This window comes from Mastigoproctus giganteus, chromosome 6, assembly GCF_048544385.1.
Source record: "Mastigoproctus giganteus isolate SK-2022 chromosome 6, ASM4854438v1, whole genome shotgun sequence".
NCBI lineage: Eukaryota > Metazoa > Arthropoda > Arachnida > Uropygi > Thelyphonidae > Mastigoproctus > Mastigoproctus giganteus.
This window is the reverse complement of record NC_143580.1, coordinates 18360409-18415737: the sequence shown is the minus strand read 5'-3', so window position 1 is coordinate 18415737 and position 55329 is coordinate 18360409. Positions and strand designations below refer to the sequence as shown.

General features: G+C 38.1%; 1 protein-coding gene across 1 annotated transcript; it reads right to left on the bottom strand.

Annotated features, from left to right (window-relative positions):
• Positions 1-8683: 8683 nt before the first annotated feature.
• LOC150084022 (nose resistant to fluoxetine protein 6-like) lies at positions 8684-55077 on the bottom strand. Its single transcript, XM_090375864.1, has 15 exons — positions 54726-55077; positions 37688-37905; positions 35872-35986; positions 35456-35543; positions 35232-35317; positions 33213-33380; positions 32485-32578; positions 31494-31586; positions 30511-30676; positions 26042-26121; positions 25538-25660; positions 25259-25379; positions 19947-20133; positions 12750-12892; positions 8684-9102 (listed from the first exon to the last, which is right to left on the bottom strand). The coding sequence occupies exons 1-15, from the start codon at positions 55036-55038 to the stop codon at positions 8851-8853; spliced, it is 2247 nt and encodes a 748-aa protein (XP_090231990.1). The 5' UTR covers positions 55039-55077; the 3' UTR covers positions 8684-8850.
• Between the last annotated feature and the right edge of the window lie 252 nt (positions 55078-55329).

The window sequence follows — 55329 nt, the reverse complement described above, 5'->3', positions numbered from 1 at the left end:
TTAAATTAATAGCAAACATAAACATTTTTAGGAATTAACTGGATGGAAGAAAAAGTGATCACGCATTAGTATGTCCCACGTGTAAGAATCGGGATAAAAAAGTATAAGTAGGTAGGTAATGTGCGTGACATTTTGCTCACTTATAAGTAAATGTCCCCTTAACCTCGTTAGTGTGGACTTCTTAAAGTGAGCATTTTTGTCAACAGACGACAATGAAATAAAAAAAAAACATCAACAGGCACTTACCTAAATAAATCGGTGTAGTTCATCAAAAGAATTCGTCGTTTAAATGGATGGGTCTTGTTTCATTGGGTTTTCAGAACAAGACTAAGACTACATTCAGTTTCGTCACTAGTCTATTGTGCACTTATTGAATAGGAAGGTGAGTTAAATGTAAATTGTATGTGTGGAAGCAGTTTATTTATATGTTTTGTGGGATGAAAAACTGGTTTGTAGGGTTTTAATAGGATGCATTAGCCTAAAGCCCTACTGCACTGTATAAAGTGCTTGTGTTTTGTGGTCGATTTTCTGTTTGCTGGACGAAAAACCCGAGCTTCTGGGAGAAAATACCATGCTAATCTCGCCTGAGACTCACTAACTCAGCCACGGTGTGAAAAAAGCCCATTAAAATTCATCCGGTTGGGGAGGACGGGATCGTATAAACTGTGTAACCATGACTGTTGAGAAACTGGGTTTTCCCGTGAATAGCTATACGGCTTCACAGCAAATAGCTCAAGCTTTTTGAAAATCTTAGAATGTTCCTTTAGTCATTGACTATTAGTGATTTTTTTAATATGAACTAAGGTTATGCAAAGCATGAGTCCACTGTTCACAAACAATAGTGAACAGTCGACGCTCTCTGATTTTTAGTGTTCATTTTGCGATTCTTTGTCTCTCTTTCTATGCATCTCCGGATCACGAGGAGCCTGTAGGATTTATCCAGTGATATTAAAGGAACCATCAGGATAAATTACCAGACCCCTTTCTATTATAATGCATGCATGTTTGAACTCAGATGACGTCCTGAGAGATTGGAGGTGTCCAAATGATGATTCTAATGGAGAAATAATTACAGATCTGTAAGTTTAAGTTCTGGACACTTTTAAGATGTCTTGAGGGTGTTGTTGTTGTTGTTGTTGTTGTTGTTGTGATGTAGGGTTTTAGGAGCATCGGCGACCATATTGCTCCGTGTATATTGTCTAAATTGCTTGCGTTCTGAACTCGATTTTATGTTCTATGGACGAAAAACCCGAGTTTCCGGGAGAAAATACCATAAGTACCGACTAACTCAGACACGTTGCGAAAAAGGTCCATAAAAATTCCTTTCGTCATCGACTGGAGGAATTATTACGGCTAAACTCAGGTCATTTCCTTCCGGTATGAAGAGGATGGCAATCCTACCAAACGTGCTACCACGAAGACCTTGAAAGTGTCCAAAGTTCCATCATACAATTACCTTATACTGTGGTAATTATGAGGTACTTATCTCTGCAAGTTAATGTTGGATAAATCATCTATAGGACACAATGGGCTTTCCTTGCAGAGAACTTCATTCAACTCGTATTGTCCTCCAGATCTCTTTCCTCTCTACTGTTTTAATTCAATCCCACTCCGCGTATAAGTAATTTTGGAGTTGCTGTTCCAAAATTATAAGACCTTGCTTTTTTGCAGCTTTAAAATATAGCTGTCAGTAGTCTAACGGTCGTACTTGTCTGTCTGATGCGCTGAGAAAGCTACCTGCCGGGCTGTATCGTCCCGACAACGAAATTTGGTTGAGACAGCATGATGATGATCTGTGGCCAGTTTTCATGATTTGGCCTGAGAACATAGGTTGTTTTAGACAAAACCATGAATGTCAGTCTATCTAGACGTCCTGGACAATAATCATTACTTACGTTATTATTATTATTATTATTATTATTATTATTATTTGTTATTATTTTTATTTGTTATTATTATTATTATTATTTATTATTATATTATTATTATTATTATTATTATTATTATTATTATTATTATTATTATTTACCACAGTATTAGTATTGTATTGTATTGTATTAACAGCTACAAAACAGCAAACAACGTGCTTGAGGGTGCAGCTACAAAGAATTATTACATAGCTTCAAAGCAGAAGCTTGGAGTATACATTTCCCAAAGTAAAGAAAAAAGTAAATGTACAGATAAAATAAAACTAAATAAATAAAAGTAGAACTCATCCGTCCTATTTAAGTGAACAGGAAGAGCACTGGTATTTCTTCAAACACTACACAATCAGTCTTAGAACTTAAAAGAAGAGTCCATTTTAAGTCAAGTACCAGATGAGGTTAGCAATTTCAGTTGCCTCTTGAAGTGTCCGGGGGTATCAAATATCTCCATATTTGCTTTGTTCATTGATCTTGCAGTCCTGTTGTAGAAGTTGTAGTATCCATAATTTGTTCTAGCATAGGATGGTTTCAGCAGTGGATGGTTTCTTAACGCTCTTGTCAGAGCGTTGAAATTTATTTGTGAGACGAGATGAGGGCAATTCAGGGTACCATTTAACAGCTGGTTAAGAAGGAGTAAGTCGGCTTTATCCCTTCTTTTTTCCAGCGTTTCAAGTCCAAAGAATACACACCACTCTTGGTAGGATTTCTCATAGTATTCAAGGCCACTTTTAAAGCAAACGTACTGGATTGCTCTCTTTTGAATATTTTCAATTTCAAATTTTTGGTAAGCAACATGTGGGGACCAGACCTGTGAGGCCGCACATTAAGGAGGGCTTCATAGCTGTATCGCCAGGACAAACTCCTCCATGTGATAATGCTCGCGTTGTCATGGACTGGTTTGAAGACATGAAAGGTTTTGAGTATGTCGAAAATTTGATTTATGTAAAGAAATAATTGTTTTATTCCCTTTACAAGTAACACGGAAAGACTTTCTCTTTTGAAAGAGAAAGTTGCGCCCCTAAGTCATTGCAAAACGACTTAGAAACAGTGTGCAACGCAATAGTGAAAATATAGGGTGACACAGCAGCCTATATAACGTGAAATTTCTTCCTGAGCACATTCTTGCAATAATTTCTAGCCCTCTAGATGTTTTCATCACGCAAGTGTCGGGGTTAGTATTAGTGAGGTCAGTTGATGAAAAAAAGCGGACTTTTTCTTGAATCATCCAAAAAAATAAAATAATAATAAAAATGAAGGAGATTACATTGAATTAAGGAGAAGGAGATGGTGTACAACAGTTTAAACTGTTATATACCATCCGGCGTCTCTCATATTGTGGAGTTAGAGTTCATAACTGGGCTGTCACTGTTACAGCACCAGGGTACCTTCCCATACACCGATGGTAGGCCAAATAACCTTGAAATGGCCGTCTGAGTGGTGTTATCCACCGAGTATATGTAACAATAGTCTTCTCCATTGGTGAAGCGTTACTCATTCGAAGTAGTGCAATACCAGGAAACTCGTTGTGAAGGTATTCACAATATGAGATATGATAAAAACGGTGCCATTTTACCAATTTGGTAATTCACTTACGAAAAAACGTCAGTCGTTAAATGAGATCTAATTATCTGTTGCCAGAAATTTTGTTTGTGGTGCATGATTCTTGTTTAACCTAGAGCGTTTGTTGCTTGTTTGTTGTGGGGTTTTAGGCCCATATTGCGCCATCTATAATATGCCTCTAAATGCATATGTTTTGTGGTTGACTTGGCATTTTCTGTACTCAAAACCCGAGTTTCCTGGAGGGAAAACCATGCTAGCTGAGCCACATCGTGAAAAAGAGCGATAAAAACTCCTCTTGTCATTGAGGGATTCACACTCAGGTCTCTTCCACCCGATGTGGGGAGGACAGAGATTCCACCAACTGTGCGAGGCCCTAGCTTAACCGTTCAACTTTGATGTGTCAGTGGTTCTTTATAATCACCCACTAAGTGAAAATCGCCTTATAGATTCTTTTTTTTTTTCGTCCCTGAAAGTCATTGCACTCTTCAGAACCATCTGCTGTTGACCATCATGTTTACAAGTTTCTCAAAAACAGGCAGACGGCCTCAAAGAGCCTGAAGTTTTCAGTTTCGCTTTATGTCAAACAATTATATGCCCTTGAATATGTTCCCATTTTCGTAATAACTATTATTATATGAAGAATATAAATAGTGCGTTGCCAGACAGAATATTGACTCAAAACGTTCTTCACAAAATGACAAAGTAATAATAATTGTTTTGAAACACAGATCGAACGCCACGCGTATAACATACTACAGTTAAAAATGCATAAACTTGAGAGGGGGCTAGTCTTCCGTGAAGCCCACGCCTACGTTGTAAGAGTTTGATTATTTGACAGTTGGCAGTAATCAATAAACTAATTTCATGGTGAAATTTTATCTTTTGAAACTATTGTGTGAAATTTCTGTAAACAGCTAACCTTGAAGTTGTTCAAAAGAGCAGGATGACACGAAATACACTGCTTAACAAAATTAACAGAAGTAGAAAACGTGCAGTTTGCGATGAAGCAGGACAACATTGGGTGCAGTTCTTGTCTCTCATGAGTCCTTTTTAGCGTACAAACAGATTCTAGGTGTTATTTCATCTAGAGACAACGAGGAATGCGGTATCATCCCTGCACCATCAGAGACAGAGACAGGGTGGAGGCAACCTCTTCATGTTTTGATAGGGGTACCGTAACTGCCCAGAAATACCGGAACAGATCCTCGAACGCTATGTGAGACTTTTTCGAGGTGCAATTGGCATTTTCTTTCCATGCACGTCAAATTCGCTGCTCAAGTGTGGAGAAAGTGGTGTTGGATATCTTGAAACCCAAGATTTCCAACGACTGCCGTGGCCAGCACGATCACTAGACTTAAATCCTATTGAACATGTGGATGCCCTTGGTCGTCGCATTGCACGCCAACAGCCAACTTTTCGGTCACTTGGTGAGCTAAGGTCAGCGCTGGTGGAAGAATGAGATTTGTTGCCAGAAAGAATCTTATAGACCCCCTTATATCGAACGTGCTTCACCGCTGTCAGGCCTGTTTAGCCGTTGGAGGGGATCACACCCGGTTCTTTTTGGTAATGCTTATACAACCCCTATAAATGCCCCTTATACCTGTTCGAAATTTCTCGCTGTCTCCTCATTTGATTGTTATTCTATGGTACGCCACCAGACCAAATTTTGTCCCACTTGATCGCAAACTGAGCGAGGTACATCATGTTTTCTAAGTGTTCTGTTAATTTTGTCGAGCAGTATACTTTTCTATGGATGAATTTAAGATGTCAAACACTAACAAGTATTCCCCTTAACTTAACCATTTATTTACACTTATAATTAGTCCCTTTATTTAACCATTTATTTAGAAACTACATGAATTGTGATGGGATCCTTTGGCTTTTTCACAACATATCAGGATCGAGCCAAACCTACTTTTATACTATCAGATGGGATTAATCACCCATTTTGTAAGCGCAATATTTTAGTTTTCTGGTTACATTTTTGATCGCCAATCTTATATCTGCATAAAATTCCAGCTTGGGATCCAGTTCCATGTTTTTCATTATTTCTTATATGGAAATTATGTTTGCATAACGTGTTGTCGTTTTACACACAAATTTCAAGAACTCGTCTATTGCACGAGTAGTGATCAATAAATATTTAGGGATTGCCTATCATATGAGACTGGAAAAATTGGCACAATTCAGGTGTGGGCACGATGCCCACGATGTGGACAGTGTGCACGATGACCCAAGAGAAAAAAGACCCATCTCAGCCATAGACCCTGCTATTGTGGCTAAAGTGGAACAGCTATTCCTTCAAGGCAAATGGTTGACTCTAAATTTTATAGCAAATGGTGTGAACGTTAGCCATGGATCGATTTGTTCCATGATACATTAGTTTCTGTATATGTTTAAGGTGGTAGCCCGAGTTTGTTGACAGTCAAGAGTCCTACAGGAATGAATATTCTGCGCAATTGTTAGTTTTGTAGAGAAAATTTTAATTTTTTGACAGAATTGTGACAATGGATGAATGCTGGATACATTACTATGACCAGAATTAAAACAGATGAGCACATTGGAAATATATGTCTTCATCAAGCCTCAGAAGAGCCAAATTCAGTCTTCTGGGACTCTAAAAGTATCATTCTTACAGTTTACTTCCCAAAAGGTAACAGCATCACTGGGAAGTACTATAGCAACCTCTCGGAAAAGTGATTAAACGAGGCTACTGAGTTGAAGAGACGTGGAAATGATCCTAATGGGTCCATCTCCTAGCCGACAATGCTTCTGTTCACAAGACCGCTTTCACAATGGACTTTGCAGTTAGGTCTCGGTTTGAAAATCTGCAGCATCCACCTTATTCTCCCTAATTCTCACCATCAGACCCCTTCCTCTTCTCTAAGAAGAAACCATTACGAGGCCGCAGATTTCAGACTGATGAGGAGGTAATTAATGAATTGCAAATCCGGTTTTCTGTTCAAAGTGAGGAGTTCTATTCAAGAGGCCTGAAAGAGCTTATCCACAGATGGGAAAAATGTGTAGCTCTAAAAGGTAGTAAGATACACAAGGATGAAATCGCCAGCGAAGCTTCCAGTCCCTAACTCAACTATTTCTAGGTGTGGGTAAATACTTATTGACTGCCCCCTCGTATTTACCTAGGATTTCTTGTATGAAGAGCCGAAACTCCCCTTAAAACTGCGACTAGCGCCTCCTGTGTACATAGTAGCCCAAAGAATTGCACACATTTTAAAGAAATTATGTATTTAACGTCCACTGGCCTCAGTTGCCAGAGCACTTATTGAAATCCACTCTCCCCTGTTATGCATTACGTAATAAGTAATACAAATATTAATTACACATGGATTGTGTTTTCAATGAAATTTTCAGTGAAATTTCTACAGAAAGTTTTGAGTAAAGCTAAAATGTTGGCTTCGATTCAATCGTTTATTTATTTAATTATCGATTTCACTTTTGCTCAGTAGACAATTATAGCTAGCCCTTGGAGAATCACTTAACGTAAGTTTCAATGGGAATTGAGAATCAGTGTTTCTTATAGTCTGCTGATATGCTCCTTATAATGTACGTGACCTATTTTGAAAGACCCTCTCAGTCAGACAAATCAGCTCATGTTAAAAGAGAAAATAATGCACCAGCACGAACATCAAAATAGTGCAACAAAATAGTTTGTAGCCGTGGTGTTTACAGATTTCAGAGATCACTCAATCCAATTCACTAATGGATATCTTTAGTACAAAACTCGTTACATTTCGCTTTTGTTTACTCTTTTTTTTCCTCTTGACTATTTTCTCATAAAGTAAACACAACGCGTATCGAATTTGTAAACTTGCACTGTACTTCACTACGATACTTGTGCAGAAGGAACGAGCAGCCTAATGAAAGATGTTGTTGTAGTATGGTTTAGGAGTATCAGCGACTATGGCCATATTGCTCGTATTATTGTCTGTAAATTTTGTGTGTTTTGTGGTTGATTTTCTGCTTCTGGACAAAAAATCCGAGTTTCCGGGACAAAAAAACTGCTGCCCTCGCTTGAGACCGACTAACTCTGCCACGTTATGAAAAACCCCCATAAATATTCCTCATGTCATCGATGAGAGGAATTTTTAGTATTAATAGTGGCAAATGGTGCAAGGAAGTAAGTTTATATCAGCCAAAAACAAAACACTACCCAACTCGTTTGTCCATCCTCTGTAATAAATTCCCTAAGTCCTCTTTAAATTTATTCAAACTATCCACTTCTACATCACCAGATTGTTTGTACCAACAACCAATTACTCTACAGTTGAAAGCAAATTTTCGCAGATCTATCCTGCAGCCATCATTTTTAAAATTTATATCCAGTTCCTGTATACTTAAGGTGGAGCCTAACCATTGCTTTGTACAGTGGGATAATCAGATCGTTTGCCCTGCTGTTAAATTTTCGGTATATCATTGACAGAACGGCATGAACTGTCCTAGCAGCATGTGTCCACTGGCTCTCGTGGGTAGCACAGTTGATAGAATCCCCACACCGCGTAGAAAAGACCTGAGTTCGAGTACCGTCGATGATGTGAGGAATTTTTGTGGGACTTTATCACAACGTGACTGAGTTAGTAGGTCTCAGTCGAAGGTAGTATGGTTTTTTCTCCAGGAAACTAGGGATTTTTGTCCAGCAAACAGAAAATCTACTTAAAAACAGACGCAATTTGCAGACAATATACAAGGAGCAATATGGTCTCAGTCGCCTATGCTCCTAAAATCCTAATACAACAACTGCGTCCACTACCCAACTTCAGCTTCGACAGTAAGTCGAAAATTGTGCAATTGTCCATTGGTCTCTTTCGTGCATATAATATTCAAATCTTTAAAATACCCTTCAAATGATCTAAAAATACCCTTCAAATGATCTAAAAATACCCTTCAAATGACCTTAAAAGCACCTTTAAATGACCTTCAGTTGACCTGAATATAAACTTGAAATGACCTTGCAAATTACCTTCATAAATATGGAGAATATCTATTAAATATTTCGTTTCGATATGTTCTTTATTCTATTCAAATTTAGATTAAGAAACACTTCCATTTTAAATATAATTTAATTTATTACTACCTATGAAATATTGTGAAATCAATTCAGTTCATTTTATGACATAGAAGTTAAAAATCAAATTAATTTTTATTTTGTTTTGTTCCATTGGTTAGTGTTTTTTTACGAGATTGCCTTTTTTCCAGTGAATACATTTGGTTCATAGTGTTTATGCAACACAATACCCTTTAAAGAACAAGGTTTTTTGGTAGCAGGCATTGTGACAGGAATTTTTTGGTTTTCCAAAATGCAGCTTTATCAAAAATAACTTCACTTTTGGTCTCTTTGATGAATATTTTATGCACTCGTATTTTCTGGTGGTTCTTTCTGTTTCGCAAGAGTATTTTCTGTTGACAAAGACACTACTTTGAGCACAGTGATGTTATCTACTTTGAGTGTACCATTCGGTTGCCATTTCATTAATTTTTCTTCCGGATTTCTTCCAAAGAACATCAACCTCTCCAGATTTGCAAAAGGGGCCTCGACCAGTATGTAGCACACAAAAGATAAAGCCATTGTTGTCACTGTGTGTCCAAGGAATTCATATATCTGCAAAGAAATTTTTTTAAAATCATTTTTAAAATTTATTTTATAATAAATTTTATTTGATTACCATATACTCTGAGTGGCCATTTTATTAGGTACACCTAGCTAATAGCGAGTAGGGAAACCTACTCGTCATGGCTTTCGCCCTGAGAACAGCTTGGATTCGTCGCTATATGGACTCAACACACTATCGAAAGCGTGTCACAGGGATGCTGATCCATTTTGATTCAACTGTTTCCCAAAGTGTTGTTAATTGTACTGCTACTGATCTATACTCCTTTCCACCTGAGTGTTCAAATGGATTGAGCTCGATGATTGGGACGATAACCGCAACAGATTTAATTCGCTCTCATGTACCTGGAACAAGTTCCATACAGTTCTGGCCTTGTAACACGGTGCATTATCCTGTTGGAAGAAACATTCGCCGATGGATACACTGCAACCATTAAAGGATGTCTTTTCATAAACAATTCTTTATGGCATGCAAATGTTGCTCCACTGGTATGGCATGCAACTGTTGCTCCACTATCAAGGAGCCCAATATGCACCATGAAAGTACTCCCCTCACCATTACCAACACCTTGTTGACACCTGATAAGATGGGTCCATGGACTCATTCTGTTTTCACCATATTATAGTTTCCCATTAACGTTAAATAGGAGCAAGCAGGATGTATCACAGTAGGCAACGTTTTTTCAATCCTCCACTGTCCTGTGTTGTTTTTGCTAACAAGCAGTGGAGCCTAGTTTGGTCGTTGGCTGTAAATCTCCATCTGTGATCACCATCAGTTGTGCGGTTATTTGCTGTTCGGTGACCTGAACGGTCGGGAACCGTTCCAACCCCCCTTGTTGTGTAGTTTCGTCCTGTACATTGTCATGTCTATCTCTAGCCTCGTTACTTTCTAGAATGCTCTCATGATGAATGTATTCATTTTGATGCTCCATTTCATGCATCGGCGTCTTCTTCCTTCCTGGGTGGACACTAGAGCAGTTGCACAAGAAGCACTTCCAGATGGTTGGATTGGGTGGTCTTGCCCTTCCATTGTGTTAGCAATGGAAGGGCATACCATCTGTGGTATGAAGGTTAGCCATACCATCTGTGGTATGGCTAACCTTCTGTTAGCCATACCACAGATGGTATGGCTAATAGAAGGTTCTTATCTTAACCACAGATAAAAACCTTGCCGCTCAACCATGACAAATACCTAGATATGACTAAACCACAGAAACTTGGTCTCCCAACCATGACCTTACATCTTCAATTGCAACAGTTACTTGGACGTTGCTAAACCACAGGAAAGGACCTTGCCTCTCGACCATGACAAATACCTAGACATGACTAAGCCACTGAGGGGACTTGGTCTCCCAACTGTGACCTTCACGATCAATACCAGACTCTCTTGTCTGGTATCTTTTGACTCCCATTCCCTTCCCCCACTCGCCTAGTGGAGTTTACTCCACCGAATAATTTTCAGGACCCCTTCATCTACGCATCAATATTTCTTAGTATTTCCCTCCCACTTGACTTTCATATTCCCCAATCTCTATCTGTGTTTCTTTTTATTAGGTCCTGTCTGTCACTGAATGCTCAGGCAATTAGGTGGCAGGACCTGCCAGAGAATAATGAGCAGCCTTGTGCGCTGTGTACGGCCAATGTGGGGTCCCATTAGGGGTTCTGCAGCCAAAAGCCATACCACCATAACAGAACCCAACATAATACTTCTCATATACAACACACAATACTTTTGTCTGACTTTTACAGAGTAATGTATACTTCACAAGAGTACTTATGGCGCAATTGTGGAAAACCACCGGTGACGCCCTCTCCCCGAACACTATGTACATTGTGTGTTAGACATACGGAGAGAGCGCCACTCACTCCACTATCGATAGGAGAGGACTGTCTCCGACTTTTCGAACTCTGTCTAACGCCTGAACGCGAATAACTTTATCCTGCACCACACTAGATGCAGTATGTTCAATGTTTCTACTTCTCATCTTCATCCAGTTGTGGAGGTGGATCTGTTTTATTTTGGCTTTTGCATCCAGTGGTGAGTGGTAGTTATGGGAGCGACACCAGATGACGGCGCTCTCTACCTTAGCCGGAACTTTCCCTTGGGCGAGGTAGGTCTGATGAAGTGACTTTTGCGATTTTTTTTTTCGCCCGCGGTTTTTCCTTCGCTTTAGGATTCGAACCCGGATCCATGATAGTGGTTCCGTGTCCAGCGTCATAGTCACCTGGCTAATCATGTTCCCTCTTATTATTATTTCTTTCTTCTCCCTCTGGGTTTTTGCCGTTTCGCGATGTTACTGGCACCAGGTGCGTGGTGGTTGTTATGTCCGGTTACTATTATTGGTCGAGAAACTGTCTGACTATCCTATAGGAGTTCAGGATCGCGGCTTTCTGGATTTCCTTGTAGGTGTTCTCTGGGAGGCCTATTGATGCTAAGTTCTTTTGTAGGCTCTTTGTCAGCGTGCCGGTGATTGACACGGTGGCTTTGATGATCATTACATGTTCCATATACCACATCGCTCTGACTCTGAATATCCTCATCTTTTCCTTGTACGTTTTCTGGAGGTTGCTGGTATTGAGCACCGCTATGTCGATCATCTGGTGAACCCTTCTTCTCAGTCCTGTCTTTGTGCTGGATCATCTTGTCCATTCGTATTGCGCGTTCCCAGTACAACTTGTGAGTATAGGTCTCTGATATGGCCACTTCCCGCATCGAGGGAAAAGGCCCGGGTTCTAATCCCATCAATGACACGAGGAACTTTTAAGGGCTTATTTCAGTTCATGGCTGAGTTAGTCGGTCTCAGGTGTAGAGGTAGAGCCAGCAAGGTTCCCTACCCCAAGAAACTCGAATTTTTCTTCCAGCAAACACTCAAATCGACCAGAGAACACATGCAATTCACGAACATAATACACTTCGGTAGTTGAACTAATGATCCGGGTGACCCTACTGTGACATTTATTTATTAATATACACTTTCTTTGATCAACTGGTAGTTTTGCGCTAGCTTTTGGTGTATTATCCTGGCGAGCTGTCAAGCGTTGGAAGTCATCTTATCTTACCCTAAATGATTTGTTATCAAATTATTTTTTAACCCTAAATTATTTTTTTATTTATCTTGTAATTGAAAAACGATTAATGCGCGTGCAATTCTCACTCGAGGCTATATCAAAAAATCTGTTAGCCTAACATGTTTTCGTGGCATATCTTTGTTCCCCTGGTCCCACTGGATGGCACAGCCGAACGTTGTTTCAGATCAAATATATCCGGCAATGTTATGTGTTTATCTTTATTCACTGAGGTATTTTCAAGATGGCAACCATTCATTACGCATGTGTAAAAATGTGGTTTGAGGAACACATTGGAAAACTTCAAACATCTGCCCTGGCCAACCAAATTCACAGCTCTGAATCCCATTGAGTTAATTGGAAAGGCGTATTCGTCAACACAAATCGCTCTCTACGTCACTCAAGGAATTGAGGACAAATTTATTAGTAATGTCCCTCATGTGACTCTTTGATACCTTATTGACTCCATGCTACATCTTTTCGGAAACCTGATTTGGGCCAACGATGGTCCCACACGCTATTAGCTCATGGTCCTAATAAAGTTGCCAGGCAGTGTATATTTCGATACTCACCAGGTTGTATTTACTATGCACAATCCTTTCCCGTAAGGTACTGTATCTCGCCCATAATACGTGACCATGAACTAGATAAGCAAAGAAAGACAGTCTGCTAAGCGGAACTAGGGCCTCCAAGGATAACACAGCCTGTATGATACCTGTTGAGAAAGGAAATAGAATATTTATTTCAGAGCTCTTTAAATAAATTACAATTGAAGACAGTTGTCAAATTTATCACCTTGATTTTTCCTAAAATTAATTTTTAAACTTTGATTGTAAATACAGAGAGATTTCTTGAGGACTGTGCTCAATTAAAACTCAACATTATTCCAAAATCATAATTATAATTGATTTCTGCATGTAAATTAAAGATATTGAGATATTTGTTGGTTTTTTTTTATCCCATTTTAATACTAAGGTGTCATTTAGCCTATAAGAAGAAACAGGTGTACTTTTACTGCCAAAAAATTAGAAGCCTTTATTCAACATGTAGTAGGGCCACCTTTTGCCCGAATTACAGCTAATACACCCGGTGGCATTAATTTTCCTAGTTGTTTGGGGAAATTTAACTCCAGGTTTTACAATTTTTTCATCAGAATATTTGTCAACTGCTGTATTGTGGTCAGTAAAGAACTGTGAAGGCTAACTACCCTTTCCAACCTATCCCAGACATTCTCAGTTGGACTGAGCTCTGCAGATTTAGCCCGCTAGCGTAGATGTTGGAAATGTTCTTGAACCACAGATACAATTTTTCACAGTGGATGGTTGCGTTTTCCTCTTGAAAAAATCCATTGCAGTCCAGTAACAATGAAGCACTGAGGTTGGTTGCGACAGAAAGATATTCATTAGAGGTAACATGACCTAACAGTATGAACGGAGCCACAGTTCGTACCAAATGAACATACCCCATACCATGGTACCACCTCCAGTCATTTGAGTGGTGGACACGAAGCAGTATGCATGGCTTCATGAGGTTCAAGCCACACTTTCACCCTACGACTTGTAGAAGATGAATATATTTTTTTAGTTATGAATGTCTGGTATAATCTTTTATGTATGCCTTTCACTCTAAGAAACTGTATAGCTGTTGAATATCATGACCTTAGAAAATTTAGAGTACAGAATCTTTATTAGATAGCTTCTTGAGTAATGGTTAATAACAGTCTGAGATTAAATTTAGTTAATTTGAAAATTAACTATTTAAATAGTTTTTTTCTTTATCTTGTGTAGCTTACAACTATTTTAATTTCTATGTTTTAAAAGGCAGGAAGAATATGTTATAAATTTTATTTAAAATATGTACTGCACTGCAAAATAGTTTAGATCCATAGGGGAGGATTATTAGTTTTAGGATCCATCTGTCTCAGAAGGACAGGATTCATAGTTCATTAGGCCTTTACGTAACAATATCAATAGCTAAACGTTTTCATGTATTTTGTTTTGTTGTCGGCTATGAGCATCTGTTGAGTCGGTTGTTCAAAAGATCAAACGCTGATAGAGTAAAAACAAGTGGAGCTTGGTTCTATTGCAGCAAAACATCAAAAGACTAATGTAGACAGTATCCGAACTCCAGCATTCCTAATTATCTATTCAACTCAGGGACAATTCATTGGAAAACTCTAACCATTTTGCAGAAATGCCTAGAAAGCACAATAGGTGCCCCCAAGACCAGGGATTGAAGCCGTGTCAACTTCAACTGGTTGAAGTTGACACTGCTCGATAGTCTGACCAAAAATAAAACAAAAACTAAAAATTTTTGGTGGAACCTCTGTTACAATTTATCCATGTTTCCTTGAATACATTAAGATGTGTCATCACTGAATGGGATCTCATCAATGTAAGATGAATTATGACAAAAAAGAATGACACATTCTTTTTTGTCATTATGTTTCACACTTGAAACATAATCCTTACTCTTGACAATACCAAACCTCCAAAAATGATCAAAGCAGATTACCTTAACTGTCATGTTAAAGCCTACATTCCAAACCATTGCTGCTGCTACAATGCCTGAAATTTGGGCACTCATAGAGAGTCTGCAGAAGAGCAGCTGTCTGTGCCACACGATGGTCCAGTGTACATGCCAGTACTGACTGCACAGCCACAACACTCAATTATCCTAACTGCAAAGAAGCACATCTGGCATATTCCAAGGAGTGTCCCCCTGGAAACGTGGGGGGGGGAACTGATACAAAACTGAATACAGTGTAACTTGCCAAGAGGCAAAAATTCCTTATCAGCCCCAAATACGAATAAGCCCTGGAAATGTCCCCCTGGAAACTTGGGGGAGGGGACTGATACAAAACTGAATACAGTGTAACCTGCCAAGAGGACAAAAATTCCTTATCAGCCCCAAATACGAATAAGCCAACTTATGCCCAAGTAACTATAAACAAATATCAATTTCTATCCAAATGGAGGCAACCATACCACCAAGTGAATCACTGATTGAGTGGCCAAGGTCAGTATTGGCCACCGTACCAATAAACCAAACTACAAGCAAACAAAGTAAAACTGTAAATACACCAATAACGGCATTCCACAGCAGGAAAAGTCCCCTCCCCTGGAAACTTGGGGGAGGGGACTGATACAAAACTGAATACAGTGTAACCTGCCAAGAGGACAAAAATTCCTTATCAGCCCCAAATACGAATAAGCCAACTTATGCCCAAGTAACTATAAACAAATATCAATTTTCTATCCAAATGGAGGCAACCATACCACCAAGTGAATCACTGATTGAGTGGCCAAGGTCAGTATTGGCCACCGTACCAATAAACCAAACTACAAGCAAGCAAAGTAAAAACTGTAAATACACCAATAACGGCATTCCACAGCAGACTACTACAATATCTACTATTCTTGATGCAAAACTAAACAGACTGCATGAACTTAGAAGATAGTTAACATTAAGATGACCAGATTCTAGAACTATTCACTAATAGGGAGTTAGATACAGGAGAACCATAAATTTGAGTGATATAAACCTTCAGCTCCTCAAAAATAAATTGAGGGTTCCACTACACCCAAATAATGCTTACCTTCTTGAAGTAGAACTGTGGAGGCTATCATAGCAATTTGACTGACATCCGAAATCTCCTCACAATATGACCCTATCGCCTTTTTCTTGCAGGAAACCAATCTAACTCGACATATAACTGTTTCCCCCTGGAACTACATAATGACAGTATGCTGCTGCAACAGGATCTGGAAGAGTTGGATAGATGGGCTGAGAAGTGGCAATTGAAGTTTAACATTGACAAATGCAAAGTACTGCTTATGGGTAGCAGTAACCCCAGAGAAATGTATCAACTCTGTGGTACTACGCTGACAGTGGTAGAGAATGAAAAGGACCTGGGGGTAATTGTGCAGGCAGATATGAGGTTTTCTGAGCGGTGAAGACGGTCTGCAAGAGGGGCTCATGGTGTCTTGTCAATGATATACAGGACTTTTTCTAGGAGGTGATTGTTCCCTTGTATAAGGTGATGGTCAGGCCACACCTTGAGTACTGTATACAGGTCTGGAGGCCTCATTTTAAGAAAGATGTAGAGCTGTTTGGAGCGAATACAGAGAAAGGACAACAAGACTGGTGAAGGGAACAAAGGGGTGCACTTATGAAGAGAGGCTTAAGTTCTGCAAATTGCAGCTTCTGGAGATTAGGCACCTGCGAGGCGGTCTGATTGAGATGTATGGGGCCTTGAATGGCTTGAGCAGGCTTAATGCTGAGGGGATTCTTCCTCTTGCTCAGATTACAAACCTGAGGGGGGCATAGATTCAAACTGAGGAAAAACAGTTGTGGAATAGATGTGCGGAGGTTTGCCTTTAGTCAGTGGGTAGTTGATTGCTGGAACAAACTTCCATCTATTGTTGTGGAAGTTTATAGCTTAAATAAATTCAAGGCAAAATTGTACAGGCATTTGGAGTGAGTGGATCTGTGAAATGGAAAGTTTTTTTGCTGATGCTGTATGGGCTTGCTTTCTTGCGTTATCTGCCTCTACTAATGCTAATACTCTCTCTCTCTCTCTCTCTCTTTTTTTTTTTTTTTTTTTGGCTGATGCAGCATAAGCCTCAGGCTTCCTTGCGCCATGCGCCATATGGCTAATAATAATAATAATAAATTGGCGATACAACTCGAGTCGAATCTTTCTAGTTTTCGTAGAAAGAAGTGACTTTTGTATAGGCACAGAAGCACAATGCCCAAGCTCCAGATTTTTCAACGTCTATCACATAGTTCAGGTGGAAATGGGTTTTTCTTTGCGTAAATTGAATTTTGCAGTCATTTGCTGCGCACTGGTGCAAAAAATGATGAAAACGAAACGCAATATTATGTCCACAATTCGCTTTAAACTCCTGCAGTCTCTTGATTGGAGTACCGAATTTCTGCCGCGTTTCTTCCTTTTAGAGTTGCATTCTTCTATCACCATTGTATACTTTGAGATGGATGATTTCCAACTATAACAGCTAGCTAAAAATCGGAAAGATTACTTGTCTTCCCCATGTATGGATCGACTAAAAATCCCCTGGAAAACGTACAATATTTATCTGATAGCAAGGATCATGTGATCATGCCGATCATGAGCCGATTAATATTTGCATATCATTCCTTGAATTACCATACATTGTTGACGCAAATTGCAAATGGTTTCTGATTTTTTGTCAGTGAGTGTCTTTTGATATTAAAATCGTTATAAATTGAGTCAAGAGACCAAACGTGAAATCAAGGACTTTTTTGAAACATTCTCCTTTTAAGCTCTGCTGTTGTTGTTGTTGTTGTTGTTGTGTTATAGGAGCATTGGAGACTAAGATGATATTGCCCCGTATATACTGTCTATAAGTTGCGTGTGTTTTGTGGTCGATTTTCTGTTTGCTGGACGAAAAACCTGAGTTGCCAGAAGAAAAACCATGCCACCCTCTCCTGAGACCGACTATCTCTGCTACATTGTGAGAAAGAAAAAATTCCTCCCGTCATCGAGACTCGAACTCAAATCTTTTATGTATGTATATCCAGTGGTATTATATTCGTGACAGTATAACTTAAGGCAGTACGGTCTTGGATGGTCCAGCTGATGTTGCTGATGAGTTCAGTAGACACTTATCATCGGTCGTTGCTGACGAAAAACACCTTCACTCTGAGGAAAGGTTGTGCCAGGGAGGCTGAGACATATGAAATTTGCGATTTCGAAATTACAGATGACTGTAATTTCGAAAGCGCTAACTTTCGAGCCTAAAGGCAAAAAATGCTCCTAGATTTGATGGCATATACCCACTAATTTTGAGGGAGGCGGCCAGAGAGTGTATTGAACCATTAAGGTTAATTATGAGGGCATCTCTGAACTCAGAAGACATTCCCTTGGAGTAGAGAAGTACCAACGTATCACCAATACATAAAAGCGGTTCCAAGAGAAAAGTTGATACCCACAGACCGGTTAGTCTGACTCCGGTGATAGCGAAAATCTTGCAGGCAATGATTAGGAGTACAATCCAGAGACATTTCAATAGAAAGTTTTTCTGAAGGACACTCAAATATGGTTTTGTTAAGAGAAAGTCACGTTGAACTAACCTGATAAGTTATATTGGCCCAGTTACCTATGAGCTGGATGTAGGAAACAATTTCGGCATTGTTTGGGTTTTAACAGAGCATTTGACTCAGTCCCTCATGAGAGGTTACTGGGTAAGCTGGAAATATGTTGCAATTACTGGAAAGATTCTAAGATGAATCGCAGGGTGGATGCAGGGCGGAAGGCAGAAGGTTGTGATTAATGGATATTCTTTAGATAGGTGTAACGTTAAAAGTGTGGATCCCCACGGATCGGTTCTTGGACCACTGTTGTTTCTGATTTTCATAAACAACATCGACGAAAAAATAAAGGGCATGATGTCAAAATTTGCAGATGATGTAAAGATTGGGCTAGTTTTTAATGACCAGTGCCAAGCAGTGCTCCTTCAGGACGACTTGAACAGGCTTCAAGAAAGGCAGAAAAGTGGCAGCTGTTTTAACGCAGCAAACAGCAACACTTGGGGAACAGTAACCCCACATTAACTTATACAATTTATGGGGTTGAATTAAAAACAGAATAGAGGAAGAAAGGTATCTGGGAGAGCCCTCTCAGGTAACACAATTGGTATAATCAGCGTCTTCCCCACACCGGGTAAAAAAGATTTGAGTTCTAATTTCATCAATGACGCGATGAATTTTTATGGGTCTTTACACAACGTGGCTGAGTCAAGCGAGGGTAGCACGGTTTTATCTTTCGGAAACTCAAGGTTTTTCGTACAGAAAACAACAAATCGATCACAGATCACACTCAATTTACAGATAATATATACGGTATAATATGGCCTAGAACCATATACACCAACCAACTATATCTGGGAGGTACGATACGAGCAGACATGAAGTTCTCTGAGCAGCAGTGCCAGGAAAGCCATGATGTACCAGTGATGATTTATTGGACAATGTCCTATAAAAGATAGATCTCATTGTATAAGGCAATTGTAAGATGGCATTTGGAATTGTCAAAGTATTGAGACCTCTTCTGAAAAAAGACATCGAGCTTCTTGAAAGGGTCCAACGACAATCAACTCGCAAGGTGAATTATTCAAAAGAGCAAGCATACGAGGTAAGACGGATTACGTGGGCTACACCTTGGAAGCCAGACATTTTAGAAGGGATCTGATTGAGGTTTTCTAAGGCTCTGAGAGGAATTAGCAAAATGAATGAACACGAAATTTTCACTGTTATAAAGAACTCAAAACTAGAGGACATGAATTTAAATTATAGAAGAGGTTTAGACTAGATTGTAGGAAATTTTCTTTCATCCAAGTGTTATTTATTATTGAACAAGTTGCCCCTGCATATAGTCGAGGCTGACAGTTTGAAGGAATTCAGTTGCATAGTTAGTCACCTACATGAGGAAGGAAACACAAAATTTTTATTTTCTTACTTTCTTTTTTTTTTTTTTTTTTGTCCGGTGCAACAAAAGCACTATATGGCTAATACTTAATATATACTCTGTACTGTAAAATATGAATAATAATATTTTTTCCTATTATCCGTCACCCACTTGGTCCCAAATCCTGATTAGAAACCGAGGTTCAACTGTATTAATTTACTGTTGAACCTCAGTTTTCAATGGAAAATGCCATGGTAAATAACAGGATTATAGATAAGGATATTAGAATTATAGTTATCATTGGTTCCTAGTAACATACCTCCATGATTTGTAAGACACGAGAAGGTCATCCAGGCTATTGCTGCCACCCAAGCCATGCGATGAATACCCGCATAGATGGAACTAACTATAGGAGATGGAAGATTTCCTCTGTACGTTTCATACGGTCCATAGAGAACGCAAAACGCTACTATAGTAGCAAGACACCATCCCATCATGCGATAACACTGCAGAACAATAATAGGAATTAATTTCAGTTTAAATTATTGCAACCTGGTTATGTTATTGTTGTTATTATTTTGGTTTTTAGGAGCATTAGCAACTAAGGCCATATTGCTCCGGGATATGCGGTGGTCATTCCTTGACCTTTCCGCATCCTCCGTATTTGGTGGTGACGGGCTCGAACCCCGGTCTAATCAAGAAGCGTGTGCTACGCACTGCTGCTCCTTCCCACCTGGCTACGGAGGCGCCCATTGCAACCTGAAAATTAAGCCTTAGATAAATAAGTGCATAGATCACACGGTAAAAACACAATGTCCAGTGAAAATATTATGACCACCGACACTGGAGAGGGGCGCCTCAGTGGTTTCCCACATCTGCGCCGTTTACTCTGTGTGGACATACAGTACTCTGTAAAAGCCAGAAGTGTGAGTTGTGTGTTGTTTTGTGAAGTGTAGTATTGCTTGTGTTGTACATCTGACTTTTTTGCCGCGGGGCCCCCTTATGGGTCCCCACGTTGCCCATCACTAACCTCTGGGAGGTAGCCAGGCATTCCCAAAATCTCTGGCAGATACTGCCGCCTAATTGCCTGGGCTTTCAGCAGCTAAGACCTATAAAAAAAAAAAAAAGAGTGAATTTAGAGTGAGGGGGTTCAGGGTTGAAGAGGGGGGGGAGCAAGACGAAAGTATGAGGATGAAAGAGAAGGCATCCCCAATTACAATGGAGACAAGGCTCCATCACGCGAAAGGAAGGGAGGGGAAGTGGGATTTGAAAGTAAGCCAGGCAAGGTAGTCCAGCTGATCGCCAGTTAGCTCAATGTCAAGTTCGTATAAATGGTCAAGTCCAGATTTTGGACTGAAGACGGAAGGTCAATAGAGAAGGCGACTCCAGAGTGTCAGTGGGGCAGGCCCATGCCCCACCAGAGGGGAGGAGGGTTCAGCGAAGGGAACAGACAAAGAGGCCGTCACCTCCCCCACTCGCCAGGAGGACACCTACCTAATAGTGGGTATTACCTCTTGCCGTCAGAAGGCATAGACTCTGTAAAGCGTCTGAACTTTGCAGCGTATTGTAGCATGTCGCCTGGATTGCATCCCGTAGATCTGAGATTATGCTTGGTGAAGAATCCAAACGATCCACGTAATCCCAGAGATATTTCGTGGGATTCATATCCGACGAAATCATTGGATATGAATCCTATATTGAATTTCGAGTTGCTGCCGGCCAAGGTAACACCTGAAAATCATTTTCGTGTTCAATGAGCCACTCTCGAACAATACTGACAATGTGCCAGGGTACATTATCCTGCTGTAACACATCTGTGCCATCAGGAAAGACACTCACCATGTAGGGGAGGGGGTACCTGATCAGCCACAATAAATAAAAAAAAACTATCTTATTAGGCCACCCATGCTGTATGTGGATTATTATGCTAATATTATTAATATTAGCTCATGTGTATTATGCCCATAAATTGGATGTAGTCTATGATCGGTCTGCCTGCTTTGCTGGACGAAAAATCACGACTCTCCGGTGGAGGTCGGGGGAGGAGCCTTGATGTCTATGCTTGAGACTGTCTAACTCAGCTGCAAAGTAAGAAACCCATAAAAGTTATTGGAGTCATTCACGAGATTCGAATCTGAGCATTTTCCACCCCATGTGAGGAAGACGGTGATTAGACTTGCCACCGTGGAACTGCAACAATTTTTCCTGATTCAAGAACTAATTTACGGAATTTGATTATTCTGATGGCAATGAATCGGGCTTTGTTGAAAATGCTTCCTGCTTTCAAGCCCCACAGCAATTCTCTACTGAAGTTTTCGACGAATGGAATTATTTCTTCCTGATATTTGTACAATAGAACATCAAACTACGACTAAGATCATCTTCTGGACTTTAAAATCTCAACTACTTCACCATATTATAATGCTCATATCTACTGACTTAACGACATGCCATGGTGGGTCTTATTTCATGTCACAGTTTACCGGATATTTCATGTCTGAATACGACCATTTATTTCAATAAATTAAAATCCATCCGCTGATGTTCTCTTGGATACTGTGGTTCTTTACCTAATGATTACCAAACATCAACATTTACCGATGACCGTAAATGTTGATTTTTGGATGCCCACCACTTGTTTTGCCCCATTTATCTATGGATGTTCCACTTAGTTTAGTTTCCAACTTATGACTATACTTCACTTCACAGCTGCGGGTGCGGGATTTTTTGCTGACACCCACTGGTATAACACCACCTCCAGTGGATGCAGGATTTCGCCAGTTAGGGCAGATAATGATAGTAGTGGCAGAAGTCCCACGTTTCACGCTTATTTCTGGGCCATCTTCTCCTGATGTAGACGGCCGTTGGGCAGGCTTTCCAAACGATCGCCTTCCTGGTGACTAAATGGCCAGAAGCAACACAACAACACACCCACTGCACAAACATAACATTACACACATTTCTGGCCTTTTTACAGATTTCTGTATTATAATTTACAGTGTACCAAGGCTGAGTTGAACTAACGTTCTGAATTCTGGAGTCGCTGAACATAAGATACGATACTTGTCTACATGTCTAGCCACAATGCATAAGTATTTTAGCATTAAGAGTGTAGTCTGGGGGTATGAGGGCTCCATAGCAAAACACTGCCGCCACCTGCTTGTTTCTGTTGGTTCAGGACATCGGAATAACCTCCATCTACCATCCACACGTCATAGCAGGAAACGTGATTTATCAGAAAAGACAACTCTTTTTACAGTTGTCAGGGGCCCGTTTGTTGTAGTCCGCATGAGCAATTTAGGCCATATTGCGCCTATATAATATGTCTGTAAACTGCTATGTTCAGTTGATTTGCTGTTTGCCAGATGAAATACCAGAGTTTCCGGGAGGGAAAATCATGCTACTCTCGCCTGAGACCGACTAAATTAGCAACATTGTGAAAGAGACCAATAAAAATTCCTCGCGTTAAGGACGGGATTCGAAGTCAGGTCTTTTCCACCCAGTATGGTGAGGACCAGGGGCGTATGCAGGGGTGGGCAAAGAGGGTATATGCTCCCCTTAACCAAAAATTTGAAATGAAAGAAACAGAACGCAGGAGGTATTCTAAAAAAAAAAAAACTCAAAAGCCCGGTCGCCATGCCCACCCCTTAGGATGTTACCTGGACCTGGTTGCCATGCCCCCCCTTACGATGACACCTGGATACGCCTCTGGTGAGGACGACTATTATATCAACCGTGCTACCCACGAGGACCCACTTTTCGATAATGCCGATCAGATGTGAACTTTAGGCTTTAGGTGGCTGTACGCATGGATACCTTGATCTCAGGTGGCCATACGAAAGATGGTTCGTTGTATTGTGGTCTTGGAAAGACTTAATTGAAATCTATGGTTAGCCGTTTTCCGTCTATCACTTCGCACAAGGCAGGATAGCCTACGTTCATTATGACCATCGATGAAGCATGGGTGACCACCATTGATTCGGCTACTATTGCTCTGTCCACTCTTGGAACACTTTAATTGCAGCACTCTGCGAACAGCCGACAGGATTCGCAGTTTCCTTAATATTGCCATCCTTTAACCGGTACCCACCAATCATCTCTGTTTTCAAAGTCGAACAGATCACGTCCCTTGTCCATGTTTATCAAGTACTCAGTGTAGACCGGATGCCACGAACCTGCAGTACCACACTTTCCGGTTCTCCCAACCTGTAGAGCAACAGCCGATTACCTAAACACAGGGATGGTCATAACATTTTGACTGGGCAGTATATGTTGATACTAAGAGACTAGAAATATTTATTTTTAGTTCCTTATTTGTAAAATGGGCGTGAGCTAATTTGAGATAATAAATTTATTTCGATTTACGTTATAGTCACATGACTTGGTAAATATAGAAAGAATGTTTTAAAACAAGCGATAATCAGGGGAATTCTGTACGCCTGGCTAATCGTATTTGTATTCATGTCAGTGGTCATAACTTCCCAATAACATGAGTTATTTTATCCGTCATCCTACCTTCGCAGGAATCATTATTTCTCTGCTACATGACCTCCTCCGGTAGGACATCCAGATTAGTATTTATTGCAAAAAAGAAAAAAGAAAAAACACTATTACGTAATTGAAAATCCAATTCTAAAATATTAATTGTTTGTATTCAGAAACCAAGATTTCGTAACATTGCCTGCGTGTTTCTGTTTATTTTTTATTCCTCTTTAAGTTAAAGATATTATTAAAATTATAATGGAAAAACTCCCATAAGAAAATAAAAAGAAAAATTCGTACAGAAGTTCATCCAAATGGCGCCTTTTTCATTCAAAAGACGCCTGCGTTGGTAACCTATCTGTTTTAATATTCCATAGTATCGGAATAAATGATGGTTGCGTGGCCAGTTTCAAAACATCCCATGATTGTTCAATTGGATTGAGGTCAGGTGAATTTAGAAACCAAACCAAGGTGGATGATATCTTCACTGTTTCTCGAACCAACCACTCGTGTACAGCGCAGTCCGATGACACTGCGCATTACCATTTTGGAAGATCCCGTTTCTGTCCAGGAGAAAATGCAACATGGCAGACTATACATGATTTCCTAAGAGCTGCTGGTTGACCTCACCAGGTGAAGCGTTTTCCAGTCGGGGGGGGGGGGGTCCTGGTTCTTACCAACAAAACGTGTCCAATATTAAGCAATACCAAGCAGGTGTCATGGGTACCATGCACAATGGGATAATGGACTTGTGTTGCTTGCGCCACACACAAAAACGTCCATCGGCATGTTGCACCAAGTATTTGGACTCATCTGACCAGCTAAGAAATACTTGGACTCATCTGGTCAGATGAGTCCAAGTATTTGGACTCATCTGACCAGCACACGCATTTCAAGCCTTCCAGTATCCAAACAGCGTGTTATTGACACCACTCATGGCTTCCGTATAATGGCTGCAAGAATGCACCAAACGAATACAAAATATTATTTGTATTCGTCTCCAGCATGTTTATCCCAATCAATATATAACAGTATTTTTCAGATTCTCTAGTTGTGCAATAAAATATTTATTTATTTATAAATATTAATTCAAAAGGATATTTTGTAATATTTGCTTTAATTTTTAAAATGGAAACTGAACTATCTTACTCGTTTTACTTTGACGTCCTTATGTTTGCGCATGAAATAACCCAGTAGCAATCCCATCACATATGGTCCCACTTGAGCGTAAGTTTTGAAGTATGCATCTTCCATGACTCTGTACATGTAGCTAAGGAGAGGGAGAGGGAGAAAATAAGTTAAATAGCCAAAACATTAAACAAAACATTACACCAAAACAACAAACAGGAAACAAATCATGAATTCATACTAAAACCAAATAATTATTTAATTTCTACAGATCATTCAAAAATAAACAAATATACTTACTCCTCACTTGGAATTGTAAGAGTCGGGATTGGAGGATAATTATTTAAGTAAGTAACAACTCCTACAGATACACCACTACCAATACACATCAGAATTGAGATTATGATGCCCAACTTTGGTTTCCTGAAAAAAGTTAAACCTTTAATTTTCTCTCAACTATACAAGAAAAGTTTATAAATTAATACAAGAGTAAATGAACTTAAAAAGCTTTGAGAAATTCTGCTAGGAAATATTCAATCATTCCCTGTACAGATCACACTTGTCGCCTTGCGACTTCGATGTTTTTAGGAAACGAAAATTATTTTTCATTCAACTGGGGCTTTATCATGTAAAGTAAGTGAACATTACAGAAATATGGCCTGAAATTTTAAAATGAAAATAACTCTGAGTCTGTTAATAAATAAAAATTAATTAAAATCTTAATTATTAACGTTTTGTTTTTAAATTTATTAACGGTATTCAGCAATACTTCTTATTAGTGGCAAAAGAGCAAACTTTACCTACCTGTAAAGAGGTATGAGCACAAGCAGAGATAAGATATGAAGTTGAAAGTCTGCACTTAAGTACCAAGTATGATGCATACACTGAAAAAGCATAAGTTAGGCATAAACGACCTGGTTTCCTAACTGTATATATATTTATATTCGTTTATTTGTATGTGAGACTGTTACTTTTCGAAAGTAATATTCATATTAATCTAATAATTTATAAATTATGTATTAATTTAATATATAATAAAATATATATTATTCTAACTAGATAGAGGGTATGGTGATAAACGCGGAAGAATCACTTCGATATCTTGGTCCAATGGAAACAGGCAGTTTGCAGCAGTTTTTTCGTACGAAGGATGTTTTCCTGAGAATCTCTAGGAGCGCTCATACCCTTGGACCGCACTGTTATGCTAAAACTACTTATCCACTGTGGCTGATCAGGTAAACCTTTCCTGGTGACTGTCTTCCTCGATGGCACATGTTCTAGCAAAATAATGCATCCTGCCACCACATTGAGAGTAGTTCGCAGAACAAAGTGAATTCCAGTGGTACTTTGGCCGCCAATTTCTCCGGATATGAATCTCATATAACATTTCTGGGAATTAGTGGATGGACAGATCCAGCGTTAGACGCTCCACCACGGACTATCCCAACACTGAGATCTATGCGATGCAATCCTGCCGCAAAGCTCCATCAAAGTTCAATAGGAGGACAATACCTACTATTAGGTTTTGAGTGGACAGAAATCATGGGATACCTACCTGGTAACCGGTAGGCACACCTTTCGCCGGGATAAGGGCAGTCACACGGTGAGGCATTCAGTCCACTAGTTCACGAAAACGTTCCATAGGTATTTCCATTCATCCTTGTGGCACCACTGTCCATAATTACGTCGCATTCCTGGGTGAAGGATCTAAATCTCGAAGAGAGTTTTCCACAGCATCCCAAAGATGCTCCACAGAGTTCATGTCCGGTGAATGAAGAGGCGATTCCATGGTGGTAAAATCTGCGGAATGCTCTACGAACCATGTTCTAGTCACCACTGCTCTGTGGGGAAGCGCATTGTCCCGCTGGAAGAGTCCATTGCCCTGTGGGTGCATGATGACCATGAAGAGATGCAGCTGGTCTGCAAGGTGGGACACGTGACCTGAACCGTTCAGCGTTGCATCTAGACGTACTAGAGGTCTCAACGTGTGCCAGTTGAACACACTCCAGACTATTACCGACCGTTCACCTGCCTTGATATGACGGATGGATAGCTTCATCCGGTTCCCGCCACAGATACGCACCCTCCCGTCCGCTGGAAATAACTGGAAACGGGACTCATTGGACCAGGAGATCCGTCTCCAATCATCCAAGGTCCAGTGCCTATTGTTCTTTCGTCGAGTTGAGGCGTAGAGTCCTGTGTCGTGGTGTTACCAATGGGACACTGGTGGGTCGGCGGCTCCCATAAATGATTGCGGCTAATGATCGACTGATGGTCTTGGTGGAGACGTTTCTGGCACCTCCCTCGTTGAAGTCGCGGTGATTTGTGCCACTAGCATGCATACCAGTCAACTTATACAGGTGTATACAAAGTTACCTTTCCAACAGGAAGATCACCATCTCCTCACCATACCAGAAGCTCACCAAATCTATCTACAGAGGCTGCCCACAGGGTATTAGGTATTAGGTATTAGGGAATACTCTGTGGGCAGCCGCCCACAGGGTTTGGTCCTCGGCCCGTTCCTCTGGAACATCGTCCTTGATGAGTTACTTGGTCTGGATCTGGGTCCTGTTACTGTCCAAGCATTCGCAGATGATATTACCATCTCCATCGCAGTGGACACTAGAGCAGCTCTCGAGGCCACTGGAAATCAAGCACCACAGATTTTACAGGACTGGGCGACACTACACAAGCTCCGGATTTCTCCACAGAAGGCACAATCCATACTTCTCAAAGGCACCTTACAAATATCAAGGCCTCCTCAGATCAAGGTACAAGGAAAAACCATCAAGCTGGTAACTTCCCTAAAACACCTGGGTATCATCCTGGATTCGAAGCTCTCCTTCTTCCCGCACCTCTCATACCTTCAAGAAAAATCAGAAATTATGCAGCCTTAATCGTCCGAGTAAGCAGGTGTGACTGGGGTCTGAACCGGAGAACACTCAAACTCCTGTATAAAACTATATTCCTCCCTGTTATTACATACGGATCCGGAATTTGGTACCATATAGCAATAATTGTTCGCAATAAACGCAAACTGGAAACAATTCAGCGGAGTATATTGCTTGCCATTACCAGGGCCTGTTGCACAGTATGTTCTCCAGCCCTCCAGGTTCTTGTAGGTGTCCTCCCCCTTGATTTGGAGGTTATCCGTCGAGGATTGCATTATTGCTCGTCGCGGGGAATCCCAGCTACCATCTTTGGACATACCATCGACACCCGCACTGACTGTAAGCAAGAAAAGAAGAAATTAGCTGCCATGCTACTACAAATCTGGCAGACAAGATGGGAGGAGACAGACAAGGGCCTAATAACTAAGAAATTCATCCCGGATGTCAAACTAGTTTATCCAAAGTCGCCGCCTTGGTTCTCTCCTGGCCTCTACTGTACATATATTATAACTGGACACGGCTCTATAAATCAAGTTGACTACCTTGGGAATCATCAATAACCCCTACTGTACATGTGGAGAAATTGAAGATCGGGACCATATTCTTTATAACTGCCCAATATATGACGATCTTCGAGGAACACTGTACACTAGACTCCAGCACATAACTCAAGGACAGGAGCACCTGTTAATTTCTGAAGAACAATATTACAAATTATTAACGGAGTACGCACAGAACCTCTTTTCTAGGCGCAGGACTCTACAACCAACTCAAGTTAGGGATACAAACCTGTAATGGTCTTACTCAAACTTGGAATAAAAAATCTGTACATGACCGTTTTACCAGCATCGACTTGCTAACCCTGGAACATCCAGAGTAGGATTACCTGCTAACTCACCCACATAGTTGGGTAGGCTCCAGTGGTCTTGACCACTCTACTACAAAATATAAGTCACACTCAGCACTCTTGCTGAGTGGCTTTTCTATCCTTCTGGAGTTATCCCTTCCCCCCTTTTCTCATGATGGGGCATACGCTCCACTTTCAATTTAGGGGATGCCCTCACCTACATCCCCTTACTCTTACTTTCATCCCCCATCTTCTTCCGTACACCCTGTACTGCTGCACTCTACCTTATTTTTTTTTATTTTTTTATTATTTAATTTATTTTTATAAAAATTTTTTTATTATTTAATTAATTTTATAAAAAAATTATTATTTTTTATTATTATTATTTATTTTATTTTTTATTATTATTATTTATTTTATTTTTTATTATTATTATTTATTTTATTTTATTATTATTAGTATTTATTTTTTTTTATTATTTTTTTTTATTATTTATTTATTTTATTTTTTTATTATTATTTTTTTAATTAGTCTCCGTTCAGGAAGCTCAGGCTACCCTGACGGAGACCTGCCAAAGAATAATGGGCAGCCTGGCTACCTCCTAGTGGTGTGTGCAGGCAACGTGGGGTCCCATCAGGGATCCAGCGGCCAAATGCCAGGACACACAACAGAACCCAACACAATACTACACATTCAACATACTACACTTTTTTCTGGCATTTACAGTGTTCTGTATTTCTTCACAGTGTACATATGGCGCGGTGTGGGAAACCACAGGTGGCGCCCAATCCTAACACTATGTACACTACGCACACTATGATTTGTGCCACTGTCGCTCTCCGGTTGGCTGAAACAATGCGAGACAGACGTCGACGGCCACGTTCATCCACCACCTTTCTCCGCCCACAGCGCTGTCCACGATGAGATGTTATTCCGGAAATGGCGTATTCCCGATTCACCCTTGATACTGTCGAACGGGAATAGTGCAATTTCTGTACCACTTCTGCGACAGTGACCCATGGGTCAACACCCACTATCTTCCCTCTTTCAAAGTCGGTTAACTCTCGACGTTCATCCACACTGACATCGAATTACCGTCTACGTAAATGCAGTGTACCTATATACTTGCCATGCGGTGGGTTCGTCCACCAGTGAGAGGGATGACAGCGTCGCTTTGCCCAGGAACCAAATATCCCATTGAATTCTGTCCTTTCAGTGTATATTTTCCATTTTTCATTAACAAGTAGTTACTCCAATGTTTGCAACGTTTTTATTGACGCGATTGCGCATGTATTCTTCAGTTTTCGACACAACTGAACAACCATAAGTCACAAATCCGTATGTTAACATTTCATGCACCCCTTGTACGATATTTTCTGCCCTGTTTATATTAAATATATTTAAACACGTATTTTTTAAGAAAAGTTTAATCCTGGTTCCTTATTCTGAAAATAACACACAGATTGATATAGGAAGAGAAAAATAAAAAATAAAAAGCATCCTTAAAATCATTTGATCCAAAATGGTATGCTTACAATGTCTTTTGTCCGAAGCCAGTTACTGAAATAAAAAAAGTTGACCCACCAGTGCCTGCGACAAGAACTCATATTCATCCCAACTGCCTCCTCCCAGCTTGGACCACTAGTTATCCATGGTAGAAAGAACATCATCCCGGTAGCAAAGATTAGTGAAGGAGTCAACCTGTATTGGTAAAAAATGCTTATTGATTACTGTCGTGGAAAAATAATCTGTAGCTTTAATAATATATTAATAATAGGCAAAATAATAGGTAAAGTTTTGAGGTTGTCTGTAATGTCTTGCATAGGTCGGTTTGTATGTTTGCTGGATGAGGAACCAAGTTTCCTGAGATAAAATGCCATCGTCGCTCAACAGATGGCACTGTTTTGAGTTTTTCTCATAAATGTTGCTCTTTCATGTTTCAAAATATGTTTATTTATTTTTTAATTAAGAATTTTGATAAATAATTTATAAACTTAACTCGGTAAAATTTCAGAACAGGGTGAGCACTCCAGCTTAACATAACATAACCTTTTTTCACAAACCAAAAATAAAAGTCTATTTAAAAAAAAACACACAATTAAAAAGCGCCGATGGTCTGTAATGCGCACCCTGTTCTGAAGTTTATCCCTTAACTCTTACGATTCTGTTAATATATAGTTATCTTACTGTGGAAAAGTAGATAGAAAGATACACAATAAAATAAAAGACAACCGCAAATATTAATTTAAAAATAGTGTTTGGTCAAATACAGCTAACGCCGTGTCATTAAATAGTATTGCATATTACTGTCGATAGATGGCACTGTTATCAAATTATCACAGAAATAAATATTATGTACGTTTTTTATATAAATTACAAACTTCAAAGTGTTGAAAAGCTACATTGCCTGATTGTATGATCATTAGGATGGCTGGACATTTCATGATTTGTTTTAAATTTCTTAAAACACCTGTATCATATGCTGCACTGATTGGACAGAAAAAATGTATTTCCTTACCTAAGATATCTCCGTATGATAAACACGAAAATATTCAACCTGCCGTTTCTCAATGCCATATACTTAAAGGTCATCATTGCGGTCAAGAAACCCCTAGAAATAAATTCATTACTTGTGGTTAATTTATTTTTAATGTTTACTTTTCTATTTATTGTACACACTAAAAAAAAGTGATAAAATATCGAGGACAGGACAATGGTACGTAAACTATTGTTCTCAAAAGATACATCAAAATATTAAATTTTGATGCTCAAATATGCTGGCAATTGACTCAGTGTTCATTTCAATAAATGTACTAAATAATTCTTGGGTTTCGGCACAAATCCAGTACGTTCACACCACGATGTAAATGGATGTAAATCCACCACAATTGCGGATACAGTAAGCTAAGCGTCTAGGCATTGATTCGTACAGGAGTGGAATGGTTTCCTGCGGTATTTACCACCAAGCCTTTTGCATCTAGTCCCGCAGAACATCCGCGATGTGTGTGTATGGCAATGGATGGCTCTGTAGATGGTGTCTAAGGAAATCCCTGCAGTGTATTCGGGCGTTTTCCTGCTGAAAAATAGCTTCAGGCAATCGAGAAGACAGGGGAGAACGACAGGTTCCAGAATCATAGCGAGCAGTCAAATTGCCAACGACAACTGACTATCAAAACTGATTTCTCCCCGCACCATAACACCAACAGTAAGTGCAGTACGGCGTTCAAAAATAGCTCTAGGATCATTGCATTCACCACGTCGCTACACCTGCATGCTGCGATCATTGGACCCCAAGCAGAAGTGGGATTCGTCGCTGAAGACCATCTGGCATGATCTGCATCCCAGATGGCACAGGCCACCTGGGATACAAAATTGAAGTATTTTTGGAGCAAAAAGGAGCATCTTGAATAAATAAACTGCGTGGTGAGGTATATATTTTCCATTATCTCTACTATTAAATTCATGAAGAGTTTTAACAGAGTAAATCTTAGTTAATATTTATTACTCACGTGACAAAGAAGAACGACTCAACAACCAGGAAAGCATTATAGACAAAATTGTTGCCAATTTCGTTGTAAAACACCTTTATCATCATTAGGTTTTCTATAGAATAGAAAAATAAAATTTTTGCTCAAGTACCTAGGGGATTAAAAAATTCAATAATAATATTGCATTATTTTAAAATTCATTTTAACGGGTTTTTTTTTTTTTTTTTAGAAATTTGTATGTTTATAAGCAATCCTTAATTCATTCATAAGTTGTGCCTTCCTTTACCAATTAAACTTAAACGAAGTCATTATTGCTATTATTCCTTAAAAAATTATAATTATGTATAAATTATCATATTTTTGATTAATAACGGCGAAATTATCGTATTTTCAGTTTTTATTTAAAGTTTGTTTGATTTGCGCCAGGTGGAGTTAAAAGCAATGCGCAGAATTAAATGTTTAAGTAAATAGTGCGCATCGAAAACCTTAATATGGATGCTTGTTTTTAGTTTTCGAGAATGAGTAACATAAAAGCTGAAATGCATTATATTTTAAAAATAAAAATTTTAATAAACATGTAAATATTAATTATAGAGATCCTATTATATATTAGGATATTTTAATAGGATATTAATATATAATATTATACATATTCGCAATTTAAAATTAATTGTTTAAACTACTTAATAATTTCCAAAATGAAAGTTAAATTGAATTTCGAATTCTTAGACTTAAAAGTTGTAACTTACTTGATGGTTGGAACCTGACCCAAGAACAACTGTGTCCAAATATCACCCAAGTCATGCTAATAAACCGAATTCCATGGAAGATTTTTATTTCTTCTGCTCCAGCTTTGCTTACAAGCTTCGTATAGTTTTTATGCATAGAGAAAGCAGAAAAAAATAAACCAACTTTTCCTGAAATCAGAAAAGAAAAACAAAATGATAAAAGAGTGGAAATGTTAGATGTTTCCTAATATTTATTTATTTAACTGGAAACAATGTGGCTTACTGAATATTATTGCTGTGTTAAGAAATTTAGAACGGAAATAAAGGATCAGTAACGCCACCTGGTGTTTAGCAGTTGAAACAATGCAAATTTTAATAGTATGTCTAAAAGACATTTCTTGGCTAAAGCCTCAAAGTATGAAGGAGTTTACATGGGTTAACGCACACACACACACACCATTTATACTACCAAGGTAGTTTTAATGCATCGTTTTAATTATATCTCATATTGTGAATACCTTCACAACGAGTTGTCATAGTATTGCACTACCTCGAATAAGTAAAGTTTCACCTATGGAGAAGAATATAAATATAACAGAAAATATAAAAAATAATTTCACAAAAAAAGCCCTTTTTTTATATTTCCAAAGAGAATTTCTGACCTGACTGTAAGTTACTTTATGGATTTTATAATGAAAGCTCGAATATGTTATTGTTGGGTTTTAGGAGCATTAGCAACTAAAGCCATATTGCTCCGTATAATGCTGTCTGTAAATTGCGTGTGTTCTGTGGTCGATTTTCTGTTTGATAGACGAAAAACTCCAGTTTCCGGGAGAAAAAAACATGCTACCCTCATCTGAGATTGACTAAATCAGCCACGTTGTGAAAAAGGCCCATAGAAATTCCCCCGTCATCGACGGGACTCAAACGCAGGTATCTTCCACTTGGTGTAGGGAGGATGGTGATTCTTCCAACTGTGCTACCCTAGGGCTCGAATATGTCACCATAATACTTGTACGTTGCTGTATTCTAATTAAATCAATATCTTTCTTAAGAGTTGATATGTGTTCCTCGCTGGTAACACAGTGGTTATAATCACCGTCCTCGCACGGTGATTATAACCACTGGTAGAAAAGGCTTGAGTTCGAATTCCTTCATTGACAAACAATATTTGTGTACTTTTTCCCTTACCCTGGCTGATTTAACGGTTTTTGATTCCATAAACCTAGGATTTTTCGTTTAGCAAACATCAAAATCTATAGTAATTATACGCGAGTGCATTGCACATACAATATACTGACCTCATGGTAGCTGCTTGACTTACCTAACCACATAGTTGATTGTTTTACCTGACCCACGAATCAATAGATTGTATTTCTCAGGACATGGCCCGTTTAGTCAGATTTTGATGAAATCTTTTCAAGTAATCACTGATATTGTGATTGAAGTTAGGTGTAGCACCCAGGTGATAAGGATCGGATTTGTACGTGATTGAATATGTTCTGCTAAAGGAGAGATAGAAAAATAAAGAACACTGGAAAGATCGAAGGACGTTCTGTTGAAACTTATGCAACTCCCATGAATGCAGTATGATTCGTGTATGGTGCCTTTGACGCAGAAATAGTATTCTTTTCGTATATATATACAGTATTAAGAATGAAAACAGCTAAGGTTACAAAGCGTCACTATATTGTGTCTGTAAATTTCATGTGTTCTCTGGTCTATTTGCCTGTTGACTGGGCGAAAAAACGCGAACTTCCAACAGGAAAAACCATGCAACCATCGCCAGAGACCAACTAACTGAACCCATAAAGATTCCTTGCTACATAAACAGGATTCGAAACCAGGCCTTTTTCATCCGGTGGTGATTATATCCACCGTGCTAGCTGCGAGGTAATTCTTTCTCATGAATATGTTTTCTTTCATAGGTGACAATTTCAATTTTGAAAAGTTTAAGAAAATTCATATTATTCACTGTAATAATTGATAGCAGTTATTTTATTTTATCATAAAGAATAATTCAAGTATTCAAGTTCTTACCTTGAACTTCCGATTTTTTCTTCTTATGCCGGAGGTCAACTATAGTGCCAATAAAGAGTAAAAGAACTAGAACCCCCGTAACGGCTCTACAGAATAAAATTAACAGTTAATATTTGCTGTACGCTAAAAGGGAATATTAATATAATGGGAAATGATGAGTCATTAATATTGAATAAGAAAATATTATTATAATTAAAATATGGTTAGAAATTTTGATTACTTACAGGAAGACGATGTGTTGCGTCTCCACTCTGATTGGCGTATCCACCAGACATTGAGGAACGGCAGCTTTTAGAGTCAATCTATTGGCAACTTGAATGGAAGAGAAGAAAATTAACCAGTTTATTTATTTAACAATATTTACATAAAAGAGATGACAGTGGAGAAGTTGGAAAATGATGTACGTCACTGGTAATCAGAGCAGCCCCTTCTTTTTACGCTGCAGATAACTGCATAATCCGAAAATGCAAAAATACAAGGGAAATTCAATAATCCGAAACCTCGATTATCCGAGAAAAAAAATTAAAGTAGGGGCCTGTGTTTAAGTAATTGATAATCGTAAATTAAAAGATGGAAATAACGTTACTATAAGTAATTATACTACATAAACCTCTCAATATACATGGAAAATTGCACTTACTTCCTTTAGCCACCTTTTCAACATCTTCCCGTGAACAAACTGATGGAACACATATACCTATTTGGGTCTTGACTCCATAATACACGGATAACACTTGCTCGATATATTTCATAACCTACAAACCAGAAAAGATACAAAGATCTCAGTGAATATAAATAAATAAGTAAATACTCTTTATTATACAGTTATAAATACACTTAGAAACATATCTTTCACAGTCTGATTGGCCAGGGGTTTTTCAAAAAAAGAAAAAAAAAATAGAAAAAGTGACAAACTACATCTTGATGGGCCACAGTCTGTCAGGTGTCAGTTAATAATAATTAAAGTTATTTCACTTTAAACAGCTCACTGGCCAAGAAATTGCGTTTCAGCTGCAACTGGCGTAATAGCAATTACGCCAGTTGCAGCTGAAAAATATCCTGATGGAAGAATAGTCAAATCTGAAGCTAGACTCCATCAGACACCTAGTGTAATCCATGCCACATATTTTGGATAGCGAGTGTATATTTCATTGTAAACAAAGCATAAATATTTTCTTGAAGATATTGTAATATTCCTGTTTGCAATCACTATCCTCTTAACCGTGTTTTTCAATGTTTTTTTTTTTCTTGCATTACCGCTTATTGAAAGTTGTTATTTTCTTTCAGAATTCTATTGACTATTGCAAGAAGTGGCTCGATTATGTAAGCGCTCAGGCATTTAGATATAAATGTGGTATGTTATCATGACTGTGAGTGGCTGTTGTAGGAAAAGCATTGATAGCTTAGATCAATTGGTTCTTGGAAATACTGTACATGTTTGGAAGAATGTCGATTCTGATTGCTGTTCGGAGGCAGATTGATGGTTATCTTGGTTGATGGATCCCGCGAAAAGCGCGAGAAACTGTAGCCATTCTAGCTAGTTAAAATGATGAACTATAAATGTTTTTTTCCACTCTAAGGAAAGACGGTAGATACTTCCAAATAGCAATTAATTTCATTCTATTAACTATTGCTTGAGCATGGGAGAACTAGGTTCGGTCTTGTAATGCTGTTGAGAGTTTCCAACAACTCAGAGACCAACTAATAACAGTTCATCGTGTCATTGAGGGGATTCGAACCTGGGCCTTTTCCACCTGGTGTAGTGACGATGGTGATTATAACTACTATGCTACCTGCACAGACTCTCAAAGAGGATGACAACTCTTTCACTATTTCTCAGCAAAACAGTGAAGTATCCTGCTACGGCAGCGAGTAGAAGGGAATCGATGTCAATGAAGCTATGCTTCAGCACAGATGTCTACAGAAACTGGAACATGTTATGCATGTGAAGCGTGTTTCTTCAGCTACTAACATTTTGAAAGGTAATCCGAATTAGTGATGTCTTGGGGATCTTCATGTGGTCTGATGGTTATCTAGTTTTAGGCTTCCGGGCGAGTTTCTGTTCGAAAACACAATTACTGGGATGCTGGCGAAATACATATTTGGAAGGAATTCTTGTAGCGGTGCAGCATGTTTCCTATGGAATTCAATAGAATAGACCCCCCCCCCCCCTGTTTTTTTTTATTGTGTGACGATGATTCTCCCGATTGGCTTTCAGGAATCTGGCCAAGATCTCCTTGATTAAATAGAATGCACCTCAACATCAGATGTGTGATGTTAGACTGTATTTTGCAGCAGTAAGTAGGATATTTTGTTTATTTTCATTATAAGAGGCTGAAAATATCCCGAATTGGCCAAATTGGGAAACAAGTAATCCTATGTTCTTGTTTTCAATGTTTTTTGGTATGAACACAATTATTGTAAACTCAGCATGCAAACGTTGATGAACAACTTACCGAATCATTAGGATCCACAACGATCAATTTTCCGATGGTGATATTCGGGGTGAAAGGTGGAAGTGGTGGTTCAAACTGCATAATGCAGTACTGGCCACGAAAGTCTTCTTGACCATTTTGTTTTGGAAGTCTAATGGCAATGCACTGGTCATACGATCCATATTCTGTCATTGATCCAGCCAGAAGTCCTGTCAGCATTTTACCCGAAGCATCTAGCACTGCAAAATAAACCGATGTTGAATATACAATGCTATCTTTTGTCTTTAGTTTACTAAATTCTGTCCATAGCATTTATTGATTAACACTGTTTGAATTTGAACTGTTGGGAACTCATAGTGAAAGATGGGTTAAAATTAATAATGATGCCATGCTCGAATTTCTTGTTTGTACTTAATCTAAAACAATATTTCTCAACAAAGTATAAGACATCATTGACGAATTTCTTTGGCGCTGCACTTATTGGTCTTTTCAAAACAGCTCATATAACAACAAAACTGACATGCGCCCTTATTAGGGTCTCCTGGTTTTCCCTAATTTTCCCTCTAGCTACATTGCCATTAGTATATTTTTTGTCTGTTACAGTCCGTGACTTTACTATAGACTTTAAACAGATTTTAAAAAATACTACGTGCCAATGTATATAAAGGGAAAAATTGTGGGGAAAACCAGGAGGTTTTTATTATGTGCTCTTATATCTATTTACCAGGTAAAGGGATATAAGAGCTGCATAATATTATATAGAACACGTAGATTATTTATTTTACTAGGAATATGAACAAAAAATATGCTAGCCTAATGCACTTCTCACATGCACATAAAACAAACAATAGACTCCCATGCTCGAACATAAAAGGACTTATAGCCAAACCCAGAATCAATACATGATCAGAAGAAATGGCATCCACCACCAGAAGGAGTAGTTGTGCCAGAATTTCCCAGAGGGCTTTACAGGGAAAGAACCACCAACACCTTGGAAGAATATGGGTTTTGCTATTAGTTGTTCCTGGTTTTTCATAACTGGCTAGCGTGTATTTCAAAAATCATGGACCTAAGATAAATCTATGGTCAAAGTAGTTTATGAAAAAAATTTCCAAAAGAATCAACCCACAAAACTTAGCAAATTCCAAACATATAGTGAAATGGGTTCCTAATATTTCGGCCAGATCGTGTACAGGTACTAGTTAAAGATTCAATATTTTAATTTTTTTTTTTTGTTGTTGTCGATTTATATTTTTGGTTTTTAAATTATTTTGAGGGTACACTTTGAAATTTCAAAACTATGTGAGAGTAAAAGCACTTGCTAAGACGTGTTTTTTTTTTTTTTTTTTTATCTGTACCTTCTCCTGGTGAAAAAGGAAGCCATTAAAAGTTTGTTTGGGTCTAATGCATAAAACTAGCATTTTTCTTTATCCTAGAATGACTGCCCGAATTTATGAATAAAGGTTTATTTTTTGAAAATAAAACTTAGCAAATTCCAAAACTCTTGGCAGCAGATAACTCTTAACTATCGTCTGCCACTTCAGAAAAAAAAAAAATAATAATAAATAATAATTTAAAAACCTTCAATTATCTGTTGGTTTCTTGATAAGAATAAAGCCTTCAGTTAACTTGACGTCTGCCACTACTAAAAAAAACTTTCACATATCTGTTGATTTATCGTCTGCCACTTTTGAAGGAAAAAAAGTGTCCATTTCTTGACACGAATGTTTGTGCCCTATTTTTCAGGGAACGCTTTTGGAAAACGTGTTTCTCGGAAAATAGTTACACATACTTTACTCGGAAACATTGAACAATCAACAAACGCGCGCTGGCCTCAAGGTTAACATCCAAATTATGTTGCGATGTACATAAGAGGAGCAGTACTTCGTCAAGCATCGGTGCGTTCGACATTTTTCCTCAAGTTCTGCCTTGAAACAGATCGCTCGTGATCAACTGAATGCAGTCGTTAATGGAGATATTGCAGGATTAGACGATAATCACTCAGAAAGAACTCTCACAAAATGGGGTAACTCTCATCCGGAGTTTAATTGTAAGAGTCACAGAAGAAGGACCTCTTTCTAACTTAATGCACTCCGTTGCAGCAGGACTCAGTTCACAAGTGGCTTATCCGAAGAAAGTCATTTAGAGATTTCCATTGGGATAAATGGTCTTGTACCACAAATAGAGAACAATAACAGACCTCAAATTTAACTGTTTTCTCGGAGAAGAAATTACTATATATTCTTTTCAAGGAAACACATACTAAAGATTTGTTTGGATTAGTGCCAAGGCCACTGCGGCTACGAGGCACCAGTATGTCGTCAAAATTGTTTATTTGCTGTAAGTTAATCTTTTTATAGGATAAAACTCTATCTTAGTTTGTTTCTTTCCTTCTTTCTCTTAGTCAGTTTCATTCCTTCTTCCTCTCTCTCAGTTTATTTCCTTCGTCCAATCTCTCAGTTCCTTTCCTTCGTCCTCTCTTTTTCATTCTCGCGAGAGTAGCATGATTTTTTCTCCTAGAAACGCAGGTTTGTTGTAAAGCAAACAAAAAATCGCCGTCAGAACACATGCAATTTATAGGCAATATACACGAAGCAATATGATCATAGTTCCTGATGCTCCTAAAACCCTACCAGAACAACAACAACAACAACTCCTTCCTCTTTCTCACTCTTTCTCTTTCCTCAGCTTTCGTTTTTTTTTTTTTTTTTTTTTTTTAATTTTTTCGATATCTATTTCGCTGGTCTCTATTCTTTCTTAGTACTGATGTGGGATTTACTTAAAGATATAATTACTATCAGGGGTAAAGGAAAGGGTTTTTGTTTCCGTAAAGGTGACTACAGTGGTCTCACACAGCTTTTAAATTCTGTACAGTGGGAACAACTGATAATGTTACCCTCAGCAAATTCTAAGTGCGAAGCATTCAAGGAATTAATCATGGAAGCTACTAAAAGTTTCATACCTATTAATAAATATTGTTCAAGGTTTAGGCCTAAATGGTTGTCAAATGAACTAATGCTACAATGGATAAAGGGATGGTTGAGTGGGAGAAGACAGAGGGTGGTAATCAATGGGCGCTGCTCTTCGTAAACTAATGTTATTAGTGGAGTCCCACAGGGTTCGGCGTTGGGTCCACTGTTGTTTTGTATATTTATAAATGATATTGATAAAGGTATATCAGGCTTAGTGTAAAAGTTGCAGATGATACAAAGGTAGGCAGGGTTGTTAATGACAGTGTGCTACTGCAACAGGATCTAGAAATTTTGGGAAGATGGGTTGAGAAGTGGAAACTGAAGTTTAACATTGATAAATGTAAATTACTGCATATGGGTAGAAGTAACCCCAGAGGAACGTACCAACTGTGTGGTACTACACTGACGGTGGTAGAAAATGAAAAAGACCTGGGAGTAATTGTGCAGTCAGATATGAAGTTTTCTGAGCAATGCAGACAGGCTCCCAGGGCAGGTCATGGGGTTTTGTCAATGATATACAGGAATTTTGCTAGCATGGAAAAGGAGGTAATTGTCCCTCTGTATAAGGCAATGGTCAGGCCACGCTTTGAGTACTGCGTACAGGTCTGGAGGCCTCATTTTAGGAAGGATGTAGATTTTTGCTTGAGCGTGTAAATAGAAGGGCAACAAGATTTGTGAAGGGAATAAAGGGATCCTCTTACCAAGAGAGGCTTAATTTCTGCAAATTGCAGTGGCTGGAGACTAGGCACCTGCGCAGTGATCTGATTGAGGTGTATAAGGCCTTGAATGGGTTGAGCACGCTGAATTATGAAGGGATTCTTCCACTTGTTCAGATTACGAACCTAAAGTGGCATAAATTCAAATTAAGGAAAGATAGATGTAGAATAGATGTGCGGAAATTTGCCTTTAGCCAGCGGGTGGTTAATTGCTGGAACAAACTTCCATCTGTCGTTGTGGAAGTTGATAGGTTAAATAAATTTAAGGAGGAACTGAACGAACATTTAGAGGGAATGGTAGTGTGAAATGTTTTCTTTTTTTTTTTTTTTTGGCCGACGCTGCATAAGCTCATACGCTTGCTTTCTTGCATCACATGTCACTATTACTACTACTACGACTACGATTTCCTGCCCCTACACTTTAAATTGGCATTAGCCAAAACCCAAACATCCACGATCATCCACGAACTCAATTTCAGTTATCAGCACAAATGTTTCTTATGAACATATTCAAGCTCTAAGGGTGAAAATTTAGATTTTATACTATTAATAACATTATATAATTATATTTCTTTATATTATATTTATAATTGAACATTATTTTAATTATATATACTGTATATATATATCCTTTAATTTTAATTAATTATCTATTTAATTTTAATTATATATATATATATATATATATATCCACTTTTTAACTCTTAAGTTTGAAATTTAAAATCGAAATTAATTTTTATTTTTATTTATTAATATTTTTAATTAGATAATTAAAACCGAATTATTATGTGGTGCTGCGATCGCTTCTTCATCACATTTTGCCAAACGAGTAAATGTATGATATTCGAAGGACACAGAAAGCGTGTCAAGGACATTTTGACTTTTACTGTGACTATTCAGTAGTTAAACATTTAACTCTTTCCCAGGTAAGTAATTTCATATTAAAATGCACATAAAACATTTTATAATATTTAATTTTAATTAAGAGATACAATATTTGAATATTATTAGTGTATATTATGTTTAGGAACACTGATTGCTTATGGATGTACTGAAAACGCTTTGGGAATTCTTTTCATTAGGTTAAAAAGTGTTCCTTTTAAAAAGTGTTCCTATGTCTTTTAAAACTAAGAATTATTTTTGTATATTGTATATTTTCAAAAATACGGTTATTTTTTTAATATTTTACTCATTACAATCTCTTTCACGATGTTTAAAATCTCACCATTTCTTACAACGTAATGTTGTTTTTAATAATATAATAACTAACGTTAGAATGATAGAATAATATTATAACGTTAGATATTATAATAATAATATTATTATTATTAAATAAGATAATGATAAGATCTAATATTATATATAAGAGAAATACGCAATTTGTGTTCTTAATGCCTTAAATTTTAATGTAATTTGTTCTGAATGATCTAAATATTTCATTTTCGTATAGACCAAGCTTAAACAGAATAGAGATTATTCAAAAAGCAAGAAGTTTTATTTTTTTCCCCCTTAGAAGAGTAAAAAAATACCACCAGCTGAAATCTGAAGGTCAAAAGAGACAGCATTGGGCTTTAGAAATTGGTCTTACACTTGTGACTTTTTTTTTTTTTCTTTAATCATAATTGGTTATTCACCTTGAAGTGCTTCTATTTAAGTTTAATTTAAAATAGCAGGATATGTCAGGTGGAATGACCCGAATTTCAAATTATCAGTTTAGAATTCATTCAAGGCGAATTATGAAATAAGTTTCTTTTCACCTTGTCGGTTCACTTATTCTCATGATTATATAATTATACACTCCAAAATAAGATAGCAAAACTTAAGATATTAAAATTATATTTGTGATATTATTTATATTTTGTATGCCGAACGATGTTCTGAGTTTCGTGTTATTTGTACTTTGTATATTAACTGATGATGTTTTAAGTTTTGCATTACAATAAACCCCGGTTATAACCCTTCCGCTTATAGCGCTATCTCATTTTTAACGCTCTTTTCTTCTAGTCTCATGGTAAATCCCAAGAAATATCATCCATTTTTTAATGGCTGTAGTGTTCCCGCTTATATTGCATTTTTCTGTGGTCCTCAGAAGGAATAAATCCGGATATAACCCCTTCCTCTTGATTTTTGGCATTGGGAAACGCCAAAAATGATGGTGTTTATTTTATATTTAACTCGAACCTTTGGAAGTACAGTAGATAAGTAGCTATTTACAACTTTGTGTGTAGCTATTTTGTCATGCAATTGGGACGCTCTCCTCAGCTTTTTATTATTATTATTATATTGATCAATATTGATGAATATAATAATAATAATAATAATAATAATAATAATAATAATAATAACAATCAATATTGATCAACTCGTCTTGAGTAAAGATACCGTTCCCGATATTTCTTCGTTGGTTCATCTGAAGTTCTGAGGTCTCCATCAATTGCATCTTCCTCACATGCCATTTTGTCTTTGGGAGTAAATTTTACACTTTCGAAGCATGATGATGCATGAGTTTCAGTAAATCATTTCAGAATAATCAGATAATTAAATTATGAAATGACAAAGTTGTTTGTTATTTCATAATTTAACCGGTCTCATTAGTTGGTTGGTTGGTTTTTATACGGCAGCTTAGGCCATATTGAGTCACATATAATTTCTGTATATTGCGCGTGTTCTGTGGCCAATTTGCTGCTTTCTGGATGAAAAACCCACGTTTTCGGTTAAAAAACCATTTTCTAAGACCGACTAATTTAGCCAGGTTGTGAAAAATACCCATAAAAATTCCTCATAAAATCGGCATTACGTAAGTAAAAATGAGTATTTGAATGAAATGCCTAATTTTTCCTCGTCAACTAAAGATTCTCACTCGTCACAGATGAGCGCTTTTTCCAAACCCTGTTTTGTCTGTGAAGAGGCTCATTAACTGCACGCAACTGTTAAATAAATTTCACTATGAATGTCAGCATCCTATTTCTTAGTAAATCGAGCAAATTTATTTGTGAGAAAAGTAGCAGAAATAAAAGTACTCTGCTTGTGAAGAAAACAATTTCTGCCATCTTTTCTTTGATTTTATCGACTGCAACGGAGTAAACAAGTCGTACATTGAAATAACAGTAAAAAAGAATATTCCACTGAATCCTCGATACCTGTCAGTATCACCAAATGGAACTTCATTTTTTGTTATTTACAATACATACTCCTAAAGCTTTCTGGATGCAAGATCGCTTAAAAAAATTGTTTTAGTACATTCTGATCTTTGATTTTTCACAGGCAGATTACTTATCTACTTTTTAAGGCCTCTACTTATTAGAGGTTGCTTTGTAATCCTTGGTCCTTTTTAGGATATTTAACAGTAAGTTTTTCATAACAAAGAGACGCCAGCCCTTTGCTCAAACCCAAACTTGGTTGGGGGAGGGACCAGGGTTTTATTTTCAGATGCATCTCCTACTCTGTAGGGCACAGAAAGACCTCTAATCCTAGAAGGGCTCTTTTCACCCCGACTATGTGCTCCTACCCATAGCGTCGGAGTCTGAAGCATGCAAAAGTTACCAAGAGAGACCAGACAGGAAAGAAAGGGACCCGTCTCAAAGCAAGAAGAGAACAGACCCAGCTAGGGGACCCTGGGAAATCCACTTGCTATCAAAATGGCAGCCCCTGGGGCCTTGTTACTCCACAGATCCTTATTTTCAGCATATTCGGACCACCTCACGGCATGTAGTGGGATCCCCTATCCACCACCCGGGGAACGCGCTCTCTAGTGGTCAGGGTTCTCCTAGAGCACACATTACTGAATTAAAATTTGGATGACCTCGATAACAAATACCACAAAAGAACCGAATTCTGTTTGATAAGGCATTCTTTCGCAAATCATTTCGGAAATACTGAGTATTTCTAAAAAATTATGACGCCATCTACAAGTTACGAATATGCAAAAATTAAAATGCCAACAAAGTAATCGGGCGATATGACTTAGGGTACTGGTCCGGTTTATTAGGTTTCTTGATCAGTTACAAGAGAGCAATCTTCCATTCTTTGAGAAACATTCCATCCAATAAACACTTGTTGTATAATTTCAAAAAAATATGGAAACATTTCAAAAAATTTTAATATAAATATATTTCCTATGATGTCTATTCCTGGACATTTATTTATTGCTATTTTCTTAAGAACAATCGTAATTCTTCTAATGTGAATAAATCAGATTGTTTCTGGGTAGTATAATTCCTGTTGGATGCTCTAATGTCCCGATGGTATCCCTATTCATTTAATGTATCGTTGGAGGAAACGGTTTGTTTTCTATAACTTCAATAGATTCAGTCCATCCTGTAGTCTCAATGTCACCACTGAGGACCTGTTGCCCTTGTCAGTTGCACAGTTGGTAGAATCGCCGTCCTCCCCACACCTGGTGGAAAAGACCTGAGTTCTTGGAGGGTACAGTGACCACACCACCGCGAATTATTTGCCCAATGTTGGGTTATAAGTCCATAAGCTAGGCATAGATGACACTTTGTTAAGATGGCATACGGTCGCAATTTATGTGAACTCCATGTCAAATATATTCTCTCATTCTCAATAATACTTTTATAAATATTTGGGTTAAAAACTAACAACCCAATGTGCACTAGATGAGGATTTAGATTTAGTGAAAACTCTAACTATAACCCCCTGCTTAATTTCCTCCAGTGACCCATAATCTACAAAGTTTTTATGATATATTTCATTGTTGTTGTGTTTTAGGAGCATCAGCAACCAAGGCCATATTGCTGCGTAAATTGCGTATGTTCTGTGATCGATTTTGTTTTGTTGGACGAAAAACCTGAGTTCCCTGGAGGAAAAAACCATGCTAACTTCGTCTGACACCAACTCAGCCACGTTGTGAAAAAAGCCCACAAAAATTCCTCACTTCATCGACGAGACTCGAACTCATATCTTTTCCACCCGGTGTGGGGAGGACGGCGATTCTGTCAACTGTGCTACCACGAGGACGATATGTTTCATTGACAATTTCTTCTTTCACAAAATCTTCAGGAACGTCATAAGTAATCATTGATGGAGTAACTTATAAACCCTGAAGATTACATCATTATCACTAGTTTTACCAATTTCTTCGTTGATAGGGGGATATTCAACCCCCCTGCTTCCCCACGCAAACGGGAGAAGACAGAAAACGCATTAACATTGCTAGTCTGTTCAACCAGTCTGGCTTTGCCAACGACCTCAGCGTAAGAACGCGAGGGAATAGAAAAAAAAATTTATAAAAAAGATCCAAAGCATGATGAACTATTGGGTGTGGTCCTGGACCCACTAGTTCATCATGCTTTTGATCTTTGCTGAACTGCTGCCGATGTTCATAACTATGAGCATACTTTGTCTTATTTCATGCAATCATTGGAAAAGGTCACCAGGATCGCAATCAGTAGGTAAATTGATTGCTGTGTTGAAGGAGGAGTGGACTAAAAATTCCAACTTTCTATTATCAAAAATTGATTCGCGGTCTCCAGTGTGCAGTTAAGGCCAAAATTGGGGACACGTTATTAAATATTGTACTAATAAAAGGTTCTTTGAAACATGCAGGTTTTCGTTACTTTCGTCAATATAAAGAAATCTTGTTCAGAGCAAGTGTGGTCCACAGGATTTCTATAGTCATGAAAGTTCATGGTAACCATATTCATTATGAATGTTCTGCTCATTTTCATTCCTGTGAAAATGTTTTCACAGGAATGAAAATGACCTGCAGCCACGTGTGTTCGAGTCCGGTTTGACCGTTTGCACTAAAGGAAAAAATAATAAATAACCCGGACCTCCGCTTGAGACCGGCTAACTCATACCCGAGTGAAAAGTCTCAAAAATCGCTCCGGTGTATTACAGAAATCGAAACCAGTTTTTCCAAAACTGGTACCAAAGAGACTATGGATTGAAACAGTCAGAGTTTAAAAGCATAGGTACCATAGACGTGGTAACTATGATATTAAATTTTAGGATTGTTTCAACCCATAGTGTTTTCCAAGTGTCCCCATAACATGCTTTAGTCGCTGTCGCTGTTTAAAAAAAAAGTAATCAAAAAGAAATCGAAACCTTTCCCACCAGAGATTTCTTTGGGGATAGTAGACCTTAAACTTCGACTGGGAAACCATGCAGCTGTTGGCTTTTTTTTTTTTTGTTAAATGTCAAAAAAAAAAGTCTAATGAGATATTAGACATCTGAAGGTGGTAATTTCTAATATTGCATTGCCTTGCCTTGCCAACGTTTCTCGTTAGTAGTACCATCAAATCTCCATAAGGATATAAATTACATAATATTTTAGTATCTTTCCTTTTGGTGATTATCATTCCTACGTGGCATCATACGAACAACATTAAACTGTACTTTTAGGTTTTAAAACTTCGAAATACAAAAAAAAGTAATTATCCGTTTGAGGGATTATGGTAGATGTATTATTTGCCGATTGTAAATAACGCGTACATTTAAAATGTGATTTTACCATTATTTGTACAACTGTAACGATTGCAGTTTCCTGGTGTACAAATAGCAGTATAGAGGTAGGGGGGCTGATCGCAATAAGTTTTGTCCTAATGGCCGGCTTCTTAGAATATTAGTATTAGTATTAGTATTAGTATTAGTATTAGTAACGGCCGTATGGTGCAAGAAAGCCTATGGCTTATGCTGCACCAGCCAAAAAAAAAAAAAAAAAATCCGAACAAAACAATGATAAAAACAAAAAATAAATAAATAACTAAATAATAATAATTAATAAATAAAAAAAATAATAATAAAATAAAAAATAAATAAAAAAAATAATAATAAAATAAAAAATAAATAAAAAGGAAATGAATCCTATCATCCTATGCGCTTCCCTACCCTAAAGTACTATCCACATGACCTTTGAATTTCCCCAAACTGTCGGCCTCTACCACCCATGAAGGCAACTTATTCCAATAATTTATAACTCGCTGGCTAAAATAAAACTTCCTGCAGTCCAATCTAAACATTTCCCCGCGTAACTTGAATTTATGTCCCCTAGTTCTAGCTATTAAGTTCTAGCTATATATTAAGTTATTATCGAACCCCAATGTGGCTGCACTTGCATCCGGTTTCTAAAGCGTCTATTATCCGCCTTTTCTGATTTACCCTCTAAGAAAACACCAATCTTCGTAGAGGGCAAATCAGAAAAGGTGGACAAATTTGCCCTCTAAGAAGGCATCAGTCTTCTTAGACGGCAAAACAGAACTCTTGAAAGACGTTAAGACCACACCCTTGAGACCATTGAATGATATCAATGACCGCACCCTTTTTTTTTTTTTTTCGGGTGTTGTCATTGAAACTGACTCAAGAGTTGAGTCGGCTAAAATTGCTTCTATGCCTGTCTCTTAAATACTGCCGGGATTGTTTCATCTCCCCCAGGATCCTTACAGTTGTATCTTCTTTACCTCGCTTGGATGGTTGGACCGTACGTAAATTTAGTCCTCTCGTGGTTGTTACTAAATGCTTTCCTTCTCTTAGTTTATGGCCGCACATTGCAGACGAGTTGTAGATCTCACAAGTGGCAGACAAGATTCTGCCACTTGTGAGATTGCTCCAAAAGGAGCCATGTTTTAGCGAGTGACCTAAATAAATCCGAGCCAGCTACAGAAAAAATTGCAAAGCAAGAAAGAAGGTTTTCAGGGATTTTTAATCTATCAGGGATCCGTCATTCCCTGAATTTGTGAGCACAAAGAAACGATTAGAACCAGAATCACTTATGAATAATGTCTTTGATATTGATGCTTCCAGTAATATTTCTTGTTTTATTTTTGGTTAATCTAGCTGACCGCTCTAGTTTATCTATGCTCACCTCTCTCGGCTAATTGCTGATGAGGCACAGTGCTTCTGGTGGAAAATCGATTTAGTTATCTCAAAGGAAAAATCCTTGGTTATGCTCTCTACGAGGACCATGACCATCCTTGTCCTGCCTTTGTAATATTGAATACAAATGTTGACGTCAGAATTTGTGGTCTTTTCTGAATACCGGAAACCTGAATGCAGGTTGCAAATCAGGCTTCCGGTACCTTGTCTCCTCTATTTCCTCATACTTTTAACATTGTTCTTCAACTTACTTATCATGATTTGGTCATCAATTCTGTTGGCACCGCTCAGCTTATTCTCATGTCTATATATGACTTTGTGTTATTTTGAATTTTAAAGATCCGACCGACTTTCAAGGTCATCTTGTGGAGGATTTCCTTCTTTCCCGTTAACTTTCGGTTTTGAACGAACCTAATTTGGAGGATCATGCCCATCCTTGCCCTGCCTTTATACACTGGTGGACAAAATTTAAGGACCAGTCAGGTTTTCACCTGTAGCTTCTCATAGGAGCGGCCTGAATATGGGAAAAGCATACCAAAGGAACCTCGTGAAGTACAGAAACGATGAAGGAAACAACACCGACGCAACAACGGAAACGAAACGGTACAGAGGGGCTTTATTCAAAAATGGCAACATAGCACTAGCTGCCATGATACAGATGCATCACTGCCAAAGATGAAACAAAAGGGAAGAGATGGTCCTCAGTAGGAGATATGGCTACCCCTAATGTCGATGCAGGCGTTGCACCGCCTATCCATACTTAGAACAATGTTGCTTGATAAGTTCTTGCAGTAACATCGTCCATTCCTCTGTCAGCGCCATCGTCAGCTGATGAACATTTTCTGGTGGGTGTGGTAATGATCTGGGGAGCCGCTAGGCGTCTCCCAGATCATTCCATATGTGTTCGATGGGATTTAAATCGGTGGAATGGGCAGGCCAATCCATAGGAACAATGTCCTCACTTTTCAAAAGCATATCACAGCTGCAGTGCGATGGAGTGTGGCGTTATCATTCATAAACACGACCTCTGGGCCAACGGCTCCTCGGAACAGACCCATGGGGAAGGATTACTTCAGTATAGTATCGTGCACCGGTTACAGTACCGCCTCCCCAGACGAGAACACCTCGACCGCTATATCCACTCTTTCAGTGATGTTTGCGGGGCGATTCCGTGTGCCAACCTCTCGCCAGATTATCCTGACGTCCAGAATCGCTGCTGAGACTGAATCCACCCTCATCAGTAAAGAGTACCTTAAGTAAACATTTAGTGGTTATAACCTTTAGGAATAGTTGGTCCTTAATTTTTGCACACCAGTGTATTATATTACCATTAATTTATCTTTTGCTAAATGTTAATGTACCGTATTTGTGGGACCATAAGATTGGCGTTTTCTTTTCTTTTTCTTTTTTTTTTTCTGAAAATGATTCCTAAAATTTCCTTGCGTCGTGTGGTCCGAATAGTGATTTTTTTTTTTTCGACCAGACTTTTTATTACAGACGGCCAACCCTGTGGCACACGTTCCATGCGCAACCCTTGTTAGTCGCACACCTACTGATGTGGAAAAAAAAAATGTAAAATGAATATATAATTTAAATTGCACTTTAATTACAAAAATATATATATAACCCGAATTTCTACATGACGGGCACCCGCGGTTCATATTTGCCGTTGCACGTAAGGCGTAAGAACAAACATTCCTTAATTCATATTAAATTTATTTTATAAATGTAAAATTATTATAATTCTTTTTTTTTATTACAAAGCTTAGCATTATATTGTAATTCCTTTACGTAGTTAACAAAAACATTTGGTGGTTCTGATCAATAGTAGGGAAATATTGATTCCATTAACTTATAGCTATGAGTGTTTTGTGGTTTTAGGCACATTAGAGACAGACCATATTGCGCCATATATGTCTGTAGATTTGTCTGTGTGCTGAAAAAACCATGCAGCCCTCGCATGAGACCGACTAACTCAGCCACGTTGTGAAAAAAAAAATTCATCGGATTTGAAACTGGACAATTTCCGCCTGGTTTTAAGAGGTCAGTGCTTATACACAGTGTACTACCGCGATCGAACTTACAGATATATTCGTAGGTGGCACAACTTTGAACGTGATACTTGTATGTGGCATTCTGCAAAAAAAGGTTGGCTACTCCTGCCTGGTGTTTATCATAGACGCAGTCATATTTTAGAAGGAGAATTTTTTTAAATGTTCTCCTTCTAAAAATGAGTGCGTCTTATCGTCTACCAAATACGGTAAATAATACTGGTCGCCTTTTCTTTCTCACCTGAAAATGTTATGGCAGATAATTTAATAGTGACTAAATTATTGAGGTAAGAATAGATAAGGAAATTTGCAGAAATCAACGTACAAGTTGCTTTCAAACCTAAAGCAGACTGAATTCTCTTTTGCACTTTAAATGTATTTGTTAAGCAATAAAGCAACTAAGGCTATGAGGCGATAATACTTGTGTCTGTCAATTTCGCGTATTCTCTGGTCAATATACTTGTTTTGCTGGACGAAAAACCCCAGTTTCCGGGGGAAAGAACGGGAAGCCGTCGTCCTGAGACCGGCTACCTGAGTAACTTCCTGAAAAAAGTCATAAAAATTCCTCACGCCATTGACGAGATTCGAATTTTCCACCTAGTATGGTAACGATGGCCACTGCGGGCGCTGCATATTTCAAGGAAGACAATTTCTGCTTGTTCGGTACATAGGAAGTTAGATAATCGAAAAATAAAATAAATTTTCTGTTTAAACTACTAGACAACCACACTGTCAAAGGAGTTCACAAGATCGAAGGAATACAAGAAACAGCGCCGTATTTAGCAGTCACGGGCTTTAACCCCCTCCCCACCCCACTCAAATCACGTGTACTTTTATGTACCCTTGTGCATGACCACTCGGCTACATGTACTACTTTTTTTGCTGGAACAAAAATATTTCAACGGGTCGGACAGGTCGAATTAATTTATATCGACCTTTCGGTTTTCGACTCTAAATACACTTCCGCCCAAAAGTTTGGAATCACAGCGTATGACAAGAGCTTTCGTTAATTTTTTTTTGAAATAGCTATAACAATATAAGGTTTAATATATAAAAAATCAACACTACAAAGTTTTTCAGATTATTTATTAAGCATGGAAAAATTTACAGCAAAAATATTGAATTGATCAATATTAACAACTGTACTGATTTTTCATTAAAATATCCTCTACTAGATTCTATCACTAGATTTTATCACTGCCTTACATAAACGTGGCATTTTGGCGATTAATTTTATGACTGTCTTGACTGTTATTCCAATCGAACTGCAAGGTGCCCCATAAATTTTCTCCAGATGGACAAACTTTATGGGCCCATGTAGGGTAGCACAGTTGGTAGAATCGTTGTCCTACCCACCCCCCGGGTGGAAAATCCATTGATGTAAAGAATTTTTATCGGTGTATGGTCTAAGATCTATCTTCGGGTCATGGTCTAAGACCATGACCCGAAGTCTTAGACCATGGTCTTATTAGACCATTAGTCTTAGACCATGGTCTTAGACCATGACCCGAAGATTCTGCGAGGAATTGTATCCACAATAAAATTCTTCGCAAGTTTGGGCATTGCTTTTAGAGGTCATAATGAGAGTGCAACATCTTCGAGAAAAGGCAATTATTTGACTAGTTTAGAGTATTTGAACGAATATGACGATTTTTTAAAGTTGCACTTACAAAAGTATGGAATGAACTTTTGCAAATAATTGCCGATTATCTTATGGCACACATTGTGGAGGAAATAAAATGCGCAAAATATTATAGTATTATTTTAGATTCTACACCCGATGTTGTGTGTATGGATCAACTTACTTTTGTACTGCGCTATTTATCAGTAAATGGGGATGTTAAAGGTGCGTCATTATTAAAAAGTCTAGAAATTTTTATTAATGAAAACGTAAAACATAATTTCAATGAAATCGAATCAGAAATTAAAGAACTAACAGAAAAAACATTTGAAGATGATCGCGAGCGAACATGTACAGAAAATCGAAAGGAATTTTTTCTATATATAGAGAGCGATTTACTTAAAATTATTGATTGTGATGAGATAGTTAATAAGTTTGCAAAACGAAAAGCAAGAAAAAAATTTATTTAAATATTTTCACATTTGTAATTTTAATTTCAAGTAAAATTCTATGATTTTTTTGTTCAAATTTCTGATTGTTACTCCTATTATACGTATACTATCATTAATTATAATTATACTTTTACATATGTTCAACTATTAGTTCAAAACTTTGTGATTATTATTACGCTATTATTAATTATATTATACATATATTATATTCAAATTTTATTGGAAATAAAACATTAATAGTTCATAATATTTTTTATTTATTTAAAAAAATGGTTAACATGTATTTTTATTTTCCTTGTCTCTCTCTCTTTTTTGAAGGGACCCAATATTTTCTTCTGCGCCCGGGGCCTCAATCGACCTTAATCCGCCTCTGATGGTCTTGTAATATAAACTTTATTCCACAAAGTCGAAATCAAAATATGGTCTTCTTTTTTTAAAATTCTTTCGATCCTGACAATGTCACTCCCTCCAGAAAAACAGGAGCAACCCCATTTCATGAAACAGCTTCCATGTGGCACCATTTTTTTCTTCAGTTGATCGTCTCACATGACTCTACTCTTGGATCCAAAAATTAATCCGTCCACAGTACGTTTTTCCACTCCTCAATTGTCCAACGTTGACAGCTCTTAGCCCAAACCGTTTTTCGATTGTCCGGTTTTAACAGGTGTTCGCACCACTATACGACCATTAAATCCTGCTTGTTTAAGACGAAGTTTTACAGTGGACATGGGAGTTTCAATGTGCTATTGAACTCAGCTCGGATTATTTCAGGTGCAGTAAATCGTTTATTGCGTTTAGAAGTCACTGTAATGGTCTTTTATCTTGGCCTTCCGTTGTTACGTGCGGTGGTCCTGATTGTGGTTTGCCCTTTAAACTGACAGTCTCTTTGAATATTTGAATGGTAGTTTGTACTCCTTTAAATGAAACACTCAGTTTTTTGCTAACACTTCTCATGGAATGTCTTTCTTTATATGTAGTTTGCAAAACACTCTAGAATCATCTACAGCGTATTCAGGAATCTTCTATATATTTCTGAAAATTCTCGAATATTCAAGAAATTCCATTAAATGTTAATTCACTTCTTTTTATTTATTTATTTTTTATACATAATAGAAAATTGATTAATAAAAATTGGTGGCCCTTGTGGATAACACAGTTGGTAGAATCACCGTCCTCCCCACACCGGGTGGCAAAGACCTAAGTTCGAATCCTGTCGATAACGGGAGCAATTTTTATGGGCCTTTTTCACAACTGAGTTAGTCGATCTCAGGCAAGGGTAGCGTGGTTTTTGCTCCCGGAAACTCGAGTTTTTCGTTCGGAAAACAGAAAATCGACCACAAACTTTTAGTCATAACTGTATTCCTGCGTTTTAATTTCCATAACGTTTGGAAAATGAAAAATCATTACTTACTTTGAAAAGCCCAGTTTTTCATCTGACGAGCAGAAAACATCAATTTCGTTAGAGAACTGAAACACTCGGAGGAGATATCTGCATCAGATATCAACCTGAGAATCGTAGGTAGCGCCATCTTCATTACCCCTTTCATGGCCGATTTTAGAATTTCTTCAATCGCAGTGAGGTTCACAGCTTCCGATGTTACCTTAGTTGGTACAGATTCCGCTGTCTGATCGGTCGAAATCATTGACGGATCGGAAGACGCATTCGCAGGCGTCACATCAACTCGAAGCGCGCATAACACAAACAGAACCCACAAGGGCGCCATTGCTCTGAACTCAGTTCCAACAAGGACACAGTACTCACACACACTGTCCAACTGTCAAATGTGACAGTATAATGAAGAACTCTTTGTAGTGACGTCAAATAATTCAAAAACCGGTAATTATAATATTTTGATGGTTTGGTTAGGATTTAAGATTTATTTTTTCGAAAAAGAGTTCAACTGTGATGTTGAAATATAATTGCTTGGCTTAACTTGATAACTGCTCACTTCAAGGAAAGTAAACGGTTAGCGAATGAAAAAAAAGATTTCAGGATTAAGTGCTTCTTTTATATT

Coding starts and splice junctions, on each gene's coding strand:
- LOC150084022 (XM_090375864.1), bottom strand. CDS start 55,038: ATGGCGCCCTTGTGGGTTCTGTTTGTGTTATGCGCGCTTCGAGTTGAT. Junction 12,893..19,946: donor GTGTCTTACAAATCATGGAG/GTATGTTACTAG, acceptor CTTTCTCAACAG/GTATCATACAGGCTGTGTTA. Junction 9,103..12,749: donor TGCATAGTAAATACAACCTG/GTGAGTATCGAA, acceptor ATTTCTTTGCAG/ATATATGAATTCCTTGGACA.